Below are 60948 nucleotides of genomic sequence, written 5' to 3'. Positions count from 1 at the left end.
CATATAACTCAAAAAGATTCATGTATTTACAATTTTAAGATTTTGGGGGAATGATGTGATACGTGTTTTGTTTGGATAAACAAAGGAGGGTTTCTCTTTTCTCATTTCACATGAGATAACATCTCTCATGCTATATACATAACAAGTAATAGTTTCTACCACTTGTTAAAAAAATAAAAAGAAAATAGCACAGATTTCGAGATGCCTTACAAAAACTATATCCAACAATATGACAAAATGATTTCCTAACAAATAAACAGCTGTAAATATTCGGGTCTATATATTATGAGTTGGCCTCGTGGCCTACAATCCAAGAAGTAGTGATGACGAAGATTGAAGGAGTTATGGCATTGAAAGGTTTGCTACGCAGGAGAGATGGTGCTGTCGCTTGCATCCATCCTAGTATCCTCGGTTAGGTTGGAGCAGGGTCTGCTAGCATCATATTTCCTGCATAGTAAACCTTTCATATGCAAAATGAAAACTCATTGATTTTTTAAATGGCTAAGAGAAGCAACGCAGAAGCCAAGGTAAGTGCACTTTGTCTGATTTCATATTTCGCTCCTTAAATTGACAACACCACCATGGACCATGGTACTTCTTGTGCAGGCATTATAATATATTCATCCAGGAAACGGTAATATGTTACATGTGCTTCCAAATGAAATGTTTTTATGTAATTATACTAAGCTCTCCATGGTTCTGAATTGAAAGTACCTAACTCAGATTTGAATTTTCTTCCCTTTTTTCTCTCACGGCTTCCTCTTATTATATAGTCAAATGATTATGTTGTCTTATCTGGTATTCTATAAATCTCTAGAATGAATCTATTTTCATTTTTCTTATGGACGCAGTTTGAATTGACCAGGCTAATAGATTTCTTAAGTTCGAGGGTCCTGATCTTATGAATCGAAGTTTGCATCCACAATCCTCCTAACGAACACAGGCTCCAATATCCTTGGAAATTGTAGGAAACAGGGAAGGTTCAGAGTTGGACACTAGTGAAAAACAAAGAAACAAAGAAATCAATCAAAAAGATTAGACTCAGTTGTAATAGAAAAGAGAATAACAAATTCGAGTTGTTGTGCTTTGTGTTACACTTGATTCTTTTTGTATCAGACAACTTCGACACTTTTTTGTCAAAATTAGTATACAAGTTCCTCTTAGTGCAGATTTCTTTAGCTTCTCATGACATGTTATCTTGAGGAGAGAGAGAAAAAAAAAAAAATTTCAGTCATACCCGACAATAGTCTGTTAAAAATCATAACGAAGAAGTCCAAAATCCTTTGCAAAGCCAAATGACAAACCACAACAAATGAACAGATACTATATCTTAACTCAAAATTTTAAATCTTAAGTTGCATGGATCTTTTTTTGCACTTATATAATACTCAATTGAAACATTTATAATCAATGTGCAACTTCGTCACTTCATCCAGATGATTATTTCTAACAAATTCTGAAGATGCTCTTCAACAAATACATAAATTTCACTCCATGAAGAATTAACTATTATTATATAGCGGTTGACAAAAATATAAAATAAAACTATAACCAAAACGCATATTTTTTTATTTTTTTTTGATAGCTAACACATATTTGATTTAATTATTGATATTTGTGCATTGTTCATAAAGTGTTTCTTCCAAATAATGAGCGAATGATGATAATATTGATGTTTAAACCATAGACATCAAAACCTTGGAAATCCATTCAAGCAAAAAAAAGGGAATTTGCCAGACAAATTGCATTTAAGCATTTCATATCACGAAAAAAATTTAGTGGTGCAGGACTATTAATAATTGGGCAGTTCCTTTGGAAAAATGTGATTTTTTTTTTTTTTCACTTTACTCCTTTCTTTCATTTATATTTCAAAAATTTCCAAAATGTCACCCGATGATTACTGGTCCTGAACCACCGAGAATTTTCTCTTATTCCACATCTTAACGCCGATGAGGTAAGTGCTCAAATAACACTCTGTTGATGATGACTTAACATCTTTCCATGACGTAAGCTGTTTGAAAAGTCAAATTTGAAAAAGGACAAATATTTGTATTTGGACCTTTCAATAGACAAGCATCCTCAAAAGCACAAAATGTTTGGACTCGATAAGATAAGTGCATTCAAAGCATATGCAGGTATTAGAATAAACACACTACGAAATACAGCGCTAAGATACGCATACGCTGTGTTGTAGTTGTAGTTGTAGATACACCAGCAATGTTGAATAGAATAATGGCATATTCATTCGGATGGAGAAGTTATTTTTCCTTGGAGCTAAAATGCTACTAATTGCTTTTTAATCCTAGGTCATAAACCATCCCGTATCCAACTGCCAACGGATGCGACTTATCCAAATTCAAATCGGACAGAAGCACAAGGGCAACAAAAATTTTTCTTCCTATATTTAACACAATTATATATCCAGAACTCCAACTTGAGATTATTAATTAAACTGAAACAACCCCCTATTAGTTGATTCATGTGCTTGATTGTTCATAAAACTCCTTTGTTGTTTATAACTTAATATTAAAATTAAACCCTATTCACCCAATGAGTATAACTCAATTAACAACACATGCTAGGTAGGTGGAGAAAGAATCTAAATTTGATTTCCATCAAATACACCTTTCGGGGAGAGACAAAGAATTTTAACTGTACCTAAATCTTTACTCGGAATAAATTTCATAACAGGCTCAAAAAATTGAAATTTATAAAAATATTCAAGTGACCAACTTATCTCAAAAGAGATAATTAGAATCGATATATATAAATATAAAAAAAATTAACCCCTAATCATTTGCAGAAAACCTCGTGGAAGTAACCTGCTTTTAAGGGTCTACACCACCACCTCATGTTCTTCATCTTTTGCATTAGTTTCACGAGGAAGAGTTCTGGATGGAGTTTGTACGTATTAAAAAAAGGTGGTTATTGTAGGATGCTATAATCCTAGAGAAGAGAACTACCTGGAAGAACTATAACTCACTAACCTCATTTGCTTTATGTTTATTTACTTAATGATTAATGACAAAACATTTTTTCATATGCGGGTTCCATAAAATACAAAATTTTACGCATTCGAAAGACGGAATGGTAGAAGAACAAATCCTCAAGCATGATTTCTGATTAAACATCAACGACCATCGTATTGAAACTTTAACGTGAACAAGATGTTATCAGTTTTGTAAAGTATAAAAGAAACAGTATGTGGCACTATGCAAAATTAGTTCTAAATTCACAACTACGACGTCAAACAAACAATGAGCAGAGCAGAGCAGAATGGATCTTCGCTAAGCTCAACCTGAACCCAGCGATGATTACTAATCTGTGATATGCACCGCCTGCAGTAAAGAGCTGGTTGCAATCCCCAGGTAATGACTGCACAAGAAGCAACTATAATCAATTGATTGGCACACAAGACATAAACATAAGAGTTAATTTATTAGATGAAAAATCAAAGGGAGAATTATAATTTAGAATATGGAGGAAAATCTATTTCAAATTTAAGACGATTAACCGAAAGAGTGTTGAGCTGGTTCATAATATGTTGAATTAATTAACCATTCTTTCAGTTAATTCATTCCAAATTGAGAACTCGTTCACTAGAATATCTGTTGGGGTTCCATTTGCAAGGTATGAGACTTGGAGTCCCACATTAGTTGTATGGACAACTAATGTGGGGTTTATAAAGCTTTGGGCACTCTCACCCTTTGAGCTAGCTTTTGGGGTGGTGCATCCCAAGGTCTCATCAAATGGTATCAGAGCATCCATAACATGGAGTTGTGCGTGGGGGCACGCACTAGGGAAGCGTGGTGGAGTGTTGGGGTTCCATTTGCAAAGTATGGGACTTGGAGTCCCACATTGGTTGTATGGGCAACTAATGTGGGATTTATAAGGCTTTGGGCACTCCCACCCTTTGAGCTAGCTTTTGGGGTGGTGCATCCCAAGGTCTCATCAATATCCTAAATTGTAACTCTCCCAAAAGTAAATATCAGAGGTGAGAGATTTTAAGTCCCTCCTTACGCAATACAATTACAAAGAATCCATAGAGAGAATAGAAAAATAAACCTGCAGAGCGAGGGTGTCTTGGTAGTATACCTTAAAAGTTGTTATAATTCTTTACCACTGTCAAGCTGTGCTTTTGCTGCTGCCTTTTCAGCTTCTTCCAAAACAAAGGATTTCAATGATTCAACATCCCTTGAACCTGACCATTTGTACCGCATACAAAAAAATATTAGATTTATAATCCATCATTTCTCCCTCTAGCTTTGGTAGGGAGAAGGGGTGAGAGGGAGTACCTATTACAAGGGTCCTACGAATAAATCATATAAAACTCAAAAGCATAAGCCATACATTAATCTACGATGATAAGACAATGATTTGTTTCTCCTTAAAATTAAAGAATATATTTCTTCCTTCAGGGCTGATAAAATAAAATGCAAATAAATCATAAAAAGCTTAAATCCATTGCTATTAGGTTCTTCAAAGAAATTTCCGTGACTTGAATAACTGTAAAATGCAACGGGAAATTTTTACTGCAAAAGAGTTTTGAATAGCTGGACAATATGATAAGAGTATACATGCTACCCTACGTTATTATCATAGAGGCACAGACCACAATCTCTGGTAACTAGCAAACTCATTTGATCATCATCATTATATAAGACAAGTGGCAGATACCATCTTGCACCTTCATTCATCAGCAGAAAGTATGAGGGTTATAGCCATCACAATCACCTGATTTTCGTTTTAAATTTCCACATTCATGATGTGCAGAGAAAGATCATACTTGTACAGACACAATGACAGTGGTGATGCCTTGTTTGGTTTTCCAAACTTGATATATAAGAACTCCAAAAGAATTTAATTTTGTTATCCTAATCCAAGGCAAGATGTGCCACAGAAATCAAGGGATGTAAGCAAACATGAAACATCAACTAGTCGTAATTGGTTATGGTAATTCAAAGTGAAAGATTAAGCTTGAGAATGTGAATTAAGTTTAAAGAAGAAAAGGAAATTGAGCAGAATCCTTAAAATCCATCTTTTGCAAGAGGGAAAATTCTAATTACCTTGGTATCTGGCAACTTCTTCGCCATCATAGAAAACCTTAAAGGTAGGATAGGAATGAATATCAACTTTGCTACAGACAGGCTTTTCAGTACCGCAATCCACTTCTCCAATCTCTATTTCATCTTCTCCTTCCATTGCCTTCCCCAAGTCATCCCACAATGAACCCAGGTTCTTACTGGCAACCATTTTTATTATTTTACAAGTTAGCAAACACTAAAAAATATAAAATAAAAGCAGGTTCAATATCTAGTTTAGGATATTGCAGAGTGTGTAAAAGAATTAATCACCAGTGCTTGCACCAGGGAACGCAGAATTTCACAAACCATGCAGTGTCTTTCTCCTTGATCTAAACACCAAAAATAAAAAATAAAAAATGAAATTGACAATTCAGATCATAGCAATAACAAGTTAGACCCATTTCTATAATAGTTTAAAAAAAAATAAAAAAAATCCCACAATTAACTCAAGCACACACTCACACACACAAACCCTTAATTAAACAACTTCTATACCAATCTGCATCTATAGTGACAAACTCCAATTAGCAACGATAGAACATTGTTCTGATTTAAAAATAAAATATAAAATATAAAACCCTCTAATTGCAGGAGAGGAACAAAAAAAAAAACAGGTAATCCAATATGGGTCCGATAGTTACAACCACTGCATAAATTACGATTGTTAAATATAAAACTGGGTTTGTAAATTGGGGCATTAAAAAGCAACAAAAAAGGAATTTTGATTAAGACAGTGAACAGCGATCGCAACATGTACGAAAAATTAGAATAGGGATAATAGTAGAATTAGGATGATGTACCTTATCAGAGAACGTGTCAGAGGTTAAGGTTATAACCTCGGATTGGGTGGGAATAGAAAAGGTGAGAAGAATGAGACATGTTATTATTGTTAGGAGAAGAGAGGAAGCAGGTTTAGTGTGAGTTCTCATGGCTCTGACCTAAGCTCGCTCTCTTCGGTACCCAAAACTAAACTTTGTCTGCAGATCTTGCATGCACGTGGTTTGCGCGTGATGGATATATATATCATTTTCTCATTCTTGTCTATGGATTCTTTGCTTAAGGAACGAGAACCTACTTAAAAAATTAATTAAAATTAAATACAAAATAATTAATTTAATCTTCGAGAACCTTAAATTTACTTTATTTTAAAATTACTCTAACAAATATATTAAACTTACAAATGAGGTTAAAAAAACAAATGATTAAGATTTAAAAGTAATTTTATTTTTAAAAATGTAATCAATAATATATTTATCGTATATTTAATTTTAAATATATCGTAGTGTTAATTTACTCAAATTAAAATATAACTAAATTTTTATTAACTAGTTTACAAATAAATCTATTTTAATTTTTTTTTTTTCATTTAAATTAAACTTATGAGTAATGATAGCATCATAGTCAAACATAAGTGCAAGTGAGATTAAAACATGCTATATATGTACAACTAGAACCAGTGTTCTTAGTGACGAAAATATTTATTTTAATCTAAACAATTTATTTAGGATTTTTTTTTGTCAAAAAAAAATTAAGACTCAAAACATAAAGGATTGATGCAGTACCAAATAGTGGTAGTTCAGTTGGCGTATGAGAGCTAAACAGATCAGAATGAGAGTATGTGTTTGAATCTCTCTAGTACCATCTTTGAGAGTAGTTTAAAGTCTTAATTTTGGACCCACCCCGAATCGAATTAGTTGCGAAGCAATGAATCGATGAATATTTTCAAAAAAAAAAGATTGATGCGGTTCAAATAAGAGAAGGGAAGAAAAAAAATGAAGTGGATTACAAATTTAAATTTAGGTGCTCCTCTCATCACATCTCTATTAATTAAATTGTTTCAAAGGAGAAATAAAAGATAAAAAGAGGAAAAATTAGTTATTTGAGAAATATTAACTAGATCTAGAGATTAAGTTGATTAATTATGGCAATAACTAAAATTAAAATTAACAGAGTAAGATTAATTTTAAATTTGTTGCTTGATACGTGGCGTACTTGTAGCGAAAAATTTTAGTATATGAATGTCAACTTGGACCAATAAAACACAATCTAAGCGCAAGAATCAATTTGAATTGATGTTCAATCATATAAAAAGCTAAATAACAAGAGTAAAATTGATTATTGCATGTAAAATTGTTCCTAAGTGATACAAAAATAATCACTAGACTATCATTATTAAACATCTTGTAGCCAACTAGCCTCTCTTACAACATAAATGTTCCACCATATTCTCATTATCATAAGCCAAAGGTTCCTCCAATCATATAATAAAATCAAAGGCCTAAAATCAAGCCATTCATTATAAACTTTGGAAGCGTCTCCACCTTGTTCTTATTATTCTGTTCTTCATGTGCAGCCCGTGGAGCGGGTAGGATCACAGACTCGTGTTGTGCATTAATCACGTGGCGCATCGTGTCCTGGGTCACCCCAAATGCTGCCGCAAGCTCAGGCCCCATCATGGTCCTCAAAAGTGAGGTAGCACCCACAAGAAACTGTGGCTTGTTCCTCCTAGCAGAGGTGGTGAACCCAAAGAACTCTAACGGTTCACTCCTTGATGCTATTTGACAGAAAGCGAAGTATCTTGGTACAAAGAACACGTCACCTTCTTTGATTTGAGTGTTCATTGCATTGCTTCCATTTGGAAACACAATTTGGATTCTCCCAGACCCTCTTAACACTATGCCATACTCTGTTGCCCTTGGATTCACATGGGGTGTCATCATCGATCCCTGCCATGCAAAAAAGTTAAAAAAAATGACACATTTTGCTCAAATTCACATGACGTACTTTCGCAAATCAACGGTTAAGATTTTCGCAAATTAAATTTATTAATTAATTATTAATTCACAATAAATAACAACTATTAATTGACGAAAACTGTTATATGATTGTAAGAGTTTGTAAACTATTTGGTTGTAAATATAACCCCTTCCCAAAATATTTAAGACTTGTTTTTCACTTTGCATACCGCTGTGAGATTGACATGGTAAATGCCAACGCCAGAACTTTTGAGTGGAGAATAATCGGAGCCATCAAGAGCAACGCTCCAACCGTAACTGTTTTTGAAATCTGGTTTTCTGTCATAAAGGTTGTAAGAGTGAGGAGATTTATGATGGCTACCCTTGTTGTCCCTTGTGTCCTTCTTGTTCTCATTCCCAAATACAGATTCCAAGAGCTTCCTCCATGACCAACTTTTTTGCAATTGCTGCTCTTCTTCTTCATCATCATCATCATCATCATCATCATCATCTTGTTCTTCTTGGTCTTGCACCATTTTCTTCAGGTGCTGGACTTTGTCTTCCTTCTTCAGTTGAAGGAATTTGGTCCATATGCTTGTGACGTGTGAATCACCCACATGCACAATTGGACCCTCATGTTGCTCGGTGAAGAATTTCCTCAACTCTGCTCCTGATACCTGTGAGTAATATAATAAAAGACATTTGTTAGTTTTATGTGTCTATGTTGGTGCCTTGGTTCACCATGCTGCTATGTAATGAAGTTATTAGCTTACGTTAAAAGCACTTTCAAGGATTTCAGGCTCGAATCCAAAAAGCACAGAGGCTGGATTAGCTCCTCCTCCAATATAGAAGGACTGCAACATATAGCCAAGGAAACAATGAAGAATGTCATAAATTGTTTCACCATAGAATTTACATGTATAACTATCTAGAAAGATTAGTCAGAGTTATAAAGCACCACAAAGCTATTACATATGCATATATGTACCTTGAAAGCACCTAGTCCCAAGCTCTCAGAAGGGTCAATGCTGCAGATAATGTGAAGTGTCTGACCCTCCATAATATTCTCCAAATAGAATGTAGAACCAACTGGAATTTGGTACACATCCCCCATCTTCAATTTCCTTTCCTCCAGTTCATCTTTATACATGAATCCCACCTTTGCTTCCCCTGAAACCAATTTAAAATTCTCAAATTTCCAACACACAGTTACATGGGCTGTCTCTTGGTGTTTCACTGGTTTCAAGTTCATGCCTTTGTTTTTCCCCCTTAATTTAAAAAACCAAGCATGACACCCCACAATTTTTTTTGTTCCACAGTTAACTCAATCCTAATTGTACCGTTGGGATCTACAAGCCCAATATATTCCCTTAAGGGATGAAGGTCAATGTATGGGTTACACAACTAGTACAGGTAAAGACCAAGTTAGGCAGTGTTAGCCCAAGTATGAACTACACTATCAAATAATGTGGGGGGGGGGGGGGGGGGGTAATGTATATGTTTTAGGCTTGTAAATTGACAGGGTAACGATACATAGGATGTTCTCTGGTCTTAAGAGGAGGGGGGGGGGGTATTTATACAGGGATGATATTCCTGCCCCGAGTGGGTTGGTGAGAGGGGGTCAACCTTCTTCGGGGGTTGATGGGGGTGGTTGACACTGTTGTGATGGCAGTGATACAGTCTCTGCATCGGTGGTGTCAGCATCTGATGTTGAGGGTTACTATTTATGGTGTCTAGGGTGATCTTCCAGGGGTTGAAATCCCAAAGTGAGACATTTTGAAGTCTCACCTAGGGACGTAGTTGCGCAGGGGAAAGGATGTATGGAGGGTTGGTAGCGATAAGTCAACAGGGCTGGCGTGGGAGAGGGGAATGGGGTTTGGGCCCAAGTTATTGGGCCGTTCTGAAGTGGGCTATCCGGAACACTAATTATCTTTTAAAGTGAGTTGGCTCCTCTCGTTGTCCCCACAAATTTTCGAGTGATCTTTGAGCCAGCTATAGGCTAATCCAGAGTGTGAGATATTTAAATTTCTCTCGAAAGTAGTACATGGAGATCGAATCAAAATTCTTTCCTTTTCACTTACTCAATTCTCTTCTACCAACTGAGCTACCACCGTATGATGACACCCCACGAATTCTAGCTCCATGCAGATTACACCATAGACATACATATTTATTTTTTTCTTTCAATACTATGTCCTTGAGCAAACGTGTAATTTAGTATTATGCGTAAAGTGAGAAATTATGAAATTTATGATTACCTCGACGCACGAAAATGATCAAAGTGGAGTCGAGGTACTGAGGAATAAAGAGAGACCTTGATTCCATAGTGATGAAGCCAATGTGCAAGCGCCTCTCCATGATCCTACCACCATAGCTTTCTAGAACTCGCATCTCCCCTGCATCAGTCTTGGCCACAACCTTGGAGTTTTGCATCAAGAACAATTTGTTTGGCCTTGGAGGATCCTCTTCTCTCTCTTCCACCTCCGTCCTCCACAACCCCATTGTTACAGCCACTCCATGACAAAGAACAAGGAGAAAGATCAAAAGGGTGGCTTTGTTTCCCATAGTGTCTTACTGTCACTACTTCACTGCAAGTGGTTTTTATGAAGAGAGAGGGGCAGAGAATTTTGAAGAAGACACGTGTCGACCAAGTAGAATCTTAAGGAGAAACCTTCGATCAAGGACAGACAAAGTCTATGCTTGAAAATTTCTACTCTAAATGTTAATATTAATATGCCTTTATATGACTTCCCCTTCTTTGCAACATTTCCCTTTATTTCTTGGGTGCTAGGATTTATATTATTATAATAATAACAATTGCACACTAAACCATTAATATATTGTTAAATTTTTCAATGTCATCTAGAGATTGAAAATACTCTTATATTTCAGGTTCAGTTATTCTACCTTTAGTTACGGATATATCAATACTAAATATAAAATATAGCAACACAAATTTTTTTTCTTGGAATCCGAGTATGATTTTTGAGGAAATTGAATTGCTCGGAATATTAATCCCTTTCTCGGTAAGTGTTGAGATATATAGTTCCACATTGGTTGTATGAGCAATTAATGTGGAGTTTATAAAGCCTTGGGCATTCCCACCCTTTGAGCTAGCTTTTAAGGTGGTGTATCCCAAGGTTCTTAACATAGTATCAGAGCTTGAATGACTACAAGGTCACAAGTTCGATCCTCACCTCCCCTCGCCTTAAAGTGGAATAAAAAATAAAAAAGCACAAAAAGTAAACCAAAAATTGGGCCTGTGACCTGACTTATTTTAAAAAAATAAAGCCTTATTTAGCCTGTTTAAAAAAAAATAAGACGCACAAATTTATTCAAATAAAATATACAATCAACAACACTAATAATGTTTGATGCCTTTTTATTAAACGGGCTCAGACCTTCACGAGCCGAGTCAAAAGCCTCTGAAAGGCCCCTGGTCTGTTTAGCACCCCTAACTCCTATCTTTTTGAGCTAGCTTTTGAAGTGGTGTATCCAAAATTTTTAACAATAAGTAAGATTCTTATTGTAACTTTTGTGGGAACATACTTTCGTATTGGGTGGCAAGGTGGAAGAAGTTAAGGGCTAATAAGCATGGACGATTATCCCATGTGGAAAGACCGTGTTTGTTTCTATTGGGATTGGAGTACCTACTTTAAGAAAGCCCAGTCCAAAGCCCATGTTACTTGTTTTATGTCATAACTTTTTTTATCATGGTTTCACAAAATAAAATTAAATACTTTTATTTTATTTAGACAAATTATATGCAAGTAATGAATTATTCATATTTAAATTTAGATAAAAAAACTTCCCCAAGTATTATAATAAAAATAAATAAACAAAATCAAATTATATAATTATTAAAATTTGAAGTTATTTTGTATTAAAAAAATAATTTTTTTTTGAAGTTATTAAACTTTAGAATATTATAAATATCTTTATGTTCATTTATCTGTATTTAAAAATTTTGTCTCAAAATATTTTTTAGAATATTTTATCATATTTCTATAGTAAAAAATAACTAATTCAAATACATATGTATTAAATATTTGTCCGATAAACTACTATAAAGTAAGGGAAATACTTTTCTTATGTTGTAGGAAAATAGTTATCTTATGTTGTAGAAATAAAATTACAAGTGGGACCTACAGGTAAGAGGAGAGAGAAAAAAAGAGTAGTGAGACCCATTACTCTTTTGTGTGTGTAAGAAAATTATTTATCTCATATAAAATGAGATAAATATAACCCATAAAGTAATAGGTAAAACTTAAATAGTACAATGCATGAGGTAAACTATTCTTGAAGATCTTACAAATTGTTCCCATCAATTTTTAATATAGTTATAATTTAGGACTCGAACTTAATATTATTGATTAAACTGAAATATTTCTAGTTGCATCTTGTGCTAAACTTTAATGGAACCCAATTGTAAGCTTATTTCGTTTTGTCTTCAACCAATTTTAAAATGACCCAATTCATTCTGGCTCGTTTTGGAAAGTGGGTTAAATTTTTCAACGTATCCGAACCCGTCTTCAACTCACCCTACCATGCCGTTGACATATTAGAAAAGTGGATTTTTTTCAAAAATTATACTCTCCCGTAAACATAAAAGACAGCAGGTTAAACTTATTTTAACTTAGGGGTGGAGAGTTGAAGGTGTATTCCTCTTTCCTGTAAGTATTTTTCTTTTTTGAAAAGACTTTTGTAACTTCGTGCTGATGGAGTATGTATCTTTTGACATGCATCAGCTTTCAATTTAATATTTCTGGGCTAAGGCCTCCACTTTTACAAAAAAAAAAAAAAAAAAAAAAACTTATTTTAACTCAGCCCGAGATGAGTTCTAATGGGTTAGCGGGTTGAAAATTCCAACCCACCATCATTTGTAACAAGTTACATGGACAAACTCAAGGAGTGGACCCGTTTTATCACCTTTTTAGTTTCAACTCGAACTCAGAGATCTCTGATCAATTCTAGAGTCTAGACAATGGCTATTGGCTAATGACAAACGAGATATTCATTTGATACAATGAAAAATAAGATTGGAAAAAAATTGCAAATTGCAAGAAGAGGGAAGAATTTAACCATCATCCAACTAAGATGAAAGCGCCAAATCAACATCGCGACAAATGGGTTAACTTCAGTTACCTAACAACGTACAAAATTAAAAGGAGAGGGGAAGGGTCGCATGTGCCGGTTTTCGTCGGAGTAATTAAGGGTTTAGACAATTCAAAAGGGCAAAAAAATTTAATTATTGTATTTTAATTAAATAATCACGTATTTATTAGAGTTTTGGAAATAATTACAAATCTATTGCATAATGTGATATTTTTTTTAGGCATATCTCACCTGAGGGAAGACGCCCCAATGGGGCGTCTCTCATGAGGTATTGACACGTGTCATTTTTTTTTTCCAAAAATAATAATAATTTAATCAGAAAACTTCTGAAGTCCATAACTTTTGACTCGGGTATCCAATTCAGGTAATTCCTTTTTTGATTCCATATAACTTTCCGAGATCTACGCAATGACATCTCATTTGATATATTTTATTTCTCACAAACATAATTTAAATTTAAATCAGGTAATCCTTCTTCCTTAGAGATTTAGAATATTTATTTAATTATTTTCTTTATTAATACAGATTTTTCAAATTGATTTTTGCGTTTAAATCACAAATCAAATCTTTATTTTGTTTTCCTTATTAATAATAATTGTTACTTTTAATTTAAATCACAAACCAAATTTTTTTTATAATAAAAATAAAAATTTTTATTTTTTAAATTAAATCACACATCAAATCTTGATTTATTTTTTATATTAAATCACAAACGCAGAACTCAGAGGCTTATGAGTTTAAAAATGTGACACGTCACCAATCACGTCTAAATTGAAAAACATTCATAAGCCATCATTAATTTCAGACCACGAATAATAAACCAGAAGCTTATAGCATTAATCATTAATTTCAAAAATAATATCTTCTTCCTTAGAGATTTAGAATATTTATTTAATTATTTTCTTTATTTATTCAGATTTTTCAAATTGATTTTTTAGTTTAAATCACAAATAAAATCTTTATTTTGTTTTCCTTATTAATAATAGTTTTTTGTTTTTATTTTTAATTTAAATCACAAACCAAATTTTTTTAATAATAAAAATATTATTATAAAAAAAATTAAATTACAAACTCAGAACTCAGATGCTTTTTGGTTTAACCGCTCTTATAATACCATTCTTGCAAATTAAAATTGTGTTTGTGAGAAATAAAATATATCAAATGAGATGTCATTGCGTAGATCTCAGAAAGTTATGTGGAATCAAAAAAAAAATTACCTGATTTAGATACCCGAGTCAAAAGTTATGGCCTTCAAGAGTTTTATGATTAAATTAATTTTTTTTTGGAAAAAAAATATGACACGTGTCAACACCTCATGAGAGACGCTCCGATGGAGCGTCTTCCCTTTGGTGAGAGACGCCTAATTGAGGCGTCACATGTAAAGACGTCACATTGTGCAATAAATCCGTAATTATTTCCAAAACTGCAATTTACTTAATATATTATAACTTTTTGTTGAAATTTAATAATAAATGTATCTTTATTTACTTATTTTAATGACAAATTAACTTTACAAAACTTTGTGATATGCAGAGTTAATGCACTCACATGACAAATATGACGAAGCCAACCAATCAGCATACGTGCCGATTTGCACGTTTCACCACTACGAGGAGAATATCATTAATTTCTCACCTTAATCGTAAATTCAATTTCAAAGAAAAACCCTACTTTTAGTTTCCATGGACCATTGACTCAGAAGATAGATGACCACAAGTAGTCTTTATCAAACAGTCGTATACTCGTTGGCTGGTGGTGGTGGAGCCATGCATTACAAAGGGGAAACTATGTCAATGGATAACTAATTCTCTCTTAATTGGCTATTTATTTGTTGTCAATTCTTTATATACAATGCACAAGGCTATCCTTTTGATCAAGTTCATAAATGTTGATAACATACCTCTTTTCTTATATTTTTAATATTATTTTCCAAATTTGCATGTGTGTTTTATTGATAAAATGTCCAAATAATCTAGTAAGATTCACATAAAATTTATTTAATAATTAAAAAATGATAAAAAATTAAAAAATGTTTACTAGCATTTTTCTTTCAAATAATGTTATTTAGTATAACAATTTTTATTCCAAAAAATATTATAAATATTTAATAACCAATTATGATTAAAAATTAGGTAACATTTTTAAAAATAAATAAATAACTATTAAAAACTTTTTTTCCTTTTTAAATTAATTTTTTACGAAATATCATTTAACATTTTTTATTTATTTGAAAGCTAAATAATGTTACGGGTTTTGTCAACGTTGCTTTTGTGTATTAACTGATAATAATAAAAGTAAAAAACGTTTGATTATTGTATTGGTATAAATGGTCCTTATAATTTTTTTAGTTTAAGTTTTAAATCAATTGTATACTGGTAGAGATATTCAAAGTGTGAGTAGTGGAGAAATTTTACATTGGTTAGAAATGAAACAAGTGAGGATCATATAAATGCAAAAGATCCATAATCTATAGCCTTAAGGTTTTAGGTTGAGATGTAGTGTTAGTCTATTTATTGTGATTTGTTGATTGACCCATTGATAGAGATGTCTCTTGCAAAGGGTTTTGGATTCTCCCCTACCATTCTCAACATATACTTATTTTTTATTTAAAAGGTGTAAGTACAAGATAATATATATATATATATATATATATATATGTAAAATTATTTCTGCAGTCGCTTTACGTATTTGATGCTTTCATCCTTTGTATGGTTATGATTTTCTGCATTTAATGCTTTCAAGTATATATATGACAAGTATTTGATTGTTGTACGTACAGCAGCTGGAGAAATGTAAACCCCATATATTTATATATATATATAATAGTATTATGTAAAAACATGTACATGTAAATTAATACCTTATAGTTGAAAAATTGAGTGTGATTCCGAAAAAGACAATTAGTTTGCCTCTTCAAGTCAATTATTAATTCATATACAAAATTAACAAAAAGGGCTGGTTAAAATATATATGAGACGGGTTTAAAGTCTTAATCTCAGGACCCATCCTGAATTGGATTAATCGCGAAGCGATGAACCGATTGAAATATCTCAAAAAAAAATAAAATCTAATGATAAATTTTGTTTAATTTTTTTGTACGTGTTGAGTTCATTCATTTCCCATTTAATAAAACAGAAACCAAGTAAATATTCAAAATTCAAAAGATGGACAATTGATTTCCCACCAGAACAAATTAATGTTACTCCTGACTTCGGAGTCCTGACAAATAATTAATAAATTCCCTCACCCAATATCCCACAAGACAAGACAATAGGCCCATAGTATAGAATGCAGGTCGAAAATACCCAAAAACAACGTTCGGATTTATATATGGGGAAAGCATTCAGTCTTTTGAATGTGTATACAAATAATGCACATAGTGCACGACTAGCTAGTGGCAGTGAGTCAACGTTATGGAGACGTGGGTTTCACTTTATAGTTTATATATCATCGACCAAAGTATGAAAAAGGATATGTCAAAAGACTGCGCATCCATTAATGCAAAAAAGTGGGTTTGTAGATTAATAAAGGGTTATACTTATATAATGTTACATAAAAAATACTATTTGATCCTACACAAACATAAAAGAAGAGAGAGAAAATGAGTTGAGGAAAGAGAAAATAAAAAATTGTGGACCCCACGTCTATTTGTTTGGGTAGGAAAAGAAACTTACATCATGTTACATAATAGATGTATTTTCCATTAATAAATCTGCGTCCGAAACTAAAGGCATTGGACAATTTGCACGAAAATGGATGACAAAAAAAAAAAAGGGTAGATGCATGCCACGGGAAAAGAGGAAAAGAAATTAAAAGAGAAAAAGGATTGTGTTGGTGGTCTATCCACATATAAATAAATAATTAATGGACATAGTGTGATTACCTTTCGTCAAGAAAAATTCAGAAGTTTGTTCCCACTTCCAACCACCAAGTCGTGTATGAATATCATTAAGATCGCGTTTTGGTACAGATTAGATTCTTTGATGTCCTCCCTACAGCAATGTAGAAAGGATACCAATTTTGATCTTTTATCGATAGTGATTCGTACGTGTGTGAACGAAATAATTATAGTTTCGTCGTCTAGTTTGGTTTCAAACTTTGGGTTTCTTTTATGGATAGGTATATGGTCTTTCAGACACAGCTCAACCTAATGCCACTAATGATGTGGATTGATCTAAACCCACCATATAGTACTTGGCTACTTGCTCGAAATTGTTTTGTAATATAAATCATGGGTTTATCATCTATCATTTAACATGACCATAAAAAGTTTTTTACACACACAACATTTTGTGGGACCCGCAGTAAAAATAAAAAAAAAACTTCGGCACGCAAAACGAATCTCTATAACATAACAGAATCACTTTTCCTACAACATAACTCTTATAAAACTCATAAATCATTCATTTTACTAGAGCTTTCTGTAATATTTATAGAGCTAATTAAATTAATTAATTATGCTGGAAAATATATAGTACCATTGACCTCTTTTGGTGGCCCTATTATCTGTACGTTGCTGTTTGCATGCATAGCCAGTGCTGAGTAAGTGGCTAGCTTTCTTTATACTTTTTGGTACAATGGTGGCCCTCATTTTTTGGAATATGGCAACTGAATCATGTCCAGTAGTTGAAAATTAAAGAAGCAATATTAATTAGCTATCAAAATCTCGAAGACACGACCAACATGAGTTAACTAATTAGAAACGATGGCACACGAGGTCACGAAGGGGAGGGACTCGGGACTTGATGGAGAGGGCGCTTAGTTGATTCATTAATGAACCTTTGCACAAGTAAACATAACAAACTCTAGCAAATTGAACATGAATAATTTCTTTTATTTTTCTTCCATAGATTAAATTTTCGAGCATAATTAACAAAAACATGAAATATTGATCAAGAAAGGAGTTTATATATGGGTTCGCTGTTTCTAAAGTGAATGTAGATAACTTATCTACAGTGAGCCCGAAACGACGTCGTTTTAAGGCAGAAATCAATGTATTTCTGTTATTATAGTCTTTTTCATTATAATTTTTTAATCTTTCAACCCAAGACTACGTCGTTTTGGGAGCGAAGGTAGATAACTTATCTACATTCACTTTAGAAACATTAAAACCTTTATATATATATATATATATATATATATATATATATATATATATATATATATATATATATATGGGCGCTCAAATAAAATGAGACAATGAGATAGAAACATGAGATAGTTATCTCCTATGTAGCACCGATACGACACGCGACACGTGACACGACACGACACGACACTTCGACACGTCAATCTTAAAAAATTATGGATTTCGACACGTTGGGACACGTTTTAATATTAAATAATAATTTTAATTTATATAGTGTATATTTCATTTAATATTTAATAATTTAACAAAAAAATGAAACAAAATTAATAATACCCATTAACATGTTATAAAGATGGAAGCTTTAATAAAAAAATAAGAACTGGGATGAGATATATATATAATATCAGATAGAGAGATCAAATCATATTAGAGAGAAGAAGATACAACAAGAGCGTGATAGGAATTTACAACAATGATGCTGAGATGATATCTTATCTACTTAAGGGGAAAAAAGACAAAAGATAAAATTGATATGATCAGGTGGAAGCTTTATTAATATATTTTAACTTTTTAAAAAAATAATTTTTTTTAAAAAAAATTAAAAAAAAAAAATTAAAAAAAATTACGAAAATGCCATTTGACCGTGTCGGACACGGTCAAATTCGCGTGTCGGAATGGTCAACGTGTCGAAAAAAGTCAACCGCGTGTCCGACACCGTGTCGGAGCGTGTCGGAGCGTGTCGCCGTGTCGGAGCGTGTCGGACCCGACTCTTCCTGTTTTTACAAGTGTCCGTGCTTCCTTGGTTATCTCATGTAAAATGAGACAATGATTTCCCTATATATATAGGGAAAACATTTTCTCATGTCGTAGGAGAGTTGTTTTCTCCTACTAGTGACCCTTCGATTTTCGTGCAATACTTTTTTTTACCTTTTTATTTTTTTAATAGATGTGGGCCCAACATAAGATGTGTCTATAACATGAGAAAATTTTCTCCTACCGCATGAGAAAATCAAAACCCTATATATATGGTAAAATCATTTCTGCATCCGTTTTACATACAACAATGACAGCTGTATGGTTATGATTCCCCACATTTAATGCTTTCATTCTTTGTATGGTTATGATTCCCTGCATTTAATGCTTTCAAGTATATATATGGCAAATATTTGATTATTGCACGTACAACAGCTACAGAAATGTAAATCCCTATATATATATATTTATTTATTTATTTATTTTCATTAGAATTTAATTGAAATTTTATATTGGAACATGCATGGAGATGTTAATTAGAGCTTACTATGTTGAATTTATATACAATGACTTTGAGGGGTTAATTAAACCAAAGAAAGAAAAGGTTTGACTCAAGAAAGATTTTGAGGAGCTACTGTGTAAGAGAATATCAACAAATTGCATATGAAAAGAATGGCAAAAGCAAACAAAGTCAAAGAAGAATTTTTATTTATTTTGATTTTTTTGGTTTATCTTTTTAAAGGACATAAACCAATTATTAATTAATAGTAAAAAGTAATTTAGCGCCAAAGAAATTGAAAAAACATAATTTTATTTTTCAACCAAAAGCCGTGCATAAAACGTAATTATTTTTTTCTTCAAATTAAAGAATCCTATATATATGCCTTCCAATTCCATACATACAGTTGATATATATCATCCTTTTGGGAATTTCGATGTCTATATAGTATATATTTTCTTTATACTCTTATGTTTATAAAGAAATGGCCTTTCAAAAAATAGCAATTTTTCTGATAACTAATCTAAGTTGACTACGGATTGTACTGAATAAGTAGTCCCGATTATAATGTGATCATATACCCTATGCAAAGCTACACTTCGAGTCTGAGTCAATAATAAACAAATATATGTTTCCCTTCACACAGAAAAAATAATGTCATGTTGGGTGAGAGATCATGAGTTTTTGACCATGAAGACGAGAAAGACGGACATCAAAGGGTTGCCGACAATTGACGTTGTATGGTTGAGATGCTTTAGAGATAAACTCACGTGAGCAGCACATGATTTGAATCATAGTCCCCCCAAAAACGCGCTTAAGGGAGAGAGACACATGCCATCATAACCACAAAAGGTGTTTTGATTACAGTTACACACAGGCACGTGCATGATTGATCATAGCTACAAATCGCTCTGAATATAACATAATAATTCACTTTTATAGTTTTATGTATTATAATTCATTTATCTTGACGCCTAGTCAGCTATACTTGGTTGTTGTTCAGTCTTCCATCTTGATGTTGCCTAGATTAATTTGTCTTTTAATTGACGCTTAATCTACAATTGGAAAATTGGGTAGTGATAGAACTATAACGAATCCAAAGCCACAAAGTCAAAAGCTACTTTGACAAGGAATTAAGCATTCATGAGAGATCAATTTTTTGAATGATTATATAGTAGGTGACCGAAAAGGTGTTACATTCAAAATATCAGCTCACACAAACACTAGCTATATAAAACATAACATTGCTCCTTTCTCTTAAATATTGCACCGATTACAAAACCTTCTAATGTTTTAAAAGATGATTTTAGACCCATTTACTTTGCCTTGCTTGTGCAAAGAGACTAGATCCAAAATATTATTTTCTCCAAAATCTTCCTCATAAAGGGAATTAACCTAACTACCTAAGTCGTAGGTACTAGACCAAGCCACTTTTTATAATTTATTAGTTCTAATTGATTCCTTGATCATCTTAATTCTCCTTAGGAGAATGTCATATAGGAACACTTTTCAAATGTCTTCATGCAATAAATAGTTTTTATTTTTCATGTCCAAAGCGGCTCCCACAATGAGTTAAGGTTGGTGTTCTCCTCAAAGAAGTTCATATTGTTTAGATAGCCGCCGCTGTGAGGAGGACTTGAAATGAAGTTGTCCACTGATTGTTGTTGTGATTCCTGTGGAGTTTCTGACATTTTCATGCAAATTAGAGCCACGAGATTGGCTTGTTGAAATTGCATTGTTACAAGCTCACCTTGTGCTTTTGCTAATTGTGCTTGAAGCTCGTTAACTTGCTTCTGGAGCTGGCAAATTGCACCTGCACAACCGTATACAGGGTCTCTTACTCTTGCACTAGCCTCGTAAACCATGCTGGTCACTGCATCAGCTCGTTGAGACTCTGGAAGTTCCTGGAAAATCAAGGAAAAGAATCAGTTGATCAATTAAGTACATAAGCATTAATTTAACGTATTTTAATTGGTCATAATATATATATTTAAGGTGTATAAAACTACAAAAGGAATGTAAATTAATAATATGGATAAGAAGCTAGAATATTCACATGGATTAAAGCATTTAATTACTTGATTAATGAAATTAAAATTTTTGAAAACTTGTTTGACAAAATATACGCACCTGTCAACTTTTAGTCTTTGAAATATTAAATCGATTTCTCAATAGGCCCACCAAAAGATATTCGTTAAAATTAGGTCCAGCTAGGAAAAGGTTGGTTGATTGAGCAAAGAAAAATGAGAAACTCCGGAAACAACCATTAAGCACGTGGATCAATTGATAAGGGATTATTCAAGTTTAACATGTTCTTAAGTTTGAATTCTTAGTAATATAGTTGTGTCAAAATTTGGTTGGAAGAGCTTTGCCGCTCATATGATCTTTCCTGACTCGAATTGGACTAATCGAATAATTGATAGAAAAAAAATAATATCCAAAAAGAAACTCCCAAACCAATATTGTGTCAAAAAATAATTTACATGCTATTGATGTAGAAAAATTATGTAGTGAACTAAGATTTTTTAGCTAGCCTTGTCATGTAACTACCTGTAAGAACTTGATGATGTTGCTGGCTCCGAAGACTCTGTGTGCAGTTGTAAACTTGGCAGGTTCAGTGGGAGGGAAATAAGGCGCCAACACACATTTCTCTGCACATCTTCGCCTCAAGATCTTGCAAGCAGCGCAAGGGCTCATAACAACTTGGGGAGATAGAGATTGTGGAGGGGAAGATGATGAAGTACAAGAGTGAGAAAATGGAGGAGAGGAAGTTGGGGTGTTTGTGTCACCTATCTTCATGTTTCTTGGACTATTTACCATGACTTTGTTGTTTTGTGTTTGGCTGCTTCTTTGTGTATTTTAGGGACAGAAAGGGAGAATAAGGGTATGAGGTTGCTTTGGAAGCCAAAACCAAGGGTTTTATATAGGAAAGGATGAGGTAGCAAGAGCGTAACCACTAAGAAAAACGATGTCACTGTTGAAATTCGTTAACTAACGTGGCTGTGTGCGATGTGGTCTTTTCCCACTTCTCCGTTAGGTGTTGGATTGTGATGCCTCCTTGGCTGATTGTATGAAAACTCTTCCAAAGTTTGAAAAAAAGTCAAAAACCGTTTTCTAAACACATGTTCTCTGCTTTTTCATTTCCTTTCTTTATTTTTTTAATTGTTTTCCTTTTACTTCTTTAAAGCTTAATCTAGCTAGTAATTGAAAAAAAACAATAATAATCATCGCAAGTAAGTTCTTCATACATTTGGAAGCCATTTTTGTATTTTCTGGGGAAAAATCCTTGTGTTATGCCTAACTTGCATAGGCATAGTAATGTTACTTTTTTAATCAAATGGTGGTAGTGCAGTTGGTAGCAAGGAAACTGAGTACATAAAATGGAAATGATATTGGTTCGATTCCCACATGTCACTTTTGAGAGGGGTTTAAATATCTTCATTCCTGATCCATCCCGCACTTCGAATTAATCTCATAGCTAGATCAAAGAGTCGAAGTTTGTGGGGATATAAAAAAAAAAAAAAAAAAGTAATGCGACTTTTATTATAGTGAGAAAAAATAAAGCTCAGAGCAACATGTCCTATTCACCCTCCTGCTTTCTTGGACTCGAGTCATAGTAATTCCAATCCAAAAAGCCCAAAAAGTCTAATTAATTAGCATGTTTAAAGACTCAGTAATTGCTAATACATGCAAAACAAATAGGGTAGGTTAGACATTAACGCATCACCCATCGATCCTCTTTTGTTTTGATAGCAGCCTAAGACGACAAAGCAATAAAAAAAATAAAGATATACTCTCTTTTGGAGCTTGGACAAATATTTGGTTTACTGGTCATGTAAATTTTTCATATGCTAATTTGAAATAATTAAAGATGCGCTAAACTTTGTACCTAGTTACTATCATTGACACATTCCATAGACCATAACGAAACTGAACTGCTAATCTCATTCTCTCGTGTGCTCGCGCATATGTCTATACTGACCTAGACAACAATAACATGGTCCACATTATAGTTACCAGATTCTCTTAATAATTATGTGTACGCATTAATTGCATGTCGAATTCTTCATCCTGCGTATTAATTGTGCACTTAATTCACCTCAAATAAAATATTATAATAAATTAATAGTAATGTAAAAAATACCAAGCCCCGTATGTATATAATTAAGTTGTGTACATCCATGTTCATACGGAGCTGTTAGTGACAATGGTCCATGCACACTAAAGTTACTTGTTGTCTCGATGTCTTGTGGTTGTGACAAGTGGCCCAGGCTTGGGCACAGTTGGGAACGGACGAACGGTATTTTGGCGTTAAGAGTTATTGGGGTTGCTGCCACCACTGAGACAATGCTATCTTTCTACCCTCTTAAGTCTTAACTACCACCTAATTACTATGCCATTTATTCACAAAGACCCTTTTTTTCTATAACTAATTAGTGTCTATTTGCAGGAAATTCTATACATGCCTGTGTCTGCATGCGTGCGCGAGAGCTAATAAGCCACAAGGTGGGGCAAGGTTGGTGGTGAGCCGTTCAGCTCGTTGAACACACCATGTAAGAAAAGAAGAGTACTACACAATCAAAGTCTTATGTTGCAAAGTTAATTGCAACTTTTCAAATCATGAAGAATAACTTATTATATAATTATCGGGTTCATACTTAAAATTGTCTATCAATTCATAATGGACTTTGTGTGACATTATTGATTAATGCTCGTTATCCACTTTAAATCTAATAGTTCAAATAATAATAATAGTGACCACCACGACGATAATAATTCTACCAAAAATATGAGGAAAGAAATTTTAAATTTTAAAAAAAAATTGAAGGAAGATAAAAATATGATAAAATTTGAAGAGAAAGGAACTAATTTAAATGGAAATTTTAAAGAAAGATTAGGCGATTTAATGGGAAGGCGTCATAAAGTTAGAAAAACAAAATAATAATGGAGAACTCTTGTTTAAATACTTATTATTATAAGGCCACCCTATAAATAGAAGCATATTTAGAAGACAAAAAATCACCTTATAGAAAATCACTATTGGTCCTTCCATGTCCACTACTAGAAAAATATATTTTTTGCAGGAAAAAATTCCATCAAAAATAAAGTTTTCAGCAGAATTATCGACGGAATTTAGGCTGTTGAATTTCTTTTTGTTACAAATTTTTTGATGGAATAATTTTTTTTTTGAAAGTTTGATTATTCCGTCGAAAAATGACAACCATAAAATACTACTTGTTTAATGAATTCCATCTAAAATTTTAACTGAATATATTTCCGTCGAAAAGTTTCGTCTCAATTTGCAACTAAATTTTACCAGAATTCCGTCAAAAAAAATTTGTAAAGATCTTTGACAAAATGAAAAAGTTTAGAATTTGTTTTTCAAATTTCTTTCTACTGTACTAACTTAAGAGTGATCACAAAAGCGCCTCTCAATAAAGGCTAGGTAATTTTTCTCCTCTTTGTTTTCTCCTTTATCTTCTTACCATGCATCTTTTTTATTATGTTTGAACATTTGCTTTAATTTTATTTATTTTTTAAAAATGGATGGCGGAAGATACTAACACTTTTCATACCCTAAATAAACCTTTGACCCTAATTATGAAAGTGTTGAGATATATAGTCCCACATTGATTGTATGTGTAACTAATATGGAGTTTATAAGGCCTTGGACTCTCACCCTTCGAGCTAGCTTTTGGGGGTGGTGTATCCCAAGGTTCTTTACATGGTATTAGAGCTTGAGTGACTATAAAGTCACAAGTTCAATCCTCACTGTCCCCCACTTTAAAGTGAAAAAAATTGGACTTGTGCAATTCCACACTTCTAGCCCAAAGGGCTCTTGCGTGAGGGGGCATGATGAGATATATAGTCCCACATTGATTGTATGAGCAACTAATGTGATCTTTATAAGGTCTTGGGCACTCGATCCCACTTTTTGAACTAACTTTTGAAGTGGAGTATCTCAAAGTTCTTTACAGAAAGATAGACTAATTTCTAAGTGTTCAATCACAACATTCTAAACCGATTGATAACAACTTTAACTTTTTAAATATTGGTTACCTCTTGCATTTGAACAGTTGTTAACAACTCCAATATTCTATTCTCCGATGCATAATTACATACTGAATATAAGTTCAAAAATTAGTATTGTGGGGCTTCGCCCCTTAATGTTATCAAAATAAAATAAAATTAGTATTGTTAATTTTGGCCTCTAGCTTATTTTCAAGTGATCGAGTTTTCCACAAGTTAGAAAAAAAATAATTAAATTGAGCTTTCAACTTTGCGGTGGAAGTTGTTGAACTTTTGCAATTTGTAACTTTTTCTTTCCCATTTGCTCTCTCTAGCCCTGTCCTATAGTCTTTAGCGCGTGGACCTTAAGAAAAGAAGAACATTAGCAACTTCAACTTCACTCTACTTTTTTTTTTTTTTCATGTTGTATCATATAATTTTTTCTCATGTATACATAAAAATGGATAAAATCCACTAAAAAGAAAAAGAGAAAGCAAAAAAGTGAATTTTATGCACTTTTTGTATATGGATGAGATAGAGTTATCTCATGTAATATGATAAATGTATTCCCCTTATTTATATCTATGTTTTTTGGCCATTACACTTTTACTATAACGGAGATTTTTTCTTCTTCTTTTACCTTTTCCTCTCCCACATAAATAAACATTGTCACATTCATCGTAAAGCAGTCGAAACTCGAAAGTGTAGACACATAGCAAGTTGAGCATGTTAATTCCTGAATGTCCTGCTCCACTAAGCATTCTTTGTGGCACACATGTGCACTGATTGTGACATTTTCTTTAGCACCTGGAAAGAATGAAATCACCCAAACTCTTTCTAGTTTTCATACTTATCGCAAATGTTTAAGGGTTTTATAAGAGTTATGTTATAGAAAAATTGATTGTGTAATGTTATAGAGATTCGTTTTGCGTACCGTAATTTTTTTTTCTTTTTTTTTCAAAAAGTGTGAGCTCCACAAAATATTGCGTGGGTAGGAAAATTTGTTGTGCCATGTTAAATGACAAATGCAAACTCCATGTTTAAATCTGAGAATAGATATAAGTGTCATTCTTACTACATCAAATAAGAAATTAAAAAGAAGAAAAGATTTGTATCACTCTCCTTGAATGAATTCCCATCGTGCCCCAGTGGAACAGTGACCAAAATGCCACTGTTCTCTAACTTTTTTTTCTAAATGTCACGCCAACAGTGTTAATTTCCAATATGCCACGTGGATAAGTTCGCTGGGCACTGTAGCGAACTCAATTTGCTGACGTGTCACGTTTCTAGTGGACACCAAGTTCGCTACATGGAGTAGCGAAGTTGTCCACTTGACATATTGATAATTAACACTGTTGGCGTGGCATTTAAGTAAAAAAGTTGAGGAACAGTGACATTTGGTCACTGTTCGTGCCCCAGTATGCTCACATGTGATCAATAGTTCAATACATTAGCCAACTAGAGCGAATATCCTAACTAAATTTAAAAAAAAAAGTAAATACCTTTTTTAGTCCCTGACAATATCTACGAAGTCCTTTTCAGTCCCTGACAATAAAAAAGAACCAAATTGGTCCCTGAAAGTACAAGAAAAAGGCCACTCTACATATTTGGGAGTTGATATAAGAACTAGCATGGCCCTTTTTTTGTAATTTCAGGGACCAATTTGGTCCTTTTTTACTGCCAGGGACTAAAAAGGACTTCGTAGATATTGCCAGGGACTAATAATGGTGTTTACTCTAAAAAAAAAAGAACTAAATGAAATTTTGCATCTGAAACAAGCCAAAATTGCTAGTTCCACTTCGAACTTCTTGTTGAAAGGAGGGGTCCCTTCGGTATTCATCATCATCACTTGTCCTCTGCCATGAAAGGAATATATAGAAATCACGTTGAATGGTCGTAGTGTCGTACTACCACATTATACCATGCGTCCTAGTAAATTTGTGAGTGCATTTATTACAATGTATTCTCATCCTCTCTATTGCTGTTAATTAAAAACAATCGAAAGTTAGTTTTCACTTTGAATACTTAATAAATGCAAACTCCATAGTCATTTGTTTGGTCTTTGATCAAGCTAAACCGTGATCCAAATTCCAAAGAGCACCTTGAACGGTAGGAAGCTGTGCAATGAAGACCGTGATCAAAGACATTCTCCACACTTGACAAAATTTCCAAAGCCATCGTTGACAACAATATGGACTATTGACACGGGCCTGAGTAGTGCTCCACACAGGTGCGCAAGCTTATTCATGACCATAAATGCAAACCAAGATCACTTTAAAAAAAAAAAAAAAGACTATTTAAGAATTTGAAGTCAATTAATTTGGTAATTTTTTTTTTTTTTTAAGATATTTCAATCGGCTCATCGCTTCGTCACTAGCTCGATTTGGGGCAGGTCTCGCAATTAAGGCTTTAAACATCTCCTAAAGACAGTACTGAGAAAAATCGAACACATGCTCTCATCCCCACTTGTTCAGTTCTCTGATGTTAATTGAGCTACCACAGTGGCGGACCCAGAAAGTTTTGTTTATGTCTGCACATTTAGTTAGGGGTTCCCCCGAAAAAAAAAATCTGTAAAGAAAATTTAAATCAACCTTTATATACAAGGTTATGAACCCGCTCATAATCTAGTTGCTTCCATAACAAGCTGCAGACAATAGTTTGACCAATCATTTACCCCTCCCCTTCCCCCAAAAAAAATCTTACCAATTCTCCAAAACAAATATGAGAATATACTCTTGTACATCCATACATTATCGTTTGATTTATAATGGTGAATAAAAAAAGTCAACACTACCTGTACATAAGCCAAGCAAAATCACAGTGAAGGCCCTTATCTCTAAAGATTAACTCATTTGAAAATGTCAAACCTAGTATCAACCCTCTCTTTTTAAGTTAGAATAAAGCACAAAAGCTGAAAGCAAACCCCAAAAAACATGGCCGGTCGATGATGCGAGGAGAAGTACGAGAACTGGAGAAGAAATTTTTTCATCTTTATTTCACCTTTACCTAATGAGTAAAGCCCATTTTGGATCCCTAACAAAAAATACGGTCTCCACTTTAGTCTTTAATAAAAAAAATTAGTATCGTGGTCTTTATAAAATTTAAAGTCGATCTTTATGAATTTGTGAGGGACCACGATTTCAACTAAATGGTTCCACTTTGAATTTCTTAAGGACCTCAGGACTATTTTTTTTAAGGGACGAATGTGGGAACCGTATTTTTTATTAACGACACAAAAAAAGCTTTACCTAATTATCCCTTTTGTAAAAAAAAATAAAAATTATTTGAAAGTTCATATGTGCACGTGCAGACACCGACAACAAAGCAAGTTCGCCACTGAGCTATCATCATTTGATTAATTTGGTAAATTTATAATGTGACAACTTGTATGGTAAATTTATAATGAATGCAAGTTGTCACATTAGAAAGAGTTAAGCTTATGCTTCCAAAAATTAGACAATTAGTGTTCTAGAAGCATTAAATTAGGCCCACGCGTTTAGCTATAAGGACGAGTAGCTCCAAATGCATGTGTGTTCCGCACTTGGACCGCTGTGAGTTCTAGACTTCTAGTGACTAAAATTTGACAAAATACTTGTGTGGAAGCCACATATATAATATATATATATATATATATATATATATATATATATATATATATATAGAATAAACACCCTTTTTAGTCCCTGGTAATATCTATGAAGTCCTTTTTAGTCCCTAGCAATAAAAAAGGACCAAATTGGTCCCTGAAAGTACAAGAAAAGGGTCACTCTACATATTTGAGAGTTGACATAAGGACTAACATAACCTTTTTTGTAATTTCAGGGGCTAATTTGGTCCTTTTTTATTGCCAGGGACTAAAAGGACTTCGTAGATATTGACAGATACTAAAAAGAGTGTTTACTCATATATATATATATATATATATATATATATATATATATAGGATCAACTTACACTGATGTAAGAATAATAAATCTTACACCAAATCTTAACCGTTGATTTCTGTGCATCTAACGATTGAGATTTATTGAGAATTAAAAATTAATTAATGAGAGAGACCTAATAAATCTTAACCGTTAGATACAAAAAATCAATGGTTAAGATTTGATGTAAGACTTATTATTCTTACACTGGTGTAAGATGATCCTGCTCCATATATATATATATATATATATATATATATATATATATATATATATATATATTATTTATTTATTTATTTGGAAACAAAGAAGCCACGTATAATATTAGCTAAAACCTCATATGCGTAGGACTTTTCCCCATAGGATATTGATTAATTTGATTGGGGAGCGGCATGCTTCTTACCTAGCCTGGCCCTAGAGACGTTTTTATGTGTCAGTTTCTCCCCTCGATTTTCAATCGAACATGCTTAATCTATACTTGTGTTTGTGATGATAATATGATATTCCAATACATGCTGAACAGTAATCAACTCTACCTTGCATTTAAGTGAGAATGGTTGCCACGTTCATGAGGAGAGAGAACCAAAAGTATGAAATCCCTCGTGAGAAGAACTTAGTTTATTAGATACAAAATGTTAACTTTTTTCATTTAGAAATCGATCACTCGTTTTTTTTATTTGCACCTTGTCAAAGAATTCTAATATAAAACGCAGATATCTTGTAAATTAGAGAAATTTAATATAGAATCATTAATATAGACGGCATTGACAGATTCAGAAATTTTGACTAGTGGGAGTAACGAAAGCAAGAGTAGAAAATTTGGGAATATAGCTTGACCAACGCTTATACGAGACGAAAGTTAGTGAATTTTATATGAAAAGAGTTAGTGCCATCACATTTACTTAAAAAACATTACAGGAAGAGGTAAATTATATACTAACTTTAAAAGACTCAAAAGGACGGGCACATGCCTCCACTCTCCATAACATGGACCTGTCCATTATGGTCAAGCTTTATTTTTTGGTTATTGATTTTATTGACAATTTTCTTTCCCTCACGAGAACGAGATGTAAGAAGCACACCATCATCATTATTATTATTATTTTAAAATAAGAAAATTATTATTTTTTAAATAAAAACATGTTATTCAATTATCAAATCAAGTGCTAACTTTATTCAGGTTATGTACACGATATCAATTGAACCTTTTATTTCTGCATTTCCCTTTCAGCCCGATTACCCTCCGCAACAATGATCTCGGCTTTAAAATCTCAAACCTTAAACCTGTTCAAATTCATGGATGCATATTCGAAATTACGGATATTTGCAAATTAAATTAGATCATTTTTAACGATAGTCGACCAATCAATTTCATTTATGGTGTTGTTTAATAACTTTAGTTTAAAATATATATTCAAATATTCGATTCAATTCGATTTTATATAACTTGGTTTGTATTCGATTGGTTTTTTATTTTTTTTAATATACAAATTCATCAAATTACGAAAAATCAAATTTATTGAAATACATTAAATACAAAATTCGAACCAATTCATTTCCATATACAACCAATAAAAATTTTAAACTAATTTATCCAAGTACACCAAAATATAAATTTAAATACTAAATATAAGCTCAAATTAATTGTTAACCCTGTCATTATGTATAAACCCAAAAAAGAGAACTAACTATGACTTGAGGCATAATAAGAATGCTTTAAATGAGAATTAGTAATATAAAAATTTCATAAAAAAATATTATCTCATATATATATATATATATATATATATATATATATTCAATTAAGTTTAAAGTAGATTAATTTTAAAAATTGAATATAAAAAATAGTACAATTCAATTATTATTATTTTCTATTTCTGAATGTATTTGTTTTGAATTTTTAACTCAGTTCCTTCGAATTTAATTATATTGATTTAGTTTTGAAAATCCCTACTCAAGATGAAATACATGTACAATCACAAAGATTAATCAAAGTAAAAACAAGATAACATTTTTGTAATTATTAGTAAAAATATATCAATTAAAAACAAAAACCAATACCCTTTAAAATATAACAGCAATAATCTTGTATAGTACGACCTTCATAGTGCAGAGGAAGTGATGTCTCTACAAGTAAATTTATACACAAACTGTATTTCTCTTGGATTATACTATTATATGATACTCAATTTATTGGGCAGAGCATTTATTTTTTCTACAAAGGAACTTTCAAGGTTGATGAAAGTTTACACCATAAAATAACTGACTTCAAACATTCACAATTTTTAGGACAAGCAGATAATTAACATAATTATTATACTCACAGTCTTTAATTTAGGATTGCCATACAAATGAAATGGCTAAGCAGAAGCATCAAATAGGAGATGCAAGATTTTTAACATAAAAATGATTATTAAATAGTAGAAATCCAACATACGACAAAAACTTACCCAGAAGGACATGTGCTTTATCAGGAGTCAGGACACAGACTACATGACCTTTGATATCTCTTTTGGTCACTTTTATTCTACAAATGAAAGTATCCCATCCAATCTGCCACTCCCAAATCTAGCAAGTTGTACAAGCTCACAATAATCTGCAACAGGCCACGTTTAAGCACAGTCAATATACAAAACCAAGGATGTTAAAGCTGTGGATATATGCGTAATGAAGGGGAGCAAGACAAAACGACTGTCACTATGATAGAAGATTTTGTTCTACAGTGTATGAAGTTTTCATTCTAAAGAAAAATAACCATTGAGATAGTTATTAATGACTCAGTGTAGTCAATCTTACAAAAAACATGTGAGTTCTAATTTCTCTGTAGAGTTGCTTGTTGCAAAATGTAATGGAGGTGTTTTAGCTAAGTTATTTAAGTATAAGACTACATATAGCCGAAATTATCTATACACTGCATCATGATGAGCTAAAAATATGCCAAATATCCCAAATACAGTCTAATGACTACTAATTTATCTTAAATAAAAAGATGGGAGAATTGATAAGTTTTGGTAGCCAAAAAGACTTAAAAGAGTATGAATTAGTGGTACCAAATACAAAGAGAAAAACATAGATGCTTACTAGTATCTATCACATAACCAATTCACAGAGAAAGAGGTTGTCTGCAAAAAAATTCTCACTTTCTAAATTCATCATCAGTGGAAGTCCTGAAGAGCAATCATTTTGATAGAGTTGGACTTCATGCTCTTTATTGCTTCAGCAGTTGCCAGAGCTCCATTAACTGTCGTCACAATAGGGACCTTGTAATCCAAAGCCATCCTTCTCAGAGCAAGACCATCTATCCGATCAAGTGCATCATCTGAACTGGTTACCACCATCAGCTGAATGTCTTCATTGGCTATCATGTCACCGGCATGAGGCCTCCCTTCATGCAACTTCAGCACTCGCTCTGCTGGGATTTTAGCTAATTTAAGAACATTAGCTGTTCCAGAAGTAGCAACAATCTGAAATCCAATCTCAGTAAAAGCCTTCGCAATCTTCTCAAGGTGAGGCTTGGTTAAGTCGTTCAAGCTAAGGAAAACAGTACCGGAAAGTGGTAACTTTTGGCCGGCAGCAATTTGAGCCTTAGCAAATGCAATATTATACATAGAGTCAATACCCATGACCTCACCAGTACTGCGCATCTCAGGACTTAGAAACACATCACAGCCTGGGAACTTTGAAAAAGGAAGAACTGCTTCTTTGACTGACACATACTTAGGAATAACCTCTCTTGTAAATTGTATATCAGAAAGAGACTTTCCAGACATGACAAGGGAAGCATATTTAGCCAATGGGTGGCCAATTGCTTTTGATACAAATGGGACTGTACGAGAAGCTCGAGGGTTGGCCTCGAGCAAAAATACATCCCCCGATGGAGTTATTGCATACTGACAATTCATGAGCCCACAAACATTCAGTTGTTTAGCCATTTTTTCAGTCCATGACCTGATTGTCTCCAAGCAAGAAGACGCAACAGTTCTCGTGGGAATAGAGCAGGCAGAGTCACCGGAATGTATCCCAGCCTGTTCAATGTGCTCCATTATCCCACCAATGACTACATTGCCATATGAGTCAGCCAGAGCATCAACATCAATCTCACAGGCATCAGATAAATACTTGTCAACTAATACAGGGCGTTCTGGATCCACCTCAACAGCATTTTCAAGGTAAGTCACAAGTTTATCGTCACTATATACAATCTCCATTGCACGACCACCCAAAACATAGGAAGGACGAACCACAACTGGATATCCAATTTCTGCTGCAATGGCAAGTGCATCTGTTTCACTCCTAGCAATTCCTCCTTTTGGGTGTTCAATCTTAAGTTCATGAAGCATCACATTGAACCTCTCTCTGTCCTCAGCGATATCTATGGAATCAGGAGATGTTCCCCAAATGCGTACAGGACCAACCCCACTTGCAGACACTGGCTTGTGTTCATCTAGGTATTGTTGTATGGGGAGAGATAACTTCAATGGTGTTTGACCTCCAAACTGTACAATGATACCATCAGGCCTTTCCAAATCAATAATGTTCAAAACATCTTCAACGGTCAAGGGTTCAAAGTATAGACGATCACTAGTGTCATAATCTGTGGAGACTGTCTCAGGATTCGAATTCACCATGATTGTCTCATATCCTGCTTCCTGCAAATGCAATAGGCAAGGGTAACAACATATAATAAATGAAGAAGCAACTGCACAACAATCAAGAAACAACCTAGCTGGCCAAATCTTACATTAATGGTTTTATATATCTCAACACGCCCCTTCACACGAAAGCCCACTGGGCTTGAAGGATGAACAATGCACAGGCCCATCTACTTGTGCGAAGAAAGAAATTCCACTAGAAAGAAAGTGGGGGGCGACGAGGATCGAACCCGGGACACGAGGCTCTGATACCATGTAAAGAACCAATTCAACCCAAAAGCTTAAGCTATTGGGTGAGGCTACAGTAATGGTTTTATATATCTCAACAAATACAAAAAGAAGAAAACAAACCTGAAGAGCAAAGGACGCATGACAACAACAATAGTCAAACTCAATCCCTTGACCAATTCGATTTGGTCCTCCACCCAAAATTAAAACCTTCTTTCTTTTAGTGGGAGCCGATTCACACTCAAAATCATAAGAAGAGTACATGTAAGGAGTATTAGCTTCAAATTCTGCAGCACAGGTATCAACTCGCTTATATGCTGGAGTAACACCCAAAGATTGTCGCCTAACTCGAACTTCTTTCTCAGTGGATTTAGTTGCAAATGCTATTTGTTTATCGCTAAATCCTCTTCTCTTCACCTCATAGAAATCGCCATTTGTGAAATCAAACAAATTATGAGACAACAAGAAATTTTCCACATCAACTAGCTCCTTGAGCTGTGTGAGAAACCACTTGTCAATATAACTCAGCTCATAAATGTCATCAATTTGCATCCCTTTCTTCATTGCAGCATATACAGCATGGATGCGATCCGGGTTAGGAACTCGGAGGCTATACTTCAATTGCTCCCAGTCATAGTCCAACTCCTTCAATTTTGCACAACCCCATCCAGAGTAGCCATATTCTAAAGAACGTACTGCTTTTTGAAAGGACTCTTGGAAGGTTCGCCCTACTGCCATTGCCTCTCCAACTGACTTCATCTGTGTTGTCAATATTGGCTTAGAACCAGGAAACTTTTCAAAAGCAAACCGAGGAATCTGCAACATGAATAGTCATGGAAAAAGTAAATACAAGGTAAAAAGCAGGTTTGAACAAAAACTAGCAAACATATAATAAATTAGATATTGACAGTGACTCGCTGATAATATTGATATGTCTTGCTCCATAGCATAAATGTCAGTTTATCAGATTATAAACTCAATTATCGGAATGACATGAGCAGTGACTTATAACCTATAACCATTCAAAGGAGAAAATAAATGATGGCATGATCTAACCTTTGTAACCACATAATCTATAGAGGGCTCAAAACTAGCAGGTGTCTTTTTTGTTATATCATTCGGGATTTGATCCAAGGAATAACCAACAGACAACTTGGCCGCCATTTTTGCTATAGGGAATCCAGTTGCCTTTGATGCCAAAGCCGAAGACCTCGAAACCCTGGGGTTCATCTCAATCACCATCACCTCACCATCATTTGGATTGACAGCAAACTGCACATTAGAACCCCCACATTCCACCCCAATCTCTCTTATTATAGCAATTGAGTAATCACGAAGTCTCTGATACTCCTTATCCGTCAAAGTTTGCGCAGGAGCAACAGTGATGGAATCCCCAGTATGAACTCCCATGGGATCAATATTCTCAATGGAACATATGATAACCACATTATCAGCCAAATCTCTCATAACCTCAAGCTCATACTCCTTCCAACCCAACAAAGACTTTTCGATTAACACTTGATTAGTCAAGCTAGCAGCAAGCCCAGCCTTGCAAATTTCCTCCAAGTCTTCCCTATTATATGCAATCCCACCACCAGTGCCACCCAAAGTGAAAGCTGGCCTAACAATCAAAGGGAATTCAATCTCATTGGCTATTTGAACACACTCAGCAATTGTGGTACCAACTCCAGAAGGTGGAGTTTTAATCCCAATATTCTTCATTGCCTCCTTAAACAACTCTCTATCCTCAGCCTTCTTTATAGCTTCAAGCTTTGCACCAATCAGCTCCACACCGTATTTCTCGAGAGCGCCGCTCTCCGCCAAAGCCACCGCCAGGTTCAACGCCGTCTGGCCACCCATCGTCGGAAGCAGAGCGTCGGGGCGCTCCGCTTCTAGAACCTGCTCCACCAATTCCGGCGTCATCGGCGTTATGTAAGTCCTGTCAGCCAAGTCCGGATCCGTCATTATCGTCGCCGGGTTCGAGTTTATCAGAATAACCTCGTACCCTTCTTCTTTCAGGGCCTTGCAAGCTTGAGTTCCCGAGTAATCGAACTCGCAGGCTTGGCCTATCACAATGGGTCCGGCACCCAGGATCAGTATCTTCTTCAAGTCGGTTCTTTTACCCACTTTGGAGGCGTTTTCGACGGCGGGGATGGCGATGGTTCCGGCGCAGGCTGAGACGTCGCGGTCTCTCTGACAACACCGAATCGGTGACTTTCCGAGCGGGGTGAGCCATGGCCGGAAGGTAGTAGTGGAAGCGGGATTATTGACGGCAAAGGATTTGGAAGAAAAGCGAATTGAAGGTGAATGGGAGAAGAAAACCAGTGGAAGATTCTGGAGAGGGGTTACGCAATAGCTCATTGGCATTTCGGTTAGGGTTCCGGTGAAGGAGTGAGTGAAGGAGGCGCGAAAAGAGCGTGTTTCAGGGTTTAGTTTTTGTTTTTATTTATTTATTTATTTAATTTCGGAGTGAAGAAGGGAAAGTTGTTTTTATTGAGTGCTGAGATGCTCCTTCATCGCCGTTTTAGATTCGAAAAGTGCTGCTGGTTATATCATATATAAGTACGATACAAGAGGACAACAAAATCAAGGCCATGTTTTGAGATGTGTTTTCTGAAAACAGTTTTATAAATTTTAGAAAGAATTAAAAACATTTGTTTGATAAGATTTGTAAAAAAAAAATCTTTAAAATTTATAACATCTTTCATTTTTAGAATCAAATTTAAAAAAATATATTTGAGTTATTTTTATTTTTTTTTTTGATTTTTACTTTTTAAAATAAAAAATGTAAAAAACACATTTAATTAAGGGCTTTAATGTTTCTAAAGTGAATGTAGATAAGTTATCTACATTCGCTACTAAAACGACATCATTTTGAGTTGAAAAATTAAAAAATTATAATAAAAAAACTATTATAATCCTGAAATAAATTATAATTACAAAAATATCTTGATTTTTACCTCAAAATAACGTCGTTTTGGGGTCAATGTAGATAAATTATCTATATTGACGGTAGAAAAACGAACTCTTTAATTAATTATTCTAACAATAATTTAAAAAAAAAAAAAAAATCAGAACCAGGGTCTCCAATTACTATTTTGGACTGTCCTTCTCTTATCGACTGACATTTATTCGGATAATGTTGGAACAAAAGTTACGAAAAAACAAAAACATATTATAAATAAAAAAAAATATTGTAACAATTAATTAGGGTTATTATCAATGTTACTACTGGTTAATTTTATATCATTTATGTTAATTCAACGGTTATATTTATTTTCATATTTGTATACTTATAATTCTCTATATTTAATAACCTTTGTATGATTATAATTTTTCATATTTAATATTTTCACATTAAATACGAAAAATCAAACCAAACAAAGATGGAAATAAATATAATCATTGGATCAACATAATCGATCTAAAGATAAAATTAATTGGTAGAAGTAATATTGATAGAAACCCATTGTATCAAATCGTAACATACAAAAATATAATAAAGAATAATTTAAAAAATATATAATATCATATAAATTCAAATTTAAAAAAAATCTAATAAGCAAAACACATAAGCACTAAAATTCAAATAAGTTATTCTCTTATTCATAAATTATAATAACCCTAATTTATAAAAGGCCTAATTGCATTAGATTAATTATTTAATCATGCATAATCAGATTAATTAAGTGAGAGGCTTGATATAAAGTTTAGATTAAATATTAATTGATTAATCACGTTGTAGATAAAATAAGTGGGAAAACTTAGTTCAATCAATGTGGAGTTGTAACTGTGAAGGAAATAGGTGGGCTTAAGTTGGAGTCAGTGAAAATTGGGCTTTTATGCCTGTCGGGCCTCTCAACCACCCTTGTTGGAGGGCTCGTTCGAGCAAGCTGTCGAGTGAGCGTGTAATTTGCTCGCTGGTGGAGCTCGCGAGAGCAAGGAGTCCAACAAGTAGTCATGAAATTTGAGTTAATTAGATATAATCGAGACTATTTCGGGGGGAAAGAAAGGGGGAGAGACAGAGGTTCCATTGTTGGAAGAAAAATAAAGCTTGAAAAATCTAATTCCCTCCGCACTCAATGGAATCACTTAGGATTGGAAGCAAAGTTGCTTAGAATCTCAAGAAGAACACAACCCTAGACTTAGAATCCATTGTAGAGGCTTGTAAGTGGAGAAATGTTGAAGGAAAGTGGCAAAAATCTTAAGGTTTGAGGAGCTTGAGGGGTGCATTGACTCTTTGTTGGTTGATAACCACTCCTAGGGTCATTGCAGTGAGATTATTGGTAAGCATTCCTAACCTCCTTGTATTTTAAGTAAAAATGCAAAGTCAGGATTTTGTTGGAATGTGGGTACATTGGTTATGTTGGAGTATGATTGAGGCTTAGTATATGTTTTGAAATATGATAACAATGAAATTTAAACGGAAAAAATGTGTTTAGAAAACCATTTGAGTCATCTCCATAATTTTGAGAAAAATCCCATATGACCTAGGCTTGTATTCTTGTATTTTTGGTAATGTAGGATGATTGACTTACATTGAATGTGTCAATGTGTGTTTCTAGGTCGGGAACAAGTGGACAAGTGATTGATCAAGTATTGGAGGAGCCAATGAAGCTTGATTTGGGTACTTGATAGAATTCAAGTATAGGTAAGTCATGACTTTTGACATTGGGATTGGATTGCCTATGTTGTGTTGAATATGAATATATTCAATTGTTAGCAATTAGTTTATTACAGTTGCACCTTGGTGTAGGTGTTGGTTTTTGTAAAGCTATTGTTGTGGGCTTTTATTGAATTCCTTGTTAGTGGAATTCGTGTGCTTGGAGCAAGCATTGAGTTGGAAGCGTTAAAAGGTAAGATTTCGGACATTGAGAATTGATCCCTTATTGTTCCACCAAGCCTGATGGTGGGTTTTGGTTTTATATATAGTTATGCAATGAATTGAATATAATGCATGATGTGTGATGTTTGTGGTGTGGTGTAAGAGGGATCCTTACACGAGAAAGTTGCACGGTTGCATAATTCATACAGTATGTTGCACGGTTGCGTAAATTATATATTGTTCTCTGCCTTAGGATTATTTGTCTATAGCATCCTGTTAAGGTATGTTTACCACGAGAAATTGCTAGGACACTGTCGTTTGTATTCTGAGGACGGTGCGAGGCACTAACATGATTATTAGACATATATTTGCACACTTAATATGCATACATTCATGATTATGTTGTTTATTGCTTGATGCCTGAAGTGAGCTTTGGGGTGGAGAGATTCTCCAAGGACCCCTAGTTTACAGAGATATCCATCTCACCCCACGTTTTGGGGGGGGGGGGGCTTTCATGTACTGACGGTGCTGGAGCATTTATTGGCAGGAGGCCATAGTAGATTGCATGAGGAGTATATATATATATTTTGGGAGCATCTTATTGTATATGTAGTTGAACATGTATAGGAATTACATTTGAAGCTCATTGATATATTATGGTGTATTTTGGGGGACTTAGCCTATGCTCACTTTCCTTGATATCTCATATTGTTGGGAGAGCCAAGGATTTGATCATAGTATTTTGTAGCTAAGTTTCATGGTTACGTGTTCAAGATAATTGAGTTATTGATATAATTGGACCTTTTGTAATCTTGGACTTAATGCATTCATGAGGAAAGTGCATGGATGCCTATTTTGCATGTTTTAAAGTCTAATGCCTATGTACTTTACTTTTGCATATTGACAATTGATAATGAATTATGCAATGTTATCAATGGTAATGTAGATTAAGTTAAAGTCACATATCATGGAATTCATGTAAAGATAAGAAGTGTGTTAAGTTCTTGAGGATTGTTGGGATGTAAGTACACCCTAGCTTGTTGGGCTAGTGGTTGCCATTCCATGCTTCAATTAGGTACCAAAGAATAATGAAGTGTTCCCTTGGTTTGTTCAAGAAACAAATGGACCCTATGAGATTTTTGGTTTGCTCGTTGGAGACCTCGCTTGAGCTAGGGGTCCAGCAAGCTAATTAATTGGTTGATAGTGGCCAACCTTGAAGCAAGGGAACCCTCGCTGGCATGCTCGCTTGAGCGAGCTGACCAGCGAGTGGGTTTTGCGAAGCAGAGCATTGCTCGCTCTTAATCTTACTTGAGCAAGCGAGAGGCAGGGGAACTAGATGTTAACTACTGCCTCTACGATAACTGAGTGCCCAATTGCTCGCTATACTTCTCGCTAGAGCGAGCTGCGCAGTGAGGAAAAAAAAAGGATGAGTTTACTGACATGCTCGCTCGAGGGGGCAGGTCAGCGAGCAGGCAGCCCAGTTTTCAGAAACATGAAATTAAAAGTGTGAGACCCTTGGGAACCTCATAGTGGTATCCCTTAGGATTAGTATGATACGTTTAAGCATGTTTTAGTTATTCCGCAACATTACTTGGTTACAATTATGGCTTTGGCTATTTAAAAATGGTATTTTTTAAAAGGAAATAAACAATGTTTAAAAGAAAAAGTTTGTCCGTATTTTTAATTGAAACAATGTGATTGTAACTGTGGTTAATATCATACGCAATGTTAATGAACCGGATGTACAACAGGGTGTTACATTTAACGGTAGCAAAGCAGTTTTGAAGGAAAAACTTAGGAAATGAAATTGATAAAGTTTGTTCGGTGATTCCTAGCGTCTAACTTGATTATGCATTTTTAGATATTGAATATGAGTTTGGCCAACTCATTCTGGGTATAATGATTGTATAATTATGGTAAACACCGGGGATAAACCCTTAGTTTATCATTTTTAGGGCTAAATAATAAAAGAAATACATAGTCAATTGCATGAAAACTTAAGTTTTGTAGTGAAAAAGCATAAAGTTAAATTTTGAGCTAACATAATATGATCTTACTTGTTTTGAAGATAAATTGACATGAAATAGTACTCAAATGAAGTAAAGTACCTTGAGGATGATATTGAAAATCAAAAGAAGTCCACTTGAAGCAATTCACAGGCAAATTGAAGACTGATAGAACGCGCTTTAGGGTTTAAAGCGCGCTTATAAAGCAAGAATGGCAAAAACTCTCTGTACGAGCGCACTAGAGCGCTCTACAACGTGCTAAAGCGTGCTCATATGAGAAAATTCTCTTTCGAAGAGTGCGCTCAAGTGCTCTACAGTGCGTTAAAGCGCGCTCAAGCAGAAGAATTATGGTAATTTAGTGCGCTAAAACTCGCTGACCCGGTCCAATCCAGGCCCAACATTCTTAATCAATTAGGTCATGGATTAATTACCTATAGATAGGGGATTTAAATAAAAATTAAGGAGCTTTTGATAATTCTGATTAGAGAATCCTAATTTGGCAATATAGAAGCGCGTCTTTCATGTTTTGGAGCATCGGGAGCGGGTGAAATTCACACATGCGCTGGAACCTCTGAAGATTCAACAAGCTATCATACCAATGAAGTTTGGGGATTCTTTATTGCATTCATGTGTTTTTGAATTTGTTATGCTAGGCTAGATTTCTATGTAGTTAGGAAAAGATGAAACTCAATTGAGTTCATATGTTTATAAATTAAATTATCTTTGAATTTCTTCTTTTCTTTAATTAAATGAATTTGTTTATGTTTAATGCTTTTTATGAGGTTGCACCTCATAGAATGATTTAGGGGAATTGTATGACAATAGGAATGTTGGTGCATGAACCCCGATTTAACAAATTCACCATAATCATTGTGATATAAGGATAGACATAGGATAATTGTGCAATCTTGTGATTCTTGATCGTAATGCATGTCTTCTTGAGGAATAACTGGGGAACTAAGATTTTTTCAAGATTGCATAGAATTAGGGCAACAAGGGATTGAGCTCTAGTAAATCTAGAAAGAATTGATTGGCAATATATTAAGGACGAGTTCTTGACTTTTTAATTCATAACATATAGAGGAGATTAGGGGAAATCGAAACCCTGACCATGCTTGTCTCAATTGTCAAAAACCAACCTTTTCTTAAATTCTTGTTGTTAAATTCTGAAATTCATATGTTCTTAATCAATTTACTTTTAATTCAACATTATTCGTAATTTTTTGTTCAAATAAATCGCGAGTAGTGAACTAGTGCTTGAATTTTGATCCTCGTGGAAACGATCTCGTATTTTCGTACACTTTATAACTTCTACGACCGGTATACTTGTCGAAGTCGCAACAGCCGGGATACACTTGAATGAAAAGAGAATGTTGAAATATTCTTGAAAGCAGAGGGATCAAGATTAAAGGTTGCAATGGCTTAGGTTGAACCCTTAAAATTAATTATTGTATTAGCTGGATGGACCTGATTTTGATCTCTTGGAAGAGATGAAAATGGTTATGGTTACACTTTATGTTTATCATAGATGTGCATACCTTGACATTGATAATGTCAGTGAGTAGGGGTATATGTTTGATTGACAATTGTACCCTGGTTGCAAGAACTAAACCCTAAAATGATTAGGTGACTATAATACTCCTGTCATGGAGATGAAGGGATTAAAGGTTGGTTATTAAAGTTGTAAGATGTATTGTGTGTGGTTGAAATTACCATGCGAAAACAGGTATAATCTTGATATGGAGATGATTAAATTCCACATACTATCGTGATTAAATTTGTGTGAGAATTTATGACATAATGTCATGTACCACTGGTTGTGATACTTTGTATAATGTTGCTTGCTTGCTTGTTAATACTTGAAAAGGGGTGAATCCATAGGGACTCTTTTCAGGTGTGCCTTGAGAGGGGATGACCTCGTAGGGATTTCTCTTAAGGTATCGTTGTGTGGATTTCCCTTGAAAAAGGGCAAGTTATAGGGATTCTTTTCGGAAGTGCCATATATGGGTCTTCTTTTAAGGTCGTGTTAGCCTGGGAATGACCTGATTGCATAGGTATTCTCGTGACGGCATGACAGCCTGAGGAATGACTTAGTTGTAGGAGCAATCCGTTAATGGCCGAAGGCTTGAGATTTGCTTAGTGGAGACTGGTATACTTTCTTGTGTAGCCTGGTGAATGTGGATTGAGTGAGTGAGTTATTGGCCATAGGGGAACGGAATGGTATAGAATATCCCTAAAGGGGATGGATCCGAAGAGGTTGCCTCTCAGGAGTTCTATATGGATGCTCATTTGATAGTTGAATCATTGAGTGGTCCTTGTGTACGAGGTACATGTAAGGTTGGTGTACCTGATTATCCCTTGGTCAGTAGTCTTTGGCATGGGCTTCCCTTGTGGCGATTGGATCCTAAGAGGTGTGACTTTTAGAAGTTCCATGTGGACACTGCTTTGAGTTGTGACTCATCAAATGGTCTTTGTGCACGGAGTGCAAGAATCAATCAATTCTATTTTTCGTATAGTGTGTGGATGCAGTGGTAAACTTGGTTTGAGTCTTTCCAATTTAATTTTGTAATCTATGATCACCAAGGGGTGGAATAAGTAAAAAAAGTATAAGATAACATGCTTTGATTGTGCATAGATTTATGCTAGCCTAGGTAGGCAAGGATTGGAAATATAGCTTGACATTGTGGGCTTATAAATCCACTTAAATGTGTGTCATAGAATTCCTTATGTGATATGAGGGAACTAATTCACATATCCATGTTCATGAGGGGGCATGCTATATGTGTGGGCCTTGAGTAAGGTGTAGAATGTAACATCTCGGTGGCTGACGAGGGCGAGGAGTTATTGCCGGTGCAAAGTGGCACGGACAAGGAGCGACTCCTGGCAGGCTTCCAGCGGAGAGGTACATGAATGAATCGAATACTGTAACGCCCGACCACTTGCAAGAATCAATGATTGTCCCCACACACTAACACGAGACTTTTCAGTGTGCTTTGTCCTCACTCGCACAATTCCCGGGAAAACTTCCCAGGAGGTCACCCATCCCAGAATTGCTCCAAGTCAAGCACGCTTAACTGTGGAGTTCTTCCGATCCGGGCTACCGAAAAGTAGATGCATCTTGTTAGTATAGGTAGTACCAATTAATTCTTATAAGCCATTCCTAACTGTACCGTCCCATACCAGCACAGTCTCTGGAATCCCTCTCTTTCGGGTGTTGATTCGATTCATTCATGAACCCCCAAGCTGCAAGATTTGGCATGAGCCGCTCATTGTCTGTGCCCTTTCATACCGACGATCACTCCCTGCCCTTGCCAGCTCTTGGGATGTTACAAATACACATCCGAAAGAGAGGGATTCCAAAGGCTGTATAGGTATAGGAATCTATAGTTGCGGATAGTTTATAAGAATTAATTGGTAATACATAGACTAACAAGATGCATCTACTTTTCGGTAGCCCGGAACGGACGAACTCCATAGTTAAGCGTGCTTAACTTGGAGCAACTCTAGGATGGGTGACCTCATGGGAAGTTTTTTCAAGAAATGTGTGAATGAGGATAAAACACGTCGAAAAAACTTGTGTTAGTTTGTAGGGACAAGTGGTATCAGAGCAGGGCCTTTCTCCTAGTATGGTGTGATTCGAGGATGAACCAGGCAAGAGTCGGTGGGCATGTAACATCTCGGTGGCTGACAAGGGCGAGGAGTGATCATCGGTGCAAAGAGGCACGGACAAGGAGCGACTCCTGGCAGGCTTCTAGCGCAGAGGTACATGAATGAATCGAATATGCATCCGAAAGAGAGGGATTCCAAAGATTGTACAGGTATATGACTCTATAGTTGGGGATAGCTTATAAAAATTAATTGGTATTACCTAGACTAACAAGATGCATCTACTTTTCGGTAGCCCAGAACGGAAGAACTCCATAGTTATGCGTGCTTAACTTGGATCAATTCTGGGATATGTGACCTCCTGGAAAATTTTCCTAGGAAGAGTGTGAGTGAGGACAAAGCACGCAGAAAAGTCTCATGTTAATTTGTAGGGACAGTCGTTGATTCTTGAAGCGGTCAAGTGTTACATAGAAGGTGAGATACCTTGGTTGTTGCACAAAGGGGACGGGATGCCCTGTCTGTTACAAGAAGGGTAAGATGCCCTGGTTGAAGCATACGAGGTGAGATACCTTGTGCTAGTGCATAATGGTGATTATGCTATGTTTAAAACATCAGATGTGATGTCCTGCGTTCGTGAGTGATCAATACTCTATAGTGAGATTTGTCTGAGAATTGGGGCTTTCTTTATATGAATGGTTCCTAAAAGTTATGACTAGAGGACCCTCCTAGGAAGAAGTGAATTCTTTAAGTGTAATTCATGAAGGCGTTCTGGAAAAGAAAGAGGTTTATTGACTAGGACCATGTTAAAGATGCGTAATTGTGGATAATGTTTGTGTAATGCCATGGGTTAGGCGCGTCGTCTCACGCGTGCGATTTTTTTACGTCTGCTAGGGTTTTTTGTGAGTTTCTCTTTTGGGGATCTGAAATGGAGGAATCTGAGGTAGTGAGTGATGATGCGCTGCTGATGACGCGGAAGAGCACTAAGAGGACGAAGAATGGAGTGGAGATTCAGACTGAGGTGCGAATGAGGGAAGCGGTCAAGAATTTTCAATCTGATGAATCAGGGAAAGCTAAGACTCGATCCTTTGCTGAGGTCACCGGGGAGGAAAACGGAGTGGCTGGAGACTCTTTACCCTGGTTGATTGATGAAGAGGAGCCAGATTTGGAGCCTTTGGACCCAAGCTTGGGTGAGATCTCAGCTTGGGGTTTCCAGACGATCTACAGAGAAGACGGATCAGTGGAGATTAGGAGTAACAAGGAAGCAAGGGCGAGAATGCGTCAACGGTGGAGGAACGCCTTAATAGTTAAGCTGCTGGGGAAGAAAATTGGGGTGGGTTTTATGAAAAAGAGGCTCGAATCTCTTTGGGCCAAAGCTGGTGGCATTACAGTGGCAGATCTAGGGAATGATTTCTTCTCGGTGAGGTTCAGCTCACTTGAGGACCTTAATCTAGCCATCACTGGTGGTCCCTGGATTATCCTAGGCCACTACCTTGCTACGCGAAAATGGGAACCTTGCTTTGATCCTGACAAAGCAAATATACACAAGGTAGTGGCATGGGTTCGTCTCCCTGGAGTGCCTCAAGAGTATTGCGAATTTCCTTTCCTGAGCCAACTGGGAACTGTTATTGGGAAGGTTCTGAAGGTGGATAGAACAACATCTACAGGGGATAGGGCCAGATTTGCGAGAATATGCATTGAAATGGACCTCTCAAAGCCACTGCGTGGAGAATATATTCTTGACGGCTGTAGAAAGAAAGTGGAGTACGAAGGTCTATTTCTTATTTGCCTCAAATGTGGTAAATATGGGCACAATGCTGAATCGTGCCCTGAGTATGCCAAGCCTAAGCAACCGAGTACAGAGGAGTGTGGTCCTGCACATCAAGTGGTGGTAGAACAACATAATCAAGGCTTGGGGCCCTGGATGGTGGTCCAGAGGAGGAAGAGAAATCAGCAGAACTACCAGAATAAGGAGACTCCAATTAGTAGGAAATTCGGAGAGGATATCTCTAATAAGAAGAGTACAAAGGAGAGTGAGAAGCCAGATAGGCATACTGCAACCAGTCAGGAGACAGGGCCAGCGAAGGGATCTGTAGAAGGTATCATTAGCAATCCAGTGTATAAGGAGAATGAGAATGGGAGGTGTCAAGCTAAAACCCCTATTGGGGGGATGAAATTCGCAGCTGAAGTATCAAATCAACCTAGGAAGGCTGGTGGAAAAAATACTGTATTCTCAAACAAAAATCAAGTTGTCAAGAAGACAATTAACAAAGGCAAAGGAGCTGCTGCTCATAGCCCTGCTAGTGTGGCTTCAGTTAGCTTGTCGGTGGGGCAACTTCCTAAGGTGGTGCAAGGCCAGAAAAGTGGGGAACAGAGCAAAAGGAAACTTTGGGGAGACTTGATGATGGATGTAGAAGGCCCTTTGGAGAAGGGAGATGGGGATCAGTTTGAGGAGAAAAAGGCAGAAGAGCACGTGTGCTTTGAAGATGTTGGAGTTGAGCCAGAACCTCCTGATCCAGTTTTGCTTGTGGTTAGTAAGGAGGGGGTGAGTCAATCAGGTATGGAGTTTGAACTTACTCATGTAAAACCTGTTAACTCTCATAAAGAACCTGATAACTCTCTTATGGCTGTCGTCTGTGAGCATGTTGATGATAAGGAGATGTCTGTAACTAGGATAGCTTGCTCTGATAAGCATGTGTTAAGCAGCAAGTGCTTTGAAAACTTGCAAATTAATCAGTCTTCATAATGAATGTTTTTACTTGGAACTGTAGGGGAGCAGCAAAAAAACAGTTTAAGAATATTTTTTCCAGATTCTGTAGGAAATATCGTATAGGAGTGGCTGCCATTCTTGAACCTAGAGTGAGTGGCTCTAAAGCTATTAAAATAATACGTAGCTTAGGTTTCTCTAACTATATAATTGTTGATGCACATAGCTTTGCTGGTGGTATTTGGTTGTTATGGAATAGTAGGGATGTTGAAATAAAGCTAGTTGCCAAACATGAACAGTTTGTTCATGTGTGGGTGGACTTTCCAGACTTGAAGGGATTTTATTGGACTGCTGTCTATGCAAGCCCTCAAGTAAGGACTCGTCAGTTGCTTTGGGAGGAACTTAAACATCTGGGAAGGGGTATGGATGAACCTTGGCTTCTGACTGGTGACTTTAATGAGGTAGCTATGGCCTCCGAGAAAAAAGGAGGAGGTCCTGTGGATACTAATAGGTGCAATCAGTTTGATAATATGCTCAACTCTTGTGGGGTTTTGGATTTAGGAGGTGGAGGCAATAGATTCACTTGGAAAGGGCCGAAATTCTTACACTTAGAAAGAGTTTTTAAAAGACTAGACAGAGCAGTGGGCAATGAGGTTTGGAGAGCTGCTTTTGAGGAGGCTGATGTTATCACTTTGCCTAGGCTATTTTCGGATCATAATCCTATTCTAGTCAGATTGATAAAAGAGGATAGTAACTGGAAAGAAAGGCCTTTTAGGTATTTGGCTGCTTGGCAAAATGACTCAAGATTTTTACCTTTCCTAAAAGCTAGTTGGTCTTCTTCTGTTGGGTTGCTGGATAACCTGAATGCTCTTGTTCCTAAGCTGAAAGATTGGAATAAGAACATTTTTGGTTTCACTCATTTAAGGAAGAACAGGATTATTGCCAGAATGGAGGGAATCCAGAAGAGTTTTAGCTCTTACAACAACTGTCAATTTGAGGAATTGGAAGCTAGTTTAAAGAAGGAGCTTGAAGACATCCTTGATTTAGAGGAACAAATCTGGTTCCAGAAATCCAGGGGTGAGTGGATAAGAGATGGAGATAGGAATACTAGGTTTTATCACACTAGTACTGTCATCCGGAGGAAAAGGAATAAGATTTTGAAACTTCAAGATGATAAGGGCTACTGGGTATCTGAAGAAGAACAGCTAATTGATCTAGCAAGGGGTTTCTTTATTAATCTGTTCAAGAAAGCTGAGGATGAAGATTTCTGGATCCAAACCACTAACTCCTGGCCGAAGCTTAGGGAGGATCATAGTGAGGGATTGGCAGCAGGGGTAACTGAAGAAGAAGTGAGAAAATCATTCTTTCAAATGCCTCCTTTAAAAGCCCCAGGGGCTGATGGGTATCCAGCAATGTTCTATCAAAATTTTTGGGAGATGCTTAAAGATCAAGTCAATATCAGCATGCAGTATTACTTGAAACACCCAGATAAGCTTGGGGAGATAAACCACACCCTCCTTGTTCTAGTCCCGAAAGTGGAAAGGCCATGCCTGATGAAGCAGTTCAGGCCTATAGCTCTCTGCAATACCATATATAAAGGTTTCAGCAAGATTCTGGCTAATAGAATAAAACCTATGCTGGAAGAGTTGATATCCCCAAATCAGGCCAGTTTTATGCCTAAGAGACACATTCAGGACAATATAATCATTGTCCAAGAACTCATTCACACTATGCACAGGATGACAGGTAGAAAAGGATTCTTCTCCATCAAGATTGATTTAGAAAAGGCTTATGACAAACTGAGTTGGAAATTTATTAGATCAGTTTTGGTGGAATTGAAGTTTCCTGGATCATTGGTGGAAGCTATCATGGGTTGTGTAACCAGTCCAACTATGGAGGTGCTATGGAATGGTTCCAGAACTCCTAGCTTTCAATCTCAAAGGGGAATAAGACAAGGGGACCCTCTATCACCCTATATTTTTGTTCTGTGTATGGAGAAGCTGACACACTTGATCATGGATGAAGTGGAGGGTAAAGCTTGGAATCCCATTAGAGCTGGCAGATCTGGACCTCAAATTTCTCATGTCATGTTTGCTGATGATATAATTTTGTTTGCAGAAGCTTCCTTAAGCCAACTCAGCTGTATCATCAATTGTCTAGCCAAGTTTTCAAAAATGTCTGGTCAATGTGTTAGCTTTGAGAAGTCTTGCATCTACTTCTCTAAAAACACGAATGTGGAAACCATGCAGTCTATTGCTGATGTCAGTGGGTTCAAAACTGTCAAAAATCTTGGCAGATACCTAGGAGCTTTGCTCAGGCATGGCAGAATAGGAAGGGGACACTACTCGGAAGTCAAAGCCAGGGTTCAATCGAGGCTGCAGGGATGGAAGACCAAGTGCCTTTCTATGGCAGGAAGAATCACTTTGGCTAGAAGTGTCATCTCAGCCATTCCCTGTTACCATATGCAGAACAACTTGATACCAGTACATGTATGTAAAGAGATTGAATCACTGCAGAGGAACTTTATATGGGGTGATGTGGAAACCAAAAGAAAAGCCCACTATGTAGCTTGGGAGAAGATGTGTCAACCAAAGGAGTGTGGTGGGCTGGGAATTATCAACCTTAGGCTTCAAAATGAGGCCTTTATGCACAAGCTGGCCTGGAAGATTGTAGAGGATAGAAACAGTCTGTGGGTTCAAGTTTTGCTTGGAAAATATGGTAGAAAACTTGATCCTAATCGTAGTCTAACCTCCAAGAGTGGTGATTCGGGTTTGTGGAAGCATATTGTTGCTGCAAGAAGCAAGATTGACCAGAATTTAGAATGGAATATTGGGAATGATGAGACTGTTCTTTTCTGAACTGACTTGTGGGGAGGTTGGCAGAGTCCCTTGCTGGAGATTGCAGCAGTAAAACCTCCTATTACTGATCTGCACCTGAAGGTTTATGAGTTGGTAGACACTGGAGTAAAGGATTGGGATTGGAACTACTTGAACAACTTTCTGGATTCTCTCACTTGTAATAGGCTGAGCAAGATTGCTATCCCAAATCCCTGTTGTTCTGATGATTGGCTCTGCTGGAAGAAAGTAATTTCGGGTAAATCAGTGGTCAGAAATGCTTATTGCCTACTGCTTGAGCCTAAGTTGGAGAGGGATAAAATTTGGTCTTTAGTTTGGAAATGGAGAGGTCCTTATAGATTAGCTGTCTTCTTATGGCTAGCTTGCCTCAATAAGCTGCCAGTGAGGAGCATTACTAGTCTCTGGAGTGGAAGAGAAGTACTGTGCCCCATCTGTGTACAGGACAGTGAGACTTTGATGCACATGTTGAGGGATTGCAGCTCTGCTAGGAGCATATGGGAAATCTGGTTTGCTGGTAAGATCCCTAACAGCTTTCTTTGTGCTGAGGACCTGGAGTGGTTTAGAGTAAACCTGACTAAGCCATTTTCATCCCATCTCTGGCATTCTTGGAATGAAATTTTTGTGGTAACTTGCTGGTTTATATGGCAGTGGAGGAATGCATCTATTCATGAGGAGTTATTTACTAGACCACAGGATCCAGTGCTTAGAATCTTAAGCTATTTAAAGGAAATGAAGAGAAGTAGAAATAAGGAACCCTTTAAATTAGATCCTGAAATTCCTAATAATTGCAGACCTAGCCTTGTGATTTTGAATCCTGATGTTCGAATATATGTGGATGGGGCTGTTAATTTAGCTACCAAAAGAGGTGCATGTGGTGGATTTATTTGTTCATCAAGTGGAAATTGGCTGCAGGGTTTTGCATACGGTATAGGGGCTACATCTCCTTTGGAAGCTGAACTTTGTGCTATTCTGCAGGGGATCAAATTAGCTATGCATCTAAATCTGAACCAGGCTTGGGTGGGAAGTGACAGCAAGGAAGCCATAGCTTGCATTGGAGATGAGGCTGCGGGCTGCAGGCTTGCTGCTCTAACAGATAGGATCAGGAACTTAGCCAAGGAATTTAAGCATTTCCGTGTGGATTATATCCCTAGAGAATGCAATGTCTTAGCAGACTCTCTTGCTAAGATAGGGTTAAACTACAAGGGTGAAGAATTATGTTTGTTTGAGTCTCCCCCTGTTAGTTTAGATTTGATATGGAATTCTTTTAGTTTGAATTTGCTGATAGAGCATGTGAATTGTAGCATGCATCAGTTACAGTTGTAGTTCTTGCTGGGCTAGGCCCTCCATTTATATCAAAAAAAAAAAAAAAAAGATGCGTAATTGTGATGCGATGCTTCCTTGGGAGATATTCCTGAAAGGATGATCTTTTGGAGCACTAGTTGGTGATGCTCATTGTGCACTCACTAAAAGTGGTGATATTTGTTGGTTGTGTTCACGAGAGCGGTGATGCTAACTGTGCACCCACCGTGGGTGGTGATGTGAGTTGTATCTTTAATTAGTGATGAGGACTGTTGTTGGATCGGTGTCCTACTTGGTACAAATGGACGATTGAAATACTTTTCAGGTGGAATAACTTGATGAGTAGTTTTAGAGGATGGATAATTTTGGTGTGCATGATTGGTGGAAACATGAATGCTTTTGGAATAGCACAAGAGAAATATTGTATAAAAACTCTTGGCACGACCATGTTATCCCTTTATTTGTGTCCATCAAAGATTATGTGGTGGCGTGTGCTAGGCACAAAGTAAGAAAATGGAATGGAATTGGATTCCATTGCGGACTTGATCATTAAGTAGAGGTACTGTGTGTACTAAAAAGCTATGTAAGTCAATGTTAGAAAATTTACAATGTTATAGATGAATCTGGCTCTTTTAGTAATGAGGTTTTAATATGCGATTCAGTTGCATTACTGTTAGAAAATTTAATAAAAAATAGACAATTATGTAGAAGTGGATTTGTAATTGTAATTGCACTATATACTGGATTCTGAATATAATTAATTTTGTAAAATCATCTAATGTATTAGGTGATTACGCCAAAATTCATGTATCAATGAAAATTGAGTATGAAAAAGATAAACTAAACACATCACAGGGCGGAAAAACCGAAGATCAAACCAAATTTAAGTTACTAAGTCTTTGATACAAAACCATGAGAGCAACTTAGGGATATGGTGAGAGTAAAAAAAAAATCATAACATGTGAGATAAGTCAATGATTGCAGCTAGAAATGAATTCTACTTGGTTGTGCCTTTTCCATCCTTGCTTCCCCGGAGGGTTCATCGTTATCCATCCTACGGTTGTTCCTATATGCTGTATAAGCAATGATGTAAACAATCACAAGTATGATCATGACAACAATGTTGATAACAGAGACCTTCCTCCAACTCTTCTTGAGACTAGCCAGCACACCAGCTTTGCAAGAGTCACAAGCATAACAAAGCAATTGTTGGTCATTGCTCCAACTAGTGCAATCTGGGTTGGTTCCCACTACTCCTCCTCCTGGGCTCCACACTGTCTCATTCTGATAGATATAACCACACTCTGTTGGGGGCTTGCAACAACCAGACTACAAACACAAAAGGAATAATAATATTCTGTTAATAAATTACATGACATATATATAGGTTTTGTATTTAACTTTGGAGACAGTTATATTTACAAATTTTTTGTTTACAAACTACTCTGTGTACTTCCGAAAGTATATTAGATTATATTATGTATTTGAAAAAATTTATAAATTTTTTTTTGTAAATGAATCATTCCCCTGTAACTTTACCCTTAATTTGCCTCTCGTTACAATCAAGCTATATTTATTTTTCTTCTTTCCCATATAAATGCAGACAGTTGCGAAAATTACTATGGCCTGCAATCATAAGTTAAGAAGACTTTTTTTTTATTGTTATAATTAGTATCCCAATGATTTGGGCATGGATTGCAACATGTGCATGCGGGGCAAACGCTAGCCCAAGGACCTAAAATGTGAAAACTTAAAAGCTGATAATCTGTGGGCTCTAGTCCACTAATGATGAAGGCTGGCTGAGTGAGACGTAACAGCTACCATATGGGTCACGTGTTGAGCTATCATAAAAATTCAGGGGAATAGATTCTCTTATGTGAAAAAGTGATCATATTATTTGATCATAATTATTTATTGACGATGAGATAAGAGAGAAGAATGTATAATTTTTAAATGAATGATTATAATCAAGTAACATGACCACGTGATCACTTTTTTATATGAGAAGATTCATTCCCAAAACTCAGTCTTAATAGTCGGCGGCTTAAATCATAAACTCATTTACCATATGCACATCAGCTATATATTAATATTTAATCATTGCTAGCTACACTATGAATAATTAATTTGAGTTCAATTATATATAATTACAAGGGAATTTACAAACCACTCATATTTACTAACTTAAAATTAAAAATAATTATTAACAATTATTATTCTCTTGTGATATGACTAGCTTACAGAATACATACTTATATACATAACATCTTACATTTGTATGCTCTTTATAAGTTAATTAAAACATGATTCACATTATTTTTTGTAAACTTCTGTTACGTAGGCATATCCGCATATGAGAATGGAATTATTTTATATTTTTAACATTTTTAAAGAATAAAAATGGAACAAATACTCTTTTATTATATAATTCATCATACATATCAATTGTTTTTATATTATATTTATTAAAAAAATAAAAAATAAAAAATAAAAATACATCATATAATAAACTGTATATATAATAAATTTGGAAATAATCTTGGTCAGGATTCCCACTTCCTTTCATCTTGTCCTACTTACCATACTAGAAAACAAAAAAGACAAGGATCCCACACCTAATGACAACAATATGGCTACCCAACACTTACAGAGTTCAAATGTTTATAAGTAATATTTTTGTTTTTTTTTTCTTCTAAAGGTGACTTTCTTTTACAACAGTACTATCATTTGATACAATAAATCTTACAAAAGAATGAGATTCTCATAATCAAATAATTAAGATTAATGTAATTTTTATCCTCACCCCCAAGGGCCCGGCCAGTTCCATTCACACAGGAATTGATCTTTTTATATGAAGATTTTACATAAGATCAAGTGAAGAGAAAGATAATTATAAAGACTTTGCACATGATCTCATTAATATTGATAAGGTCTTATTGTTTAATTTTTATTTATCTCTTTCTTTAAATAATATCATATAAAAAAAATTACATAAAAGAGTGCATTCCAATCCAAACATTAACTAGCAACTCTACTAAATGGATAATGGAGTTCAATGAGGTAAAAAAAAAAAAGAGAGAGAGGGAGAAAAAAACTATTTTAAAAGGATGGTGTAGCTGTGTAAAGTGGAGACGAAAGTTCGTAGATATAGCCAAAAACAAAGGGAAGTTTGTAATTCGCTAAAGCCCCCAACTAACAACATGACCCATCGGTTTAATTTATTGAGCTTATGTCATATGCTTCAAATTCTTAAATGAGTCGACGTGACTCGTGAGAACTTGTGGGTCAAGTTTTAACATCAATAACGAGAAAATTATTTGATATATATTTTAAGGGTTTTATAATTCTCATTTAACATGAGAATTCAAATTTTTCTACACACTCTTCGATTTCCGTGCTCACATGGGTCCTACATATAATTTTTTCTAACACATGGGTCCCACATGCTTTTTATCTCTACAACATGATAATTGAATTCTCATTTAACATGAGAAAATCAAAACCCATATTTTAATAATGTAGAAATGCATTATTAAATAACAAATTAACTATTTTTTTATACTAGTCAAAACTAAACCAAATTATTTATATAATGTTAAAATTGTTTGAATTCCATACAACTAATGCACACTCCCATTTAAATGTAAACAATTTTTATACTAAATTCAAATAAAATCATTCATAAATCATACTAGCTATTTCTTTTATAATTCAAAGTTTCATAATTGGATAAGATATTTTGAAAACAAATTTATCTGTAAAGTGTATAAATAAAGTTATTTGGATATTTAATTTAAGGATTTAATGTCTCTCATGTTGTAAGAGATAATTTTATTTCATATACACACATAAAAATATACGGGACCCAATTTGTTTTTTCTTTGTTTTCTTTTTACATAGTCTCACATGGACCATACACACTGTTATGTGTATATAAGAGATAATTTTATCTCTTATAATATGAGAAATATTAAATTCTTAATTTAATTTGAAATATATTGTAATATCAACTTACTAATTAAAAGTTTTAAAATGAATGCATCATTAAAAAACAAAACCGTATAAATAAATAAAAAAATGAATACATCAGTATTACGTATTTTACAAACAAAGGCACCTAATTTTTTTTTATAAAATCACATAATGCATTAATTATCAGCAACGTGGCTATCGAATCATGCGGACCGGCCACTGTCATAACTCATAAACTGATAAATAATCCACACTATATTATTCTTATTATGTAAAATCTTTGTCTGGTGTCTTATATTTTGGACACAATATGTGACGGTGAGTGGTGACATATTTTAATTAGTATCTAACAATGACGCCCTTGTCCAAATGTTTATCAACTATTGTTCCTATTATCTACACACTGATATTTTATTTTATTTTTCATTTCTTATTAATTATACCTCCATCGTTAACATGGGCAGCAAGAAATGGATTGGCCCACGAACCACGCACATTTTTCGGGGCCAGTGTAGTCAAAAGTCAAATCCCTTCAATTCGTGCCTCACATGCCATAGTATTCATTTAATTGCAAGGAAGATGAGGAGGAATCAGATGACTCAGATCTACCCATCCAAAGAAGTGCAAGCACTTCATTCGAGTTCTTTCTCCACTACCCATACTTCCATTTATAAGCACAAAACCAAAACTTTCTAGCAAAATTATAAACAATTGATTCAAAACATTATTATTGGTCTCAAAACACAAAAAACTGTCTAACTTAATTACCTAAGAAATATTTTTTTAATAAGCCATTAGTAAAGAGAAATTTAGATAATTTACCTAATCATACAGGTTTGAATCTCAGTATTACTATTATATATAATTATACAAAAAAAAAGTTTTAATTTTAAAAATAAGTTATTCTACCTACCTTTGCCTATCATTTTCTAACATATTAGATCAGAATCTTAACTAACATTTATCTTTCTCTCTTCTTCTTTTCTTGAGATTCTGATCTAACGATATTGGAGAGTGATAGACAAAGTAATCAGAAAAAATAAATAATAAATAGAATAACCTATCCCTTAATCTTAATTTAGCATAAAAATAACCCAGAAGAGCATGTATATTATCCAGATTCAACCAAAAAAGTAAAAAAAAATAAAAAATACCTGAATAGGAGTGAGATTTCTGAGGTAGAACATATCAGCAGTTTCAGGGACTCCACCAATGGTTCTTCCAAGCTTACTACAAATCTTAGAATCCCTAATACAAGAGCTAATGTCTCTCCAATAGCTATCACTGGCAACGCGTTCCTCCAACCAACCCGTGTAGTCTTGAAGGTAATAGTCCAAGTAAGCACGGTTCTGTATCGCCCTGCCTGAGCCCTTGTCGGTGACAACATAGGCGAAGATGATGAATCCGACGAGAACGGCGATGATGAAGAACATGACAACGAGGTAGAGCCTCATGAGGAAGGTGTTGCGGTAACATGCACCGGCAAAACCAGCTAAGGAGATGACCATGATGCTTACTCCGATGATGATCAATGGCCACTGAAGGAACTTGAGGCAATCCGTGTTGTTGGCTCTGCTGCTCAGCCATATCCCACCTCCTAGTATTGGAACTGAGAGCAAAAACGTCAAGAAGTTTAGTAAACCTATCAAGTGGTTGCTACTTCTCATCTTTTATCGATCTTCTTTAATTTCTGTTTTTTTATGATCCTTCTCCTTCTTCCTCTTCAATATATATATATATATATATATATACACGCTGTTTCTTTTTACATCAGTGTAAAACTAACACCACATCTCAATTGTTAATGGACAGAAATCATCGATTAATATTTATAGTGTAATTAATGATTAATTAATTCATATGACTTTCTATAACCATTAGAGGCACGAAAATCAACTATTGAGATGTAATGTAAGACTTATTAGTCTTATACCAGTGTAAAATAATCATGATCCTCTCTCTCTTTATAGATATATATAATTTTATTAATCTCATGTTAAAGGTGATAGTTATCTCATGTTATTGAGACAAACTAGTAGGCTCCACCACATAAAAAAATAAAAGAAAAGAAAAAAAATGTGGCACAGTTATCGAATGGTGTGTAAGAGAAAAAACTTATGTCATGTGATATAAGAATAGTTTTTGTCATATATATATATATGTGTATGTATGTATATTAAGATCAATTTATACTATGTAAAAACAATAAATCTTATGCTCAATTTTATCGTAAATCTTAATCGTTAATTTATATGTATATATGACGGTTTGTAATTTATTAAGAATTAATTAATGTAACCTAATGAATTATCACCATGTGAAATTGAGAATTAAAATTTAATGTAAAACTTATTAAAATTTAATAAATTTATTATTCTTAAACTCGTCTAATTGATGCTATTTATATATACATATAGGCAATAATAACAAGAAGAAGAAGCGTTTGTTAGTTGTTAGATGCAGGGTCCAGCGTCGGGGAAAATGACCATATTGTCACTTTTTAAGAAAAAATTTACCGGATTGCCACATCAAGAAATTTTTTTGTCAATATGCCACATTACAATCTCGTTAGTCTGACAAATGGGAATGAATTGGACACGTGGCAACATCTGAATGGTCAACTATTCTAGCTAAGCAGCCCAGCGCGAATGACAGAATGCTGACATGTGGCAAAAGTACAGATATCATGTACTTTTGCAGAGAATGCCTGCACTTTTGCCACATGTCAGTATTCTGTCATTCGCGTTGGACTGCTTAGCTAGAATGATTGACCATTCAGACACTGTCACGTGTTCAATTCATTCCCGTTTGTCAGATCAGCGGAATTGTGACGTAACATTTTGACAAAAAAAAAATTTCTGACATGACAATCCAATAAATTTTTATTAAAGAGGTGTGAGTTTGGTCACTGTCCCAAAGCATCATATATATTGTAATTGTGTGATTGAGAGTTCGTAAATAAAAACGACAACTTGCTGCGCATGTAGACAGGTGTCCGTTAGATTTAGTTGGTAGGAAATGACTCAAATTGCCTCTTTCTTTTGAAAAGGCTACACAGTTATTGGTTCATTTACTTTCTTGAAAAAATTTCTCAATCGATGGTAAATATGTAATTAGCAATCGTATAACTAATGAAAAATTATTGTTAATTAGATGTCTAAGTTCGAGACGATGAAATGGAAAAAATAATATTGAGAAAGTCGTTTCCAATATGAATAAAAAAAGGAAAAATTATTAGACAAATTCAATTGAAGGTGATAATTGTAATTTTATTTTGGGTTTAATTTTTCTCATATGATAAGAGATAAAATTATTTATTACAACATAAAAAATATCAAACTCTTTTTTTTTTACATAAAATTTTAGTTAATTCTATTGAGATCGGCCAAACCTCAATCTCTTTAGGAATTGTTGAAAGAAATTATATTTCAATCATGAAAAAACAGACGACTGAGGGGTTCTAGTATGTTTTGTTCTTATGCACAAGTGTTACAAATTTTATTCTCTAAGTAACCCCCTGCCACGAATCATTGACATCCATGCATATTGACAAACCACCTACCCATGAAAAGAACGGGAACAAGTTTTGTTTTTATTTTTAATTTTTTGAAATTAAAAACGTTTTTATTATGACTTGTGAGTTGTTGTGACTTTGATTCAATTCTCCACTTGGTTTATCAATGGGCTTCAAGTCTTCAGCCACGCAAAAATGTTTTTTTTTTTTTTTTGCCTTATTCGTGGTTGTTGGAGAGTTTGTCGAAATATTATTTGGTGTTTTGATTTTATTTTTATTTTATTGAGTTTAATGTTTCTATTTTTAATGCAGAAATTTTTTTCTGCTACATTCACATAATAAAAATAAATAGGTCTGATTATATGAGTGTAGCAGATAAAATTTTTTTACAATAAAAACATAAACATTTTCCCCTATTTTATTTTATCTTTTTTTTTTAGTTGGCCTTTCATTTTTATTTTTCTATTTTATCTTTGATCTTTTATTAGGGTGACAAAAATATGAGTTGAAAACAGTACTTTAATTAGGATTGACTCGTAACTCGTCAAAAATGAGTCGGGTTGAATTGGCAAAAATGAGCTACCAGCTCGGAAAAAAACGAGCCAACCCCCGGGTCCAACGAGCTAGCTCGCGGGTTGAGTTTTTTTTTTTATAAAAAAATACAAAATATAATATACAAAAATGGACAAAACTCACACATGCTGTCATTGTCTTTCTTCATTCTTTAAACGTAAGTCCATAATCTTCTCACATCTGTGCCATTTTTATATTGTTAGGCTGTGTTAGCTCTATTTAGTTCAAATATCTTACCCACTTGGTAGCAAGTGGTTCTGATTGTTTCTTGATGTTGGTGCAAATTTGTTGTGCAGAAAATTCGACACTAGAATATTTTCTTTTATTTCTCATTTTGTAACCTTTTGTTGCTCATGGAAGCCACATAGCTGGTGCATTAATACTACAGGTTCATTTAAATAAGCTGAAGATGAGCCAACCAGCGAGCAATTTTTGAGCCAACCCGCGAGCCAACCTTAACCCAACTCGGGTTGGGTTGGATTTTCTGTCTCGTTTTTTTTCCCGAGCAAACCCTAACCCGACTTATTTTTTTCGGGTTGCATACGGGTTGGGCCGGATCGAGCTGGGTTAATCCGTTTTGCGAAACCTGACTTTAATGATCTAAAACAATATACATTTATATTACGAAATAAAGTAATTTTCTTACAATTTCTCAAGTTTACTTTTGTTTGAACTTTGAAGTTATTGATTTTCCTATTTTAAAATACTCATCCCGTTTATTTTCTTTCAATTTTTTTATTTCGTAAATCAATAATGAATTAATTTTTTGGTAATTTTATCTTTACTTCTTGATATCTTCGTCGATTGAAATAAAAGAAAACACTAATATACTGAAAAAGTAATTTAGTCAAATAAAATCATATTTTTTAAAATTAAAATATTTAATAACTTTTTTATTATTGTATAATTTTTTTATAATTATCTTAAAATGAAGGAACTAATCATCAATGGAATATTGCAAGTCCAAGTTCCAACAGATTACCGGAACGGAGGAAAAACAAAACCCACAAGGTTAAGCAACTCCGAAGTAATCTACAAACGTTTTCTTGATTGCGGGGGAAGTCTTCAGGTGCACGTGAGACCAACAATAGAAATGTGTGCATATTTCTTATTTTTGGTATTCACGTAATCTGGTTACTTTGTTCTGTAATAGCCGACCAATAAAAAAATAAAAAAAGATGTCTTAGCAACTATATAAAATTTGAATTTATTTAACAAAACATATAAATAAAGGAAAAATATTTATTATTTTAAATAATATAACTTATGTTATTGTAAGTCTTTTGGTACATATTTGTTTGTCTTTTATACTTTTTCTCATCCATAATATTCTTTCATTTTTTATGAATAAGAGAGAATGTAAGAGACCAAATATGCATTAAAACACGATTATTTAACTTAAAATCAATGTTTTAAAACTCGGACTAGACATCGATTCGGTCAAGATATTGAATTACTGAATCAATGTTCAATCGGATTTCAAAATAATATATAATAAATATTAAAT

At 34.8% G+C, this 60948-nt stretch overlaps 5 protein-coding genes across 8 annotated transcripts; all 5 read right to left on the bottom strand.

Moving 5' to 3' along the window:
- Positions 1-3092: 3092 nt before the first annotated feature.
- LOC133299511 (protein disulfide-isomerase 5-1) lies at positions 3093-6059 on the bottom strand. The gene is made up of 5 exons (XM_061498983.1): positions 5885-6059; positions 5355-5413; positions 5067-5242; positions 4096-4201; positions 3093-3375 (listed from the first exon to the last, which is right to left on the bottom strand). The coding sequence occupies exons 1-4, from the start codon at positions 6011-6013 to the stop codon at positions 4107-4109; spliced, it is 459 nt and encodes a 152-aa protein (XP_061354967.1). The 5' UTR covers positions 6014-6059; the 3' UTR covers positions 3093-3375; positions 4096-4106.
- A 1295-nt stretch (positions 6060-7354) lies between these two features.
- LOC133299504 (vicilin-like seed storage protein At2g28490) lies at positions 7355-10384 on the bottom strand. Its single transcript, XM_061498972.1, has 5 exons — positions 10078-10384; positions 8808-8989; positions 8593-8673; positions 8050-8496; positions 7355-7810 (listed from the first exon to the last, which is right to left on the bottom strand). Exons 1-5 carry the CDS (start codon positions 10382-10384, stop codon positions 7355-7357), a joined length of 1473 nt encoding a protein of 490 aa, XP_061354956.1.
- Positions 10385-20459: 10075 nt separating this feature from the next.
- Positions 20460-22153, bottom strand: LOC133299507 (LOB domain-containing protein 1). Of its 3 annotated transcripts, none has more exons than XM_061498977.1 (3): positions 21826-22153; positions 21026-21179; positions 20460-20959 (listed from the first exon to the last, which is right to left on the bottom strand). In XM_061498977.1, the coding sequence occupies exons 1-3, from the start codon at positions 22093-22095 to the stop codon at positions 20820-20822; spliced, it is 564 nt and encodes a 187-aa protein (XP_061354961.1). In that variant the 5' UTR covers positions 22096-22153; the 3' UTR covers positions 20460-20819. The 3 variants fall into 3 exon arrangements, with proteins under 3 accessions (XP_061354961.1, XP_061354962.1, XP_061354960.1); XM_061498978.1 differs by having other exon boundaries at positions 20460-20948; XM_061498976.1 differs by having other exon boundaries at positions 20460-21179.
- A 9326-nt stretch (positions 22154-31479) lies between these two features.
- Positions 31480-36571, bottom strand: LOC133299510 (carbamoyl-phosphate synthase large chain, chloroplastic). 2 transcript variants are annotated; one of them, XR_009749939.1, is made up of 4 exons: positions 35144-36571; positions 34211-34903; positions 32289-33856; positions 31480-31803 (listed from the first exon to the last, which is right to left on the bottom strand). XR_009749939.1 is itself a non-coding variant. In XM_061498982.1 (4 exons), the coding sequence occupies exons 1-3, from the start codon at positions 36452-36454 to the stop codon at positions 32363-32365; spliced, it is 3498 nt and encodes a 1165-aa protein (XP_061354966.1). In that variant the 5' UTR covers positions 36455-36570; the 3' UTR covers positions 31480-31803; positions 32348-32362. The 2 variants fall into 2 exon arrangements, 1 of the variants encoding a protein (XP_061354966.1); XM_061498982.1 differs by having other exon boundaries at positions 32348-33856; positions 35144-36570.
- A 15671-nt stretch (positions 36572-52242) lies between these two features.
- On the bottom strand, positions 52243-57032 carry LOC133299512 (tetraspanin-3-like). Its single transcript, XM_061498984.1, has 2 exons — positions 56509-57032; positions 52243-52711 (listed from the first exon to the last, which is right to left on the bottom strand). The coding sequence occupies exons 1-2, from the start codon at positions 57019-57021 to the stop codon at positions 52367-52369; spliced, it is 858 nt and encodes a 285-aa protein (XP_061354968.1). The 5' UTR covers positions 57022-57032; the 3' UTR covers positions 52243-52366.
- Positions 57033-60948: the final 3916 nt, after the last annotated feature.

The sequence above is a fragment of the Gastrolobium bilobum genome, unplaced genomic scaffold (genome assembly GCF_033153095.1).
Source record: "Gastrolobium bilobum isolate Gb01-03AN ecotype WA unplaced genomic scaffold, APGP_CSIRO_Gbil_v1 utg12016, whole genome shotgun sequence".
NCBI lineage: Eukaryota > Viridiplantae > Streptophyta > Magnoliopsida > Fabales > Fabaceae > Gastrolobium > Gastrolobium bilobum.
Note: the sequence above shows the minus strand (reverse complement) of the source record. Positions and strands in the feature narration are given on the sequence as shown.

What these genes read in the sequence shown, in the direction of transcription:
- LOC133299511 (XM_061498983.1), bottom strand. Translation starts at nt 6,013, where the DNA reads ATGAGAACTCACACTAAACCTGCTTCCTCTCTTCTCCTAACAATAATA. An exon ending in CTGACACGTTCTCTGATAAG is followed by an intron (nt 5,414 to 5,884) that starts GTACATCATCCT and finishes TTTGGTGTTTAG; the next exon opens with ATCAAGGAGAAAGACACTGC. An exon ending in GTTCCCTGGTGCAAGCACTG is followed by an intron (nt 5,243 to 5,354) that starts GTGATTAATTCT and finishes AATGGTTGCCAG; the next exon opens with TAAGAACCTGGGTTCATTGT.
- LOC133299504 (XM_061498972.1), bottom strand. Translation starts at nt 10,384, where the DNA reads ATGGGAAACAAAGCCACCCTTTTGATCTTTCTCCTTGTTCTTTGTCAT. An exon ending in TGGGACTAGGTGCTTTCAAG is followed by an intron (nt 8,674 to 8,807) that starts GTACATATATGC and finishes TATATGTTGCAG; the next exon opens with TCCTTCTATATTGGAGGAGG. An exon ending in ACCATGTCAATCTCACAGCG is followed by an intron (nt 7,811 to 8,049) that starts GTATGCAAAGTG and finishes TTTGCATGGCAG; the next exon opens with GGATCGATGATGACACCCCA.
- LOC133299507 (XM_061498976.1), bottom strand. Translation starts at nt 22,095, where the DNA reads ATGGTAAATAGTCCAAGAAACATGAAGATAGGTGACACAAACACCCCA. An exon ending in ACATCATCAAGTTCTTACAG is followed by an intron (nt 21,180 to 21,825) that starts GTAGTTACATGA and finishes TTGATTTTCCAG; the next exon opens with GAACTTCCAGAGTCTCAACG.
- LOC133299510 (XM_061498982.1), bottom strand. Translation starts at nt 36,454, where the DNA reads ATGCCAATGAGCTATTGCGTAACCCCTCTCCAGAATCTTCCACTGGTT. An exon ending in TAGATTATGTGGTTACAAAG is followed by an intron (nt 34,904 to 35,143) that starts GTTAGATCATGC and finishes TTCATGTTGCAG; the next exon opens with ATTCCTCGGTTTGCTTTTGA. An exon ending in ATGCGTCCTTTGCTCTTCAG is followed by an intron (nt 33,857 to 34,210) that starts GTTTGTTTTCTT and finishes TTGCATTTGCAG; the next exon opens with GAAGCAGGATATGAGACAAT.
- LOC133299512 (XM_061498984.1), bottom strand. Translation starts at nt 57,021, where the DNA reads ATGAGAAGTAGCAACCACTTGATAGGTTTACTAAACTTCTTGACGTTT. An exon ending in GAAATCTCACTCCTATTCAG is followed by an intron (nt 52,712 to 56,508) that starts GTATTTTTTATT and finishes TTGTGTTTGTAG; the next exon opens with TCTGGTTGTTGCAAGCCCCC.